The sequence below is a fragment of the Medicago truncatula genome, chromosome 1 (genome assembly GCF_003473485.1).
Source record: "Medicago truncatula cultivar Jemalong A17 chromosome 1, MtrunA17r5.0-ANR, whole genome shotgun sequence".
NCBI lineage: Eukaryota > Viridiplantae > Streptophyta > Magnoliopsida > Fabales > Fabaceae > Medicago > Medicago truncatula.
Genome location: NC_053042.1, coordinates 13,227,959 through 13,291,622, shown reverse-complemented (window position 1 = coordinate 13,291,622; position 63,664 = coordinate 13,227,959). Strand labels below are relative to the sequence as shown.

The window sequence follows — 63,664 nt, the reverse complement described above, 5'->3', positions numbered from 1 at the left end:
CATTTCCGCTTGATTGGGAGGCTCTTTATCTTCATTAATTGCACTCTAAACCAAGCATGACAAAAGTATGAGAATATCAATGAAGTAGCAAAATTTCATATTCACTTGCAAAAAATTAAACAATAATACCATTCTTTCTCTTATAATAGCAAAGGCTTTATTGCCCGTTAGATGTCTCCATTTCAATTGTGCATGAATATTCTTACATAAAGTCTTTCCTTGTTTTCCTATTAATCATGGGCATAAAGAACATAATAGTAATTAAAAAATTAAACAACTACGCAAATAATCATATCCAATTTCTACTTTACACGAGCATATATACCAACAATCAAAACTATCAAGATATTACCTTCAACTTCATTTACATCGGCTCCCTCAATTTCACCACTTTCATAGTTAATATTCTTCTCCATATCATCCTCCCTTTCATTTTTTTCTATATCTTCATCACCTGTTTCCTCTATGCCATAATGTTCCTTCCTCGTTTCAAAATACTCGTCATTTGCTAGAGCGGGACATTTTGGAATATTTTTTTTGTTCTTAAAGGCTTGTCGATCTTCCGTTGATCCTTGAACTAGATTTCCCATGGTTGATTTTCCTTGCCTCTTAAGAGTATTCTCATGCCTTAACTCTTTGGTTTGTTCATCAATTTTCTTTGAGGCATATGATTCAGTTGAACCTTGAACTTGATTTCCAAAGGTTGATTTTCCTTTCCTTTTAAGAGTATTGTCCTACCTTACCTCTTTGTTTTGCTCATCAAATTTCTTTGAGGAATGTCATTTAGTTGGACCTTCAACTTGATGATGCACAATAGGCTTCAATTTCTTAAGATTATCGTTCTCACAAAACCCTTTCCTTGGGTCAACAATTTTCTTTGATTCTTCAACTTCCAATTGCATCTTAATACCTCTGTTATGAACAAACCCTTGGGCTTTGTTGGGGAGTTTGGAGGAGAAGGGAGGGGAGGGCTTTGGGGGTTGGAAATATATAGAAAAATGGACAAAAAATTTACATTTTTTGAAAGAACAATTTTTTAGAGAATGATAAACTAATACTTATGATTAATATACTTTTGATTTTAAGAATATTATAACAACATAGATTGAATTTGAAAAATTCATATAAACCCTCTATAACCCCCAAAAACCCTCTCCCACTACAATTTTTGAGTTCCCCCAAATGAGGGGGATTTTTTATTATGAGTAAAAAATTAACCTCCAAAGCCCTCTCCTCCCAATGTCTTCTATTTCTTCCACTTGCTCCTTCCTTTTTTCCAAAACCCTCCACTGCCTTAGCTTTGTTTGACTCAATAGGTTTTATTTGTTGGGATGAAACTATATTATTTAATGTCCACTTCAGTTGGTCTTGCTTTTTGATCTGTGTTTGAATCACATTTCCAATTGCATATGGCTGCTTCTGATAGCTTACCTTTTGAATGTTGTTTCCACCAATAATTTTTACACGACTACTTTCTTTTGAAGATTTTGCAATTTCAACTTTGACTTGGTGCACCTTCCGCAATAATTCATTGCTGGACTTGGCTTGTATATCAAACAGAAAGCCATTACTTGTCTTCATTTTCCTGCAATTACCAATTACTCCCTCCGTTCTTTTTAAAGTGTCTTTTTAGGGTAAATTTTTCGTTCATATTAGCTGTTTTTTTATTGGTATTTTAAGGGTACGATTTGTCAATTATACCTTTTATCAATTACTCTTATCTTTTTCAATAAAACTAATTAATGCTATCTATTTGGAGAACTAAAGTTTATTATTTTTAAACAAAATTTGTTTCTTATTATCTTCAAATTTAAATAAAATTTTGTTACAAACAATGGTTTCAAGAAGAGTTAAAATTTTTATAAAAAAGATGAGTAGCAATTGTTAAAAATTTAAAGTGCAAAGTAAAAGAACATATTTGAGACATGAAAAATAAAAGAGTCCATGAATGTCCAAAAGGAAGAAAAAGTAGAAGACTCGTTGGAATTGCTGATGAGAGGTGAAGAGTGAGCAATAGTTGAAGACTCATTTGACAAGATACAAGAACAAGAACAAGATGACAATGAAGAAGAAGAAGTTTCATCAATATAATTTTTATATTGACTTAAAATAATTAAAAAGATGCGCATAATATTTAAAAAATTGACAATTGTTTGTTATGAGAGAGAGAGCGCGCAAAAAAAAAAAAAGGAATTTTTTGGAGAAAAAGATAAAAACTGACAATTGTTTGTTACGAGAGAAAAATAACATATTAAATTTATTGGAAAGATATAGTGTGTGAAAAAAAATAGGAATTTATTGATGGATTAAAATGAGAGCATAATATGAAGAAAATGTGCAAAAATACACATCGCTATTTTGATGTTAATTTTCTAAAAAAACGCTTAAAAAGGAACGGATGGAGTAATACATAAGGAAAGGATGTCACATAATTGCATCATAAAAACTTTTTCTTTACATTGTATATTAAATACTAGTATCTAGGATGTATCAGAATCATCTTTATGAAACAGATAATAAAGTTTTATTTATATGTTGGCTCCATTTATAATGTACTGATTGAAATATAAAACTAAATCACAATATTTACATATAGAAACTGAACCATATAACAAATACATATTAAAACTTGTCTACATTAATACAAGAAACTTGTCATACATTACTCTAAAAAAAACAAAAAAAAAACAACATATCATGCATTAGAGTCATTATCAGATTCTATTTGATTTGACACGGGTGGAGATTTTTCGGTAACTGTTGGAGGTAGGGTTGGGAATAGGTCAGGTCGGCCTACAGGGGTCTATGGCCTGACCTGTTTAAGCCTGGCCTGGCCTGGCCTGTTTATTAAAAAGGCTAGGTTTAGGCTTTTTAAAAAGCCTATTTAAGTAAATAGGTCAGGCTTAGGCTATCAAAAAAGCCTATGAAGCCTAATAGGCCGGCCTGTTTATGCATGTTAGGCTTCATAGTGGACTTTTTAAATAGGCTTTAAAGCTTTATAGTGAAATAGGCTTTTAAGGCCTTATAGTAGTGATAGACAAGTCTTACACTGACATAGGCTTTGAGGCCTATTAAGCCTATTTAAAAGTAGATAAAATGGAATGTTTAGTGACTTTAATAGTAAGTAGGCCTGTAAATAGGCTTTCAGGTCATGTCAGACTTTTAAATAGGCCAGGCCAGGCCAAAAAAAAGGCCTATGAAAGGCCATAGGTCAGGCTCAGGCCTGCAAATTTTTTCGTAGGCCAGGCTCAGGCCTATCAAAGCCTGGCCTATTCCCAACCCTAGTTGGAGGAATGTCATTCCTAACCAATTCAACTTCACAAGTGTCAGTGCTTGAGATAATGTTTATTTGCATTAGACGGATCTTTAACGTAGAAACATTGGTGGACTTGAGAAGCAAATACAAAAGGATCGTCCATGTAACATCTCTTGTTGAAATAAACACAAGTCAACCCATATTTTTCCTCTTCAACTTCAAACCAATCACATTTAAATAGCACAAACTTCAACTTACCATAATAGTCTACCTCAACTATTTCTGTAATTAGTCCATAATAAGTTACTAACTGTGTTATTGGATTTTTATCGTTAGTACTTGCAAAACTTTCAGTTATTTCCGCTAATGTCACACCACTATTTTGTGTTTTAAGTCTAACATCATGTTGTTTCGTAGGGAACCTATATCTGTTAATTACGTAGTCAGAAAAGCATCGTGCAATTTTATTTGGTCCTCTTGATAGCTTCCTAAGGATGTCAGATACATCGTTTAACAAAGCACGCTTCTTAAACCATTCAACAAAATCCAAACCTTGACTCTTTGATTTGTTCCACCCCTTTCTTTTATTGGGTTTTGCATTTTCATGCTCACTACAAATAAAATTACACTGTTAAAGTAATTGTAAAACAATTCTTTTATGCAACCAAAACCTACAAGTATGTTCACTTACCTTATAAATTTTTGGACATCGTCATGATTGAATAAGATGTAACGATGAGCTTGATTCCTTGACTTGCAATCCAAAGAAATTTCTTCTCCTGTTTTCTTTCCTCCCATATGATGACCAATAATAGAAAAAGAAATTGGACTTCCAAGTTCATCAGGATGAAACTTATCGATATTCCTTGGCATTCTATTAAACCTTGTTTCAACACCACTATGTAAATATCGCGAGCAAAATGTCAAGCATTCATTAACCAAATAACCCTTAGCAATAGAACCCTTGGGACAACTTTTATTATGAACATAACTCTTTAATTTTCCTAGATATCTTTCAGTATAGTACATCCACCGAAATTGAACAGGTCCTCCCATTCGTACCTCATTCACTAGATGTATCGGAAAATGAACCATACTAACAAAGAAACCCCGGGGGAAAATTGTTTCTAACTGGAAAAGTGTTTCTGCAATATCAGATTGCAAGATATCCAAATTTTCAACCTCAATCACCTTTTAACATAAACAAAGAAAAAACGAACAAAGACAAATTAATAGGTGTGCAACATGGTTCGGCGTTGTACATCTCACAGCTACTTGAAGTAAGTAATGCATCATGAAATGTGCATCATGAGTCTTATATCCGCTAAGTCTTCTTTCAGCAAGGAGAACACATTTAAAATGTTTGAAGCACACCCATCTGGTATTTTTGCATTTTTCAATACAGAACAAAAAGTAGTTTTCTCGTACCAATCACTTGTAAGTCTAAACGTGCTTTTGCATGATATTTTGTCTTTCCCGGAATATCCAATAAAGTCCCAATTATACTATCAAATCTGTTTTTCTCTATGTGCATCACATCAAGATTATGGCGTAAAGCATTGTGCTTCCAATATGGTAACTCAAAAAATATTGATTTTTTCTTCCATGGACTATCACTGCAATTATTTTGTAGCTTACCAAAAGCATTGTTGATGTTCTTTAACTTATTGAAGATTTGTTCCCCGTTTAACAATTCTGGTGGTGGCCTATGTTCTTTTTTTCCATTGAAACTTCTAGCATTTGATCTATATTTATGACTATTCTTCAAATATATGTCTATTTGATGAGATAAAACCGCAAGTGCACGGTCTTACCGAAGTAGTAAAATAAGAGTATCGTTCCGACAGGGAGTTATGAATTCAATTAACTTTTAATGATGATTAGATGAAAGTTCCAAAGGTTAAAGTTTGGATTTTTAATTACAAGAAAATAAAAGAAAAGATAAAAGCCTTGGGATTATTGGTTCATCTAATTGACAAGTTTTTTACAAACCAAACTATTAAACTTATAACTTTATGTTAGACCTAACTTCTAAAGACAATTTCTCTTTTGTTCCTCTAGCAACCAAGCCTATTTCGCTGACTTGATTACTATTAGATTTTGGTCCTAAGTTGCAACCAAGCCTATTTCGCTGACTTGATCACAATTTAGAATCCTTGAAGTTCGAAACTATATGTCTCAAAGATTGTAAAGACTATTTCGCTGCCTTTACAATCTTTGTCTAAATTCACTTGTTCGAATATCAAAACTCCACTTTCGTTTTATGAATTGATATTTGAGATGATGGACGAACAATTATCAAACCCTCCACTTTCGTTTCCACAGTTTGATAATGGTTAATCCATGTTAAAGCGGTGAATTTAGATTAGAGATTACGGTTACATAAGATTAAGGTTTAAAGCTTGGTTTGATTAGGATTATGTCATTAGACTTATCCAACAATCCCAAGACAAGAGAAGTCTACTCACTAATGTTCATCGTAGACATGGAGAAGAAGAGAGAAAGCATAAAAGTAAATGACAATAAAGTAAATGAACTTTTATTAGAAAGACAATTGTCACATATTGTATTCCAAGAAAAGATGAATATTTGTGATGGATGGCTACTCTATTTATAGCATACATTTGACTTAAAATCTAAGCAATTACATTCGGGCTAAAAATAGAGTAGCTTAAAATCTAAGCAAAAGCAGCAAAAGACAGTCTGGAGGGTGGCACGGCCGTGCCAATGCTAGCACGGGCCGTGCCAAGCTTCTGACTTTAGGGGAGACATATTTTGTCTTCCAATCTTTGTATTTTCGTACCGAATCAGCTCCAAGTCCCTTTCTTTTGCTCCAAGACTCAATCCATCCAATATTTATTCCTGAAATATAATAAAATGCAATTTGTAGTAAACTATCTTAAAAAGGAAATAATATTAATATAAAATAAACTAAAATCTAATTAAAACTAAACTAAATAATATCTAGAAATAGGTAATAAATGACTCATCATATTCTTCAAATATATGGCTATTTATTTTTCCCATTGAAACTCCTACCACACGATGATCCATATAACATGTTTTATGGGTATTCTTCAAATATATTGATTTAGTTTTGTAATTACAGCAAGGACATGCTAGGCTCCGTTTTGTACTCCACCCACTCATCATAGAAAGCTGCCCTCATTTGCAATGTTTTATTTATTGAAGCATCATATGTTTCTACTCCCAAATCCCATAACACTTTCAACTCTTCAATCAATGGTTGGAGGTACACATCAATGGCATTACCTGGTGACTTTCGTCCAGGATTTAATAAAGACGACATAAAATACAGCCTTCTGATAAGTGTTAGAAAGTGAGATACTGAGTTATTTCATATCATGTTTTAGGCACTTTAGTTACTTGTTTTACAAGTTATTTAAGGAAAAGCTACAATTTGATGAATAAATGCCCTTTATGCTTTGTGTGCCTTACTTTACCCTATTTTGTAGGAAATTGCAAGCCAGGACTTGAAATTAGCAAAGAAAACATCAAAGTGCAAAAGTTCACTCGCCACAACGACCAAAAGCGAGCCAGCAGCGATAAAAATCGATAGAGACCCCATTTTTGGATGCCAATAGCACACCACAGTGAGCTAACTCGCCATGGTGAGCTTGAAGCGAGTACAGAGCGAGAAAAGTCCAGAGAGGCCTGATTTTTTTAGAGACAGGAGCTCGACACAGAGAGCAACATCCTCGCCCCAACGAGCTAAGGCGGCTCAGGACTATTAATGACTTGGCAGAAACCCACTGGAAATGGAAGCTCAGCTCGCCACAGCGAGCTGCAACTCTCTAAGCGAGCTGTTAGTTTTAACATAAGTATAAAAGCCTTTCTCTTTCATTATTTCATTATCATGTTAGAATTTTAGAGAGAGATAAGGCGAAAGAAAGAGATAAACACAGAGTGAGAGTGATAGGAAGTGGATTCTTCAATATTTGTTGAGAAATCACAAGTTTGTAATGAATTCTCATCTTTTCCTTCAATCTTGCAAGGTTATCATGATAATGAGTAACTAAATCTCCTTTGTTAGATTAGAGGTACTTGATCAAGCCTAGTATGTAATCTTTTGTTCTTTTAATATATGATTCTAGCTCTTTATTTGATATTGAGATTATTCTTGTAATTCATGTTTATATTTGATTTAAAATGTTATTGAAAAATACTTTTGAATCTAGGGTTAGAATAATCATCTATCAAAACAAGAATTCTAGACAGGATTAATGTTTTGATAATCACCTTAAGTATCGAAGCTTAATGCTATTAGATCGTTTAATAGATTGAGAAATCGTCGATTAAACGATACGATTGAAATCACATTATCATTTAGACATGAATGATGTTGTCGGGTGATACATGATAATATTGATTAAATGCTAAAATCCGTATATGTGGTCATTAGAATATATGCGAAGCTTGGTCGACGAACTCCAATCCTAGTAGTTTTACGCCTTATCAAATCTCCGTTTTTATTACCGCATTTTAGTTCAAATAGTTTTAATCAACAAACAATCAACCAAACCCTAACTTAAGATGATAATCAATGTTGAACGATTTATAATATTGCACTAGTCCTTGTGGAAACGATACAAAAATACTTACTTTTGATACATAGCAAATTACTACATCACCTTCATGCACATCCAAGGTGGAAATTTATATCGCATTCACACTCATGGTTCTAAAGGGATTAACATTCATGGTTCTAAAGTGATTAAATCTGTCGCTGGCCAATCCAAGTCTTATATTACGCACCTCAACAACAAATTCAGGATGACATTTATCAAATTCTTTCCATGCCTCTCCATCTACAGGATTCTTCAACTTCCCATCATTCAATCGATCTTTGTCATGCCAACTTAATGAGCTAGCTGTCGTTGAACACATGAACAACCGTTGAAGATTTCACCGAAACTTTGAGATTTATGATTTTTTTCAATTTCATGATTATCTTCTTCATTTTCAATCCACCATGGAGCACCACAAACATAGCAAGAAGTATCATTCTCATGATCTTTCCAATAGATCATGCAATCTTTAGGGCAAGCATCAATCTTTTTTATAATCCAGCCCCAAGTCCTTTATCATGCTTTTAGTTTTATTGAACGTATCAGGGATGATCAAAAAATGCATAGCTTCTCTCAACAATTTTAAGATTGCATTGAATGATGTATTGCTCCAACCATAAAGACACTTCAATAAATATAGCCGAATGATGAACGAAAATTTAGAGAATTTTTTGCAACCCGGATAAAACTCTTGTTTGGATTCTTGACTATATTATGGAACTTTTTTGCATCTTCGTTGGGGCCTTCATTAACTTTGTATTCTTCTTGTGCGACACCTCTGAATCTTTCATAGAACAATCCATCAATATCGTCAACTTGATCATTTTCATCATTCATATGATTATCATTAATATCATTGAGTTTCTGTATCTTCACACCATGACGAACCCAAACATTATATCCTTTTTGAAATCCAAATGCTATTAAATGATTTCGTACTACATTCCTTGTAAATCATTTGTTGTTGTAACATGTAGCACAAGGCCAAAAAATCTCTTTTCCATGAGGTTTTCCTTTGGTGTATGCGTGGTCTAGAAAATAATTAGGACCATTTTCATACTCTTCACTCTCTCTAGCTGATTTTGTCCATTCTTTGTCCATCGGATTTTGAACAAACTACCGTATATGGAAACTAATTTCAGAGGGTTGTTAGTACATGTTTCAATATGTGAACCGACATAGGATTCCTAATATTACAATCGGTTTTGGTTTCAGATTGGTGGTTTTGTAAATAAGTTCAGATTTTATTCGGCTTTATTACTAAACTTCATATCTAAAATCATATAAAACCATTCGAGACGACTAAGTTCTTATGTAGTCTAACAATTATACAAAGAAAAGAATGAATAAAAAAGAACTCAATGACTTCAGAACCAAAAGACTCAGATTAAAAGGGATTGGATCATGACATTATATGCTTATACAACCATAGCAAAAACAAGATTACAATCATGGTTGGAAATGATATCATATTTCTATGAAAATAATATATGTTTCAGCTTCAAACATTCAAAAAAAAAATCAAATAAAGATAGTATAACGGGCATTTCATATACTTTTTCACTCCTCTATCCACATTATTCATTTGACCTTTTTTCCATCTTATAGTTGAAAGGTCGAAAATTTCAAATTGGTAAAAAGGAATATTTAAATTGACAGGGATTGGACAAGTTTTTCATCTTTGACCACTTCAAATTGAAGAAATAAAAAACACTATGGGAAGATCATGGATTGACAAAAAGTTGACGATCAAATACATAATCCTAATAGCTCAGCACTAACAAACCAAATTGAATTGAGAGATTACAATTATGGATTGAGAGTAAAGAAGACTTACAGTTGTGAGATTGGGAAGAAAACGTAAGCACGAGATTTTCGAATGGGTTCAACGTGGTTGAAGCTTTTTAGATTTTTTAATGGCTTCTTAGGTTCGAATGGGTTGAGGGTTTGAGAATGTTGAGGTTCAAATGGCTTCTGAGGTTCAAATAGCTTATGCCTTTATGCTTTTGCTTTGGATATTGGTTTTTCTAATTTCTTTTTATTCTTGTTATTAGTTTTTAGAGGGACTAAAACAAAAAGTTACATATTTATAAAGAACAAAAACATATTTAACCCTTGTTTTTTAGAATAGTATTTCTTTTATATATTAAGATTTTTTATTTTTTTTAGAGAAAACAAACATATAACATTTCATTAATCAAAGTATTTCAATACAATCTGGTATTTCAAATAGAACCTGGAGACTAACATTTCATTAAGATTTTTTTGATACAGTTTTTAGGAACGGTATTTAACAAAGTTATTACTCGTACTTTTATTATAAATAATTAAAAATTATACCAGAACAGTTAATACATGCTGACAAAAATAACAAATAAAAATTCATTTATGTTTCTTAAACTACAATGCTTTTGAGTTGTTACAAATAAATTGAAAAAATATCATACCTTACTACAGCAGAATCAGAAAATCGTTGTCCATGGAACTCTACCAGGACAATTTTTTTACCTTCCAGCAAATTGTTTGCTTTTTTTTTCCAAATGGCTTTTGTGTTTTTGACAATTTTTTTTTGGCTTTTATGTGTTTAGTCCTTGCAAATATGAATCATTTAAAAAATGGTCCATGTATTCCTTAATCCTAGCATTTTTCCCTACCAAAATTTAATGACATAAAAATTGGTCCCTCAACCGAGTTAATTATTGTCATGTCACTGTAATTACAAATGTAAAATTACAAAAATACCCCTGTAATTAGTGACGTGACAGTGATTAAGTGGGGAGAGGGACAAAATTTTAAGTGATTAAATTTTGGCAGGGTAAAATGCCAGGATTAAGGAATACAAGGACCAATTTTTAAATGAATCCTATTTGCAGGGACTAAATACATAAAAGCCTTTTTTTTTCCCTTGTCCTCCTAAAATTGAAGAGGTTAATCACACGATGATCTCTCATTTCATCTTCTCTTCCGATGTTGTGTCCCCGGTAGCTTTGTTCCAACTAAATCTGACTAATGGAATTTGAATACTGCAAAGTTCCTTAATCTTTTTGTCAACCATATGCTGAACTAGAAGTATTTTAAACTTGAAGTTTTCTTTTAAATTAACTGTTTCTTGCTCAATGATGTGCGTAGCTAAGGATGATACTTTCTCAATTAGAAAAAGTTAGAGCAATACATCATGCAATTTAGAAAAATTTTATGGTAGTCCTAATCCACGAACAATCTGTATAGGACCAATGAACCCGGCCCTCGTAATGTTCTTGCAGTATTGGAGGAAACCACCAAAAAAATTCTGAATGTCATTTATCCGGTGTGTCCTTGATCCTTAGAAGGCCGCCAAAATTCCTTCCTTTTCGACGGCTTTTTGGCCTTACCAGCGGCTTATGACAGCCAGAAATACAGTTATTTCTTGTAGTGATGGTCACCCTGTGTCACTAAAGTTTTATTTTGCGCAAGAGTTTCATAGCTTATAGTATTAACGAGTTAGAAAATAGTTTTATTATATGCCAGTGTATTTTTTTTTACTTGGACAGACCAATGTTAGTTGTTAGTAGACAAGTTAGTTTTCGAAATTTAAACTTTTCCCTGGTTAAAACTTTGGTGTCACGTAAGTGAAAAAATAGTTTAAACATGAAACAAAGGCGTAACAACTAATTAAATATATCACGTAACAAATACACAATTCCAAACATTGAGGATTTTATTCGTTTGTTGTAACACACAGAGCAACACAAATAGTATAATTTGACAAATGACAATAACATTATTTTACTAGGACAGACACAGCAACAAAAAGGTTAACAACACAGACACAACATGCATCACACTTACAACTTTGTTATATCAAATGCATCTTTTACTGACTTCGACCTTTAAGCCGTGTTTCATGCGAACGACAATAGAAGTTCTCAGCGTTACAGGGTGACCTTCCACCACCTGTATGCGAAACTTCCATAACAAAGAAGCTGCAACCATTTTCATTTGAACGAAGCTAAGATCTTTCCCAATACAACTTCTAGGACCTGCATTGAAAGCTATGAACTTGTAAGACGGTACATTTATAATCCCTCCTCTAGCTGATATCCATCTTTCAGGCTTAAATTCCAAGCAATCATCTCCCCATATTTGTTGCATCCTTCCCATTGCATACAAAGAATATATCAACTTTGTATTTGGACCAACATGTTCTCCACTAGGTAGTATATCAGATTTGATAGCGCACTTGTGCTGAAATGCCAGAGGAGGATATAGCCTCAAGGTTTCACATATGGCTCCATGAAGGTAAACAAGCTTATCAATCTTTTCCACGTTTAAATTATTGATTAAATTCTCCTCTTGTGTTAGACAATTATCTTTGATCTCTTGAATAATTTTCGCTTCCCCAATAGGATGAGTTGAAACAAGCCAAAAGAACCAACTTAGACCTGAACTAATTGTTCCATTTCCTGCACCGAAGAGATTTACCGCAGTGTCTCTGATATACTTCTCATCGATCATTTCCCCCTTTCCCAATCTTTCCTTCATTAGTTCTTTTAGCAGGCAATAACGAGATTCATCTACATCTTCATTTCCTTTGTAATCAGTTATACATTTCTCCAAGAATTGGTGAAGATTTTCTCTAGCTGCCTTGCCCTTCTTCTCTAGACCAATTTGTAGCCACTTTTGTAGCTTCCAAATACATTTCGGAATATAGTGTCTACGCAATACCATATCCTCAAGTACACTAAAAGCTTTTTCATAAGCAATATCTGATAACTCATTGCACTTGTAAGGAAGGCAATTAGGATCGAATCCAAAAAAAAAAGTGCAAGAAATATCAAAGGTAAACCTCTCAAGAACATCTTGTAAATCAAGTACTTTTACTTCTTTGGATGCATGATCAAGAAATGGTAATAGGCAATTCTCTAGTTTCTTTTGAATGTTTTGTTGATAGAATATCTCAAAGTTTTTGGTTTTGAGCAATGAATGAAGTAGTGCCCTTTCTTGTTCCCATTCCTTGGAATCCAAATTGAAAATACCAACACCGAGAATTTCAAAAATCTCAAGGAAATCAGATCCTTTCCCATAGTTACTGAATTTTTTGCTGAGGATGTGGTTCACATTCATGGGATCACTAGTGATGATAAATGTGGCAATATTTGTGAACCAAGGTCCTTTAAACTGAAAAGTACCTCTATGATGTTTCAAAGCTAAGGTTACAAAATCATGAATTTTGGATTGGTTATGCAAAACAGATGGTACCATGCCAATGATTGGCCAGTTTGGTATAATTTTATTTTTGTTGTGTCTCCATATATTGTAAAATATGATGAAGAGAATTGCTAAAAAAAATGTAGTATACTCAAACATGGTAGTTGTACTTAGACAAAGGTGCTTCCTCCGTCCCCTTTAATATAGGATTTTTTTACAAAAATTATGGATATTAAGAAAACTGTTAGGAGTAATAAATCCAAACCAAAACCGCAAATCAAACCAATCCAAACCAAAACCGCAAAAAATCGCATTTGGTTCGGATGAATTCAGACGACTTTTGCACTGAATCGAGCGATTTTGTTTAAATTATATAGATCGATGTTTAAATATTGATCTCAACAACATTTGGTGGCTAGTGTGCCGGAATTTCAACATTTAAAAATTTATAGATAACCTTATAAATGAGTAAATAGTCAATTTCCCCCCTGAAATTGTAAGTTTCATCAATTACCCTCCTGAAATTAACAAAACTTCAATTACTCCCCCTGAAATTTCACAACGTTAGTCAATTTACCCCCTCCGTCAAATTTTTCTGTTAGTGAACATAACGTTTTGCAAATACCCCCCTGAAGTTTTGTACTTATGTGCAAAATGCCCCCCAAACTTAAAAATTTATATTATTTTTTTCTTAAAAAAAAACAATTAATAGTTAAATATTAAAACTAACTATTAATTTTGGAATTTGGGAAAACTACATGCATATATACATCAAAATAGGCTCCAAAATGGGGAAAAATGTGTATTTTTTAAAGTGACAATAATGGGATGATTTGTGGATTAATATTGGGGGTTGTGTAGTTTAAATGGTTTGAGCAAATTGTTCAAGGAGTTAAAAGACTAAGATGGTGAAGGAGAAAATATAAATTTAAATTTGATTATTAATTTGTTTATAAACCTCTAAAAATAATAATTTGTCTATTAGAAATAACCATTATTGTCACTTTAAAAATACACATTTTTCCCTATTTTGATGTGTGTGTGTGTGTATATATATATATATATATATGTATGTAGTTTTTCCAAACTCCAAAATTAATAGTTAGCTTTAATATTTAACTATTAATTGTTTGTTTTTAAGAAAAAAATAATATAAATTTTTAAGTTTGGGGGGCATTTTGCACATAAGTGCAAAACTTCAGGGGGGTATTTGCAAAACGTCATGTTCACTAACAGAAAAATTTGACGGAGGGGGTAAATTGACTAACGTTATGAAATTTCAGGGGGGTAATTGAAGTTTTGTTAATTTCAGGAGGGTAATTGATGAAACTTACAATTTCAGGGGGGAAATTGACTATTTACTCCCTTATAAATTCTTGTAAAAAAAAAAAGAAAGATAACCTTTTTTTATTTTAGGGAAGAAAGATAACCTTATAAATTCAAATTTTTACTCTTTGAATGATATCATGAAGAAGAGGATGGATATATAATTCTCTACAATTCAAATATTTGTGATCCATTATAAAAATTCAAATACAGGGGTGGATCCAGACATTTAGTATACGTGGGACTAAAATTTTGAAAAAATAATAATGTAAATTATATTAAAAATAAGAAGAGTTTTTTTCTATCATGTGAAAATTTGCACATGTTAAGAAATTTAAAATGGTAAGTTTGTCGTGTAACTTGTGTATTTCATATTAAATATATAATTTTTTAATAAATAATTTGTGTTTTTCAACGAAAAGTACTTCCTTTGCGCATACAATGCATTCATATCAAGCACATCAATATCATGCTTATTGCAAAACTTTAAATATAAGTCCTTCTCATTCATCATTCCTCATTTCTTATAATTATTTTTTGATATCATTAATAAGTGATAAAGCATTCAAAAGATCTTATTTTTAACATGTGTTTTATTTATTATTAAAAAAAAAAGGAAATTTCATGTGGAGCTTTAGCCCCACATAGTCCTCGAATGCATCCGCCCCTGGCTATATATATATATATATATAGAATAAGGGATTTTTGAAAGATTTTGTATTGGCTTTTTTGTTATTCTAATTATACCTTTAAATAAAGTTTAATTTTTCCTATAATAATGTTAAGTTGTTGATATTATTAAAAAAATAAGAATTTTTATATATTTGTTATATTATTGTCGCCATTGAAAAAGATTAATATGGTTTATTAGGTTTGTTACATTTGAAAGTCACAATTATTAATACTTATAATTTTAATCTATAAAAATAGTTATATAAAATATTGTTTGTAATTTACACTCAAAATTTCTACAAAATATTGTTGATAATCTACACGCATTAGTTCAATAAAAAGAGCAGAAAGATGGACACATGGGTAAATAAATATATGCCCTTGCATTAATAACTTTTTTGGCTAGGACCACAATATTTTAATTTTTCGTCCATATGCGTGGCCTTTAAATATATCATTGCATTAGAAGCTTAGTGACTGGCCTCAATTTTTTAACGAGCTCCTCCAAAGAATGAATGAATAGAGAATTGAAGTTTGATTTTTCAGTGACATAATTTTTTATCATATTTTATTTATACTGTAATCGAACTCTAGATATTAGAGGAATTAGAGTTTCTTTATTTTGCAATAAAACTCTAGATTATTTATCATATTTTATTTATTTCGCAATCAAACTTTAGATTATTAGAGAATCAAAAGTTTATTTATTTTGCAATCAAAATCTGAATTATTAGAGTGATCTTCCCCTAAGAACTGCACACAAAAAACATGTTAAGTGCAACTGGAATTTAAATACTTCATATTTAATGTATCATGTTTTATGATTATATTTGTATTTATGGGTAAGAATGAACCACGACAACTTTGATCTAATATCTACCCTTTAATAGATACATACAAGAACAGCTTCAAGATTCAATTGAAAAGGACAATCCAACGGTGACAATTTATATAACTAAATTTTTCATTTTTATTTGTCGGCAAGTATATCTAAATTTTTTGGCTCTATCTATTTCACCACTAAAGCAGCATTGGCATGCATTAACGGTGTATTTAGTTTGCAGTTGCACCATCATGTAGATTGGTCCAACTTGGACCACTAAATGACCCAGTAAAGCACGTTTCTTTCCCAGTAAAAAGGTTCAATACATTAGAGGCCGTAAACAATAACATTGTAGTAAATTCATTATTCATCAAGTTTAATAAAATAATTCTAAAACAGCCTGTTTTGTTGTAATTAACGTCATTATTTTTAGAGTTTTTCTACTTGCACCCTAGTTAATCATGGTTGCACCCCAAAATGACAAGATTACCCTTTCATAAAATTTGATTTTCAAAGAGTCTATTCCTTCATGATTTCAAAGAAAATTCGAAGCAAATCAGGTTAGCAAGTATTATGGGTTATGGGTTCTCAGTTCTGCGATTTTGTGTTTTCCTTATTCTGCGATTTTCTGTTCAATTTGCGTTTTTCTTGTTATGGGTTAGCAAGTTTTGTAAAATTATTTCTCCCAATTTATTGTTGCGATTCTGTGTTTTTCTTTTTCTTAGTTCTGCGATTATTATCCTAGTTATTTCGAATTCAATTTTGTTTTGATCAGGCCAATTAGATTTCTAGGTTTTTTGTATGTTCTTCTCCATATGATGATTATCAATTTTAGATTTTTTTACTGCTTCATATTTTCTGTTGCACGATACCTGTTCTTTTTTGTTTTAAGGGATGCTGGTTCACCATATTTTAGCAAAATAGAAGACTTATTTTAAGGTTCCTAGGTTCTCATGGCATTAGACATATTTTAACAAAATCATATATTTGTAAATCGCCTTAAAAATCATATTTTAGACAAAAGTAGTAACATAAAGTATTAACTATTTGTAAATCACCTTAAAAATGAAAAAGAGGCTAGTTTTAGTATATGTAGTAGTGACTAGCTTTGGAAATGTTATCGTTGAAACCAAAAACATGAAAATACAGGGAAATCTCAAAAGAATGTCTTCTATCCAAAAGCACAAACATTAGTGTTGGCTATCTTGTATTGTAGCAAATAGAAGATATCTATAGTTAAATCAAATAACCATGGTACTATTATTATGATTCAAGAGAGTTTTAAACATGGCAGAAAAAATTACAAAAGAATGTTCAGAAGCTGGTCATTTTTAGCACAATATTAATAGAACCAAATGCTATCTTTGACAAGTATAGATTCACCCCATTGGTGGAGTTGCTTTGTTTACTCAATGGACTACTCTTCTAAAAGCTTTATGAAAGTGGTAATAACAAGATGCTTTGAAAGTAACTTTTCGACTATGAATTGAGTAGGCATGGTGCGGACATTTACTATAATAGAAAAAGATCATGCCAATATCTTACTTGAACTTGTACTTAATGTTTAGGCATGGTGCGGACATTTACTACTGATGGAGAAGGGCGTGTTAGGCCGACTGCGTCAGCACGTCGACGTGGCCGCACAAAAGTTACTTCTTCGAATCCGGTGGCTGAAGAGGAGCCACATCAGGAAGTAGAGGAGGCCCAGTTGGATGATGTTCATAACATAGAAGTTGATGATTCTGGTGTAGATGGATATCCTGGTGGTCCTATTGACACTTCTGTTCTTAAGACATACGGAGACCACGTGGCTGGTCGACTTTGGAATGGAGAGGTAATCTACTGTAAAACTTTCTCGTTATGTTTGTTTTCAAATTAACTTTTTTCATATACATTTTCCATATATTTCAGGATCGAGGGGAGCTGAGGATATTCAACAACGGAAAAAAGATGAAGCGTGTTATCATTGATCATGCCGAGGTACAACGCTTAGTAGAGGGATCGGGACTCCTACCTTTGTTGAAATGCAGCTATGAAATGATAGACAAGGGACTCATTTCTGCTTTCGTAGAGAGGTGGCATCGGGACACCAACAGTTTCCATCTTCCGATTGGAGAGATGACCATTACCATGGATGATGTGTGGTCTTTGTTACATATACCTATCACTGGGGCATTCTTCACTTTCACTGTGTTTGACAGGGACCAAGCTGCAATTGTATTATCTGAACTATTAGGAGTTTCCATATCATTTGCTTGGACTGAGTTTCGTGTCACTAATGCGTCACATGTTCGATTCTCTTGGTTGTTAGATCTGTATAATCAACGTTGTGGTGAGAAACGTTGGGTTGAGGCTGCAAGGGCATTTTTATTTTGTCTGGTTGGGTGCACACTCTTCACTGACAAGAGTGCAAACGGAGTAGATGTTGCATACTTAGAGTGTTTTCGTGACCTCGATAGTTGTGGAGGATATGCATGGGGTACTGCTGCCCTTGCCTATTTGTATGACAATCTATGCCATGCAAGCCTTCATCACATCAAAACTATTTCGAGTTACCTAACACTGATGCAGGTATCAATATTGTTACACTTATACTTTTTGTTCTTTCATCTAGATAAGTCATCTAATTAATTATTAACCCACAAGTGTTTTTATTACATCTACAGGCATGGGTTTACGAACACTTCCCTTCTTTAAGAACTAATTCTTGTAAGTTGAAATCAAAGTATAAAGAAGAATTACCCCGATCCATTAAATGGAAGCCGAAGAGGGATAAAGGTCAGGTGATTCCTTTTAGACAAACTCTTGATATTATGACTGTTGATCAGGTTTGTTGGAATCCTTACGTTAAACACAGATATGTCTGGCCATTTCAAGATGCATCACTTTATAGGGGTTGGATCAGGTGGGGTCTTAAGATGTATGCACATCTTCCTGATAGAGTTTTGCGACAATATGGACATGTACAAAGTATTCCTTCGTTACCTTGTGAAATCATAGGTCATTCAACCACTCCAAATGATATGGATGTTATGTTCACGCAGTATGCCATTCATTTGGTCGATCCTGGTCCACGTGTAAATGACCCGTCAGACTGTGTTGACGGGTATATGGAGTGGTTTCATGCGATCTCTCATCCTTACATCATACGACAAAATCCAGACACATCTAGAGATACAACATCATTGGTAATTGTTTAATTTTTATTTGTTAATAATATTTTTCTTGAATTGTTATTTAACTTTTCATGTATCACTTTTAATATTTGCATAATTGCAGCCTAGGGTCATGCAAATTCTCAATACGCTTCTCAACAAGCAATATATTACACCTGAAGGAATCCCACTTGTGAATGAGTTAATGAATTTGTTAATTGTGGAGAATGGTGTTAGTAGAGACTGGTCAAACGTAGAGACATACAAGCGGAAGAGGAATGGAGGACTTAGACAGACTCAATAACTTTATGCATTTAACTAGAAGTGCAACTTTATGCATTTAATTAGAAGTGAAACTTTATGCATTTTTTAAAACAAGTGCAACTTTATGTACTTGACTAGAAATTCAACTTTGTGTATTTTGAGTACAATTTTGATTTATGTATTTTGATCACAAATGCAACTTTATATATGTTGATCTATAATTGTTAACCTTACTTCAATTTGATGTCATTAGTCGTAACAAAAGGTAATTACAAATGTTATGTACACCTCTTAAAAAATAAAAAGGTAATTACAAATGTTATTGTAACACAAGTGTACATACTTAAATTAAGTTTAAGTAGGTTCATGTGAATTGAGTTTAGGTGTCCATGTAAAAGTTAAACCTTGTTCAATAAGTATACGTAATCTTAACTTAGTTTATCTAGGTCATGTAAACTCAGTTTAAGTAAGTTTATGTAAACTAAGTTTACATAAACTTACTTAAACTGAATTTAAGTTAACCTCAACATGTAAATTGAAACAACAGTGCAGTAGAATAAGAAGAAAAATATTGAAACCAAAATCAAGGGTAAAAACCAAATAAGCATAAAAGTTTATTACATTAAAGCACCAAAATCAGGGTAAACCAAAATGTATTGTGATGATAATTGGGTTACATATAAGATCATTAACAGGGATCACCAAGGTTTATAACAGGTTCAAAAGTTTTTGGAAATATCGTCAACCAGGCCTGTACACGTGTATGATATGCAGTTTCCCACGTTTGAGCTTCTTCTTTGCAGTACTTTCTCCACAAATTGGTTGCTGGTGGTATTGGAGAATCAGGCTTCAGATAAACCTGTTGAAACAACAAACTTAAATTTTTAAACTTATTCGTATAGGTAATTTTAATGAAAACATTAAAAAGATATAATCATATACATGTACAAAGTGACAATAATTAACGTAAGTAATTACAATGAGACCAGATGATGGTGAAAATGGACTTCTAAGAGGAAAAAAAGTCATTGGCATGTCCACCGACAATGATACTAGTGTGATATTATATTTCGAAGCAATGACATGTCCCATTGCTGGAAGTGTCATCCACTTATCCCTCGTTGCATATCCGTCAACATATAAACTTTGGATCAAATTTTGAACATAATCTTCCCCACCAAACATCCTTGTGTAATCTTCCCTCCACTCTTGAAGCTCTTCCAAACATTCATGGCGGATTAGAGGCCATGAATCTTCACCTCTTCCAAGCAAAGCGCCAACTGCACGATACCCACAATTACCATCTGGACCGACATCCAGAACATCATCTATGAAATGATGGATCTCCTTATGTAACCATTCCATAAAGGGTAACACTCTAGATTTATCAACCTTATTGACCGAAGGTTGAGGTGTAAGCTTATGGACCGATGGTCGTGTTGTAAACTTCTGAACCGATGGTTTCGGTGTACATTTCGAGACTGAAGCTTGAGATTCAATAGATGCATCTACGTGTTCCCACCATGATGGATCACGCTTTGTTGATTTTTCTCTATTAGACATTTTTCTCTTCCCTCTCTTTGGTGCACCCTTTGTGTTTGCTTTGTTGGAGGGTGGGCACATTGAGGTAGTTGTTGGGAAAGCAAGTTCATATACCTTACCCTTAAGTGCAATTTTTCCAGACATATCAAGCTCATCAAATCTTCTCACTAATGCATCAATCTCAGGTTTCAAAGATAATTCAGATGATTTGTTGAATCCGTCATCAAAAAAATTTAACCTCCTCCAAACAATATGAACAACATTCAATGGAATAGCACTAGGAATCATACTATATCTGGCTAGTTCACATGCACAAGGTAGGCCATGAGTCATTCTAATAGTGCAACGACAACTACACTTATCAATACCAACATATTTCACACGGTCAAACTCATTAGCAATGTGCGACAATGCATACCTCGAAACATGACCACATAAATGAGCATACAATCTGTTATTGTATCGATGTTCTTTTTGAAATATGCTAGTTTCAAATGATGATTTTATCTCATTGTGTTGTAGTGTGATCATGCTAGAGACAGCTTCCCAAACACTACATATGTCCCCCATGCTATCTTGCAATATCCTCTTCAAACTCCAATGTGCAGACTTAGCCCTATTTGTTGTTGTGTTCCCTAAGTGCATAACTTTGTTTGTCCATGCCTTAACAAATCTTTCCTTGTGAGGAATCAACCATTGTTCATGTACATAATCATGAAAATTGATGCATTCAATACAACTTTCTTTAAACACTTCCAACTTTTGTTGATACTCAGATTCGATAGAAGAATACACTACACTTTTCCATGCCTCCATGACCATTTTCCGCTTCTCCTTTGGAAACACGGTAAGATTGCATTTGGCTTTCACATTCTTGCATACATGAAATAGACATAATAAATTTACTGCATCTGGAAAAACAAGTTCCACTGCATTCATCAAGGCAAGATCTCTATCAGTAAGAATGACACCAACATCACCACATGTAATTTGTTCTTTCAACTTTTTTAGTGCCCATGTAAAGTTATCCTTACACTCAGAATGTAAATAAGCAAACGCAACCGAAAATGTTGTTCCAGTCGAAGTAACTCCGACAATCTCAAGCAATGGCAATTGATACTTGCAAGTCTTATATGTGCTATCCATAACCAAAACTAGATGGAACTTATTCAAAAGTGTGATGGAATCTGGATGTGCCCATAATATGTCCCTCAACTCATCAGAATCATCCTTCTTTCTATACTAATAGACGTACTTATCATGCTCCAACAACGACATCAGATGTTGCATTTCAGTCTTGTTTCCCCTAATGGATGACCGATATGTTTGGCGTGCATTATAAACCTGGTTGATTGTTGTTAAACTCTCTGCATTATGATCCCTAAATGTCATCAATATATTTCTCGGTTTAATCCTACTCTTTGTCATGTCACCGAGTAAAAAAATTTCTTCATGAGATAATCGACCAAGAAAAGAATGACCAGTCAATAGGTTTGATAAATCATGGTTGTGCATACCATGTTCCACAACAAGAGTCCATCCTTCACCATCTCTTGAAGGTATTCCTCTCAATCTAAAGGGACACTCACACTTTTTGGTGCACGTACCCCTCAAAGGTTTAGGATTCTTCCAAGGCCTATACTTTCCGCTTCTTTCACAACCAAGAATTAGCTTTGTTCTTGTTCCTGGTTTTGCTGTGGCTACTTCAGACCTATAGATCACAACAACAACACCATTTTCCTTTCCAGCTTTTTTAGTCCATTTCAATAAATCAGCACGTGTAGCAAACACTTCATTGGTGGTAAATACACTTGTAGAATCTACTAATTGTACGTCAGTATTCTCTTCTCTGATGTCCATTTACTGAAAAAATTAAAAAAATTGAAATTGAGTTAAACGATGGAGAAGACTTAATTCTACTCTAATTAAAATTGAGTGAAACGAAGCATAGAAGGAAAAAAAACTTGCTTTAACAATGTAGAAGACTTGATTCTATTGTAATTTAATCTAAAACTTAGTTGAAGTAGGTCATATAAACTGAGTTTAAGTGTATATACTTAAACTCGGTTTAAGTAGGTTCATGTAAACTAAGTTTAAGTAGGTCATGTAAATTTAGTTTAAGTAGATCATGCAAAAAGTTCAATCTTATTCAATGATTATACGTACGTCATCTCAGTTTAAGTATGCACATGTAAACTTAATTTAAGTAGGTTCATGTAAACTCAGTTTATGTAAGTTAGGTCATGTAAACTCAATTTAAGTATGTTCATGTAAACTCAGTTTAAGTATGTTCATGTAAACTCAGTTTAAGTAAGTTCATGTTAACTCAGTTTAAGTAGGTTCATGTAAACTCAGTTTACGTAAGTTAGGTCATGTACACTCAATTTAAATTTAAGTAGGTCATGTAAACTCAATTTAAGTATGTTCATGTAAACTCAGTTTAAGTATGTTCATGTAAACTCAGTTTAAGTAGGTTCATGTAAACTCAGTTTAAGTAGGTTCATGTAAACTCAGTTTAAGTAGGTTCATGTAAATTAAGTTTACATGAACCTACTTAAACTGAATTTAAGTTAACCTTGACAATGTAAATTAAAACCATAATCGTACAGTGCATCAGTGCAGTTGAAGGAAAAAAATTGAAACTAGCAAATAGAAGAAGAAATTCACTTACTTAGATCCAATTGAGTAGGGATGAAAAATATTTTGATTCACTCTTTAATTTCCATGGAGATTGATATTGAACATCAAATTTGATCGATGGCTTTGTGGGGGTGAAAGAGAGGGTGAAACTCACTGACAATGAATAAAATTAGGGTTTTAAGAAAATTTATATAAAAGGGCAATTTTGGTATTATAAAAAACTTTTAAGAAAATTTGGGTGTAACCAGAAAAACATGGGGTGTAAATAGAAAAACTCTTATTTTTATCTATTAAAACCTTGAAGTTTTTGCCCAAAAATTAAAAGCTGGGTTCTTACTTTTGTAGAAGTTTGTAATTTTCTCACAGAAGATAAAACTACAGTAGAACCTAGAAAGGCTTGTTGCATCTAAGTAAGGTTTTATTTTTTTGTTTTTTGAGGAAGCATCTAAGTAAGTTGTTAACTAAATGATGAAGCCAATCTACACAAGCTGATTTGTTAAATCTAATTAAGTTCTTAGCACATATCTAAATATTGATTTTCGATTTCATGGAGAGATAAATCATGCTTGCTTTAAATATTTGGAAATAATGATCATAATAATCATTTTCTATATATAAATAATTTCATCAATAGTTAAATCTAGAGACGATAGCGTAAAGTGAAGAACAAGTTCAATAGAAGCGAAATGGTCAAAGGGTCTTTGGTTTTTTTTTTTTTTGTGGTGGTCGGGGTTTGATTCTCAGACCTTGCATATATTATGCGTTGTTCCTACCAACTGAGCTAAGCTCATAAGACAGGGGTCTTTGGTTTATTTTCAACGAAAATGGTCACTTACTGTTTATCATTTTTCCATAAAAAATGCCAATAATCAAGATCAATCTTACGTAGGCTTTGTTAACAAGGAATCTTGAACAACCGGTATCTAATATCTAGTCCGTTTGAGTTGATTTCACATCTTTCCTCACTCTTTTTTCTTTCCCGGGAACACTTCCAAAATTTATACTGGCTATTCAGTTCCCTCAAAGGAAATAACACCAACATTTCTCTTTCACCATCGAAGAATCACACAACACACAATACTTGTATCTTTGATTCAACTTTTTTGTTCTCTATAGCTGTATTTTTTCTTTATTGTGTTATTGGGATAAAAAAAATGGGGTGATGTTCATAATTGGTTCAGTCAAAACGAAAACCAAATAAACGGGACGGTAATGATTTTTTATGCAACTTGTTCACATGACATGGAAATAAGATTCTGCAGGTTCCTTGCTGAGTTTTTCATCAATTGAAAACAGTTTCAACAATAGATTTGAGGTACGAGAAAACAAGTAAGAATTGGAAAGCTTGCAATAATGGCAGAAATACTCAATCGTTTGGTAGAGAAAGATTGCCATGATCAACAAGACAATACTTTTTAATTTCTAACAGAGTACTAACAGTGTTTGTATCATATTTTCCAAAACATTATTACCATTCATGCTATTATTTTTTTTATAAACCAAGAGAAAGGTTAAGCATCGGGTAGAATCTGAAACATTCAAACTAGGTTGGCACTCAACAGAAACTCTATTCCTCTACTGCCTTCCCAATACGTATTATTAAAAAAAAGGAGAAAAAGTATGTACAAGAGGGGGGACTAGGCCAATACCCTCGTAATGAACAAAAAGGAAACAACAAAAAAGGACATGAAAATGCTAAGAAAATCTGAAATTAGGTAAGCCATTCCTGTCCCTAGAAAAATCCATAAACAATGGAGAAGGCAAGGTGGTAAACCAAGTAGTGTTAGGAAGTGTATGTCCCATTGCCGCTACCTTATCAGCACAACAATTTCCTTCACGAACATAACGCGACTCTGGAATCATAAATATCGATCCTCCGAATATTTCAAAAAATAATATTCATTTAGAAAACGATGGAGGACCCTAGGATCGAATTTGATAAGAACTCTTGTTGTTTTCTTCTTCTAGGATTTTGATAGATACGGCGCAAAATGAACTTTTACCGCATCAGCCCCTGCTAACCAAGTCATCATAAAATCAATTTCTTTTTGTAGCGTAGGATCCAAGTGTTTTAGAATTATGCATAGGTGATTTGCGATCCGTTTTCCCTATGGAAAACTATTATTTATACATAATAAAATAACTGAAAGAGCCTAACTCCACGATCAACACTTATTCCATGTAAGCAACCGCCTACTCCCACGTTCTCCATTGAGAAAACCGCTTCTCTTAGAAATTCGAATCTTCCCCCTTCAACAAAAGTTGCTTGACTTCGACAGTGTTGCATCCCTGAATCGTTTCTTGTCGAACCTTAAGGCTTTTAGACCCTCTCGCGCCATGTCCAACATTTTGTCGAAACTCCTAAAGTTGAAGAAAAAGACTTTGATTCTTGCTAAGATAAAAGTCAACTAATGTTGACCACATTAAATAAGGTTGGTCAAATTACCACCTAACAGTTGTGCATCAGTCTGCTGGACCATTTCGGCAGCTATTGTGTTGTTATTGTTGTCAATTCCTCAGTAGCTGTTTGAATATGTTGAGTATGATGTTTGACCTGAGCATCAGGAGTAGGGGCAATTGGCGATTCATTATGTGCATTCGTTGTTGCATTTATCAGAACAATAAATTGTGGGGTTACCTTTGGTGGTGCTTCAAACGCTATAGAAGAGCCAATACCGGATGGGTTACTTTTATTAGGTACCCAATCAAGCTTAGTAATTGTAACTTGCTTTTTTTCCTTTGACAGTTAGTATCGTTAGCTTCTTTCTTATCCTTCCGGGGATATAGCCAACGACACAATGTAACCTCATGCCTAAGATTTTGACAATGTGAACAAAAATATGGGAGCCATTCTTAGACCACCTCCACACCGAAAGAAAATCCGCGTCCACACCTCCACATCTCTCTCTACCAAAATTTCATGAAAGAGCTTTTGAGAAAAATCCTTGTCATATAATATTCGTGCATTGTGGCTGAAAATGTGTTTGAATGTCGCATTATCAATGAGCAGCTGTGTGCCAACCACACTTGTAATTTCACAAAGAAGCATTATGTGATTCAGATAAAGCCTGTGCGAAAGATATTGGCCCTGGTGCAATCGTAGGTGAGGGATGGGGCTGCACTCGCACGTCTGTTGAGAGAACAACTTTGGAGGAAATTTCTGCTTTCCAATCATGCAGCATGGCAGCACTTGATCAATTCTCAGAAGGTGAGATTGAGAGGGAAATCACGATTCAGGGAAGAAGAAACCCTAGCAGAGCCTAACGACCCCGTCAATCAAAAAAGAGATCTCGTCCTTGATACAACCTTGAATTGGTTGGTAGATCATTCATGTTATTAATTTAGTCCTTGTTGTTAAGTCAATTTGTATCTTTAAATTATGTTTGAACTAAAATGTCTAGTATGTAAATAACAAATGACCAAAACACCAAAGTGGCAGATTTTCAAAGGTGTGCTTAATATGCACCTGTACCGTTTTTGATAAATAAAAATCTTATAATAATAAAAAATAGATAACAAAAATAATGTTTTATTAAACAAATAAGTTTTATAATATCCGTTTGTGTAAGAAAAGGTGCGAGAAAATGTGTGAAAAAGTGACATACTTGGGACGTGTCCAGAAGCCACTCTTTTAGCATACCTAACCTTGTGAAATCTGCAAATGGATACAAGATCTCGTAGGAGAGAGATATATCCAAAATTCGGGAGCTGGCTAGGTGGAATTCGTGTCTGGTGAGGTGCACAAGTTACCTCATGTATGCCCCCATGTTGAGGTGAGTTAGGTTAGCGGGCCTCAGGTATTGGGCCATTTTATGGTCATTCCATAATAGTCCTTACTTTCTTTATGATGTGAAGAACATGTTTAAGGAGGAACTCTCATGGTCAGCCTTTGATTGTGCCTCCATGTTGCTCATGATGATTTTTCTGTACGGCAACAGGGACAGAGGGGTGTTGAGTGGATGCTGGTGAAGCATTTAATGTACTTGGAGTTGAAAAGATGAATTTTTCTTCGTGGATTTCTTACGCGCATATTATGCTCATGTAGGGTCACTACAAGAAACATTGAAGTTAGCTAGGAATTATACCGATGAATTAAGTTTCCTAACTAGCGACATTGCATTCCGAGGAAAATTTCCTAGGTAAGCTTCTTTGACCGTTTGACCACTTTAAAGCTGTCAGCATGTGTGTTAGCGAGGAAATAGAGGTGTTACCGAGGAAATATTTCCTAGGTCAACACATGGTACAAAATGCAACAGCTTTTTACAGGTAAAGGTAACATGGCAGCTGTATTTTCACGTTGGAGAGTGAAAAAGTCTGGCAGATGCAATTGATATTAGCATGTGAACGTTGAAATGCACTCTTGGGTTATTTAATTGGCTTCATGTGAATATATATGTCTTTTGGCACGCTTAGGTGTACTCAGTGAAGTTACAATTTTCAGGTACGTTTGGAAGCTGCAAATTTCCCTTTTTGTATTTCGATAACGCGTAGCTGTTTAATCGTGTTTTTCTACAAGGTTATATAAAGAGGGAGTTTGTGAGTTTAGAAACCTTCCGAAATCATTTTAATCGTACTCCCATTTCTATGGAAATTCTCCATACTTCATTTTTATTCGGTTTTTTTTTTCTTTTGCAATATTCTGCATGATTTACGGCTCCTCCTCCTTCGATCCACTACGTGTTGTTTGCCTTATGAGACTCAACCAACCATACTCCCGTTTGAAAGGTACCTTCTTTTATTATGTTGTTATATTATTTTGGGTAAATACCTCTTTTCGTCTCTGAAATATTAGCGAATTTCGGTTTTAGTCTCTTGTAAAAAAAAAAAATTAGATTTTGCCTCTTTAATTTCATCTTCTTCCACTTTTGGTCCCTCATTCCACCACGTAAGCAGAATCTGCATACATGACACGCAAAATGAGGGACCAAAAGTGGAGGAATCTGAAATTACAGGACCAAAAGTGAGAGGAATCTGAAATTACAGGGACGTAATTTATGCAGATTATGTTGACTTGATGAAAGGAGTGATCAAAAGTGGAAGAATATGAAATTACAAGCACAAAATCTTTTTTTTTTTTTTTTTTACAGAGACCAAAACCGAAATTCGCTAATATTATATGGACCAAAAAAGTATTTACTCTATTATTTTTTGTCGATTAGTAACTAATTTGGGTCACCTTTACAGCGTAGCTAACCCATACCATTTAGGAAACTCAATTTTTCCTTTTATCCTAACTTGCCTTGGTTCATGACAAAAAGTTATGGATTTTATTCAAGTTAAGAATGGTGATTGGGGTTATATGATTGGCCGCTGCAACTCACATTCTATCATAAAAATAAAGTTTCCCCCATCCCAAAACAACTTACTCAAAACCGCTCATAATCATTTATTTTCAAAAACACTTAAAACCATTTTTCACACAAAATCCAAGTTTTCTCCCAAACAACTTCATACTCAAAATTTATGATTCAAAACAGAAAATCTATTCATGTCAACTCACCCTAACAACATCATCAATTCACCTTAATTAATTAAGGCTTAAATATGCAAAAGGTCCCTGTAAGTTAGCGCGTTTTTTGGTTTTAATCCCTGTATCTTTTTTTGTTGCAAAACAACCATTGCATTTTCTTAACTTTTTGAAATTGGTCCTCGCCGTCAGTATCCGTAAAAAAAAAAAAACATTGCTAGCTAACAGTCGCATATGTGGCACTTGATGAGATGACAACTGCTCTTAGTAGAGGGACTAAAACGAAAAACACATTTTTACATAGGGACTAAAATTAAAAAAACGTAATCATCAATTTTTTGAAATTTTAAACCCAATCTTTCCACCTTCCCCTATTTGTTTTTTTCTCTCTTCTTCATTTCTTCCATGCCCAGCCTCCCATAGCTTGCGCCCTAACAGCAAAAGCTCATTTTCTTATACCAAATGGCATCTCATTCAATTTGTCAGGGTGTTGTTTGCTTGAGTAGCAGCTTGAACTTGAGTATCATGAACTTGGGATGCCTCAGGGTTGGGTAACTATTTTTGAGCAAAATATTCATCTTCATCATCGCCATCATCATCGTATCTATGTATTGCTTTAAATATACTAGCCCAAACGAAAGCACAAGTTACGACAAATTTAGATAGAAATTGTGGCGCGTTGATTTCCTTATCGTTGCCATTTTTCTTCCATTGATTCAGTACATATTTTTTCATCCCCTCAATTTCTTCTTTTCTAAAAACAATAATTGTCTTAACAAAATCTTCATGTTCTTTGGTGATTTGAGTTTCAGCAATGAGTCTAGGCTTCCATGATTTTCTTATTGCAAAATAGTCACTGAAGAAAACATTCTCAAGTTCTTTTGGTCCCTCAAAACTTCTCTGTCAAAACAAGGTAGTGACTTCAATTCAACTACATTTCCTCCTTTATGGATAAAAGACCAAGATTTCATGAAATGATTGCAACTATTATCATCCATCACGTGGCAATATGTGATGCCAATGCAAATACCATGGTCAAGAAAAACTGTGACTTGCAAAGCTAACAATGGAAGGATGATTGTGTCATTTTCAATGTTATCATTGTAACGCCCTAGTCGTTATTTATTTATTTATGATTTATTTATAGTCTTTTATATGATTTTAAATAATATTTGTTGATTATGTGGTGTGTTATATTTTATTATAAGGTTTATTTTAATATTAATTAGAATAATGTGAGAATTATAATTAATTGGAGTCTTGAGGGTTTTATTTTAATTAATAGAAATTAAGTGGGAGTTAAATGAATTAAAGGGAGTTAAGTTTTGGGAGTTAAGAATAAGGGAGAGTCAGAGAAAACTGTTTCACGTACAATCAGTTTTGGGAGAAAACCAAGAGAAAGCTAGGAGAAGAGCCAAGTGAGGAGAATCAGATTTTCTGTAGAGTTTTGTTCTTCAATCAAAGGTAAGGGTGAGACTAACTCTCAATAATTATAGATTATATAACTTCTGATTTTGATTTAACATAAGGGTGTTGATTAAATTGGGATTTCGGGTTTAGGTTTTGATTATAGATTGTTAATTTGAAAGTATAGAAACCATGAAAATGATGAGAGATTGCGTACAGATCAATAGTATAATCATATAGCAATGCTGTAATCAGTTTTGGGGATTGAATTGGGGAAAATTGGGACTTTTGGTGAAAAACTGCAGAATTCACGTAGTCTGGTCTGTCGTGATTCGCCATGGCGGAGAGATATTTCGCTTGGCGGATATTTTTGCCATTTCCTCGCCATTAGTTCGCCTGGAGAAACATCACAGTAGCTACTCGCCTTGAGCTCGCCATTAGTTCGCCTGGCGAAATGTTCAGTGGCAGACTACCCTGTTTTACGTTCTTGCGTCTTTTTCACACGTTTCTGATTTGAATTGGCCTTTGGTGTAAACATGAAAGTTTTAGATAATTTTGTTAGCTTTCCAATGACTTTGGTTTTACTTGAAAATGATTTTTAGCTTTTGAGATATGATGGAAATACTCCAAGTAGGTCTTAGTGAATTTTTATGAATTTCAGCACAACTTTGTCCGAATTTGAAATGAAAACTGGTATTGATTGGTACAGAATTGGTCTTAGGTGTAAACACGAAAGTTTTATGTATGGATGTTAGCTTTCTAGTGCCGTTGGTTTGACTTCAAAAGGATTTATAGAACTTGAGTTATGGTCAAATTACTACACGTAGGTCACAGTGAATAATTGAATATGATTGATGAATTAGTATGATGTTGTTTATGACTAATTGTGTATTTTTTGGAATCGTTGGATTAATTAGTATGAATTATTGTTGACTGTGATGTATATTTATATTTAAATAAATTATACATGTTGCTGAATTCTTTTCAAAGGTTGAAGTATTATTAATTGGATTGTCGAGGTGAAGTCATATTTACATATATGCATTGATGAGTAGTGGTTGTCGTTGATGCTGTTGAGTTGTATGTAGATATACACAAGTGGAGTCAGTTGCATAAGCATAGATGCGGGAGGGCTTCGGCCCTGGAACGCCTTGTCGTTCAAAGCGGTGGAACACTAGATGTTCAAAGCAGTGTTTAGCGGTGAGGACTCATGTCCTGAAAAGAATGCTTTAACCATTCGATAGCGGTGAGGGCTCCGGCCCTGAATATGGTACCACATGCATGCGCATTGTTGAGGAGTCTTAGTGGAGTCGTTGAGTAGTTGCATGAGTCGATGTATTTGGTTTTAATTACCATTTGTTGTTGATGTTGTTAATGATGATATACTTATATATTGATGAATTATTATTATGACAGGGTGCTAGATTTAATTGACGAATTAGATATCTGTTATTGATGAAATTAAGATGATTAATGATGTTGTTAATGACGATTGATATTGTTATATCTTGAGATGTCTATGTGCTACCTGTGATGCTGTCAAATCTTAACTAAGATGTAAATGTTGGTCTAAGTTGTAAGTGTTGTTGAGTTGTACGTTGTCGAATAAGTCATAAGTATGTTATGCAAATTGCCGATGTTGTAATCATCGTCCGTGTTGTTGTTGTAGTCGTAGTTGTAGCCGTTGTTGGTGAATGATTATGTCAGGTGTTGTGTAAGAGGTAGTGTACTCTTACTTTGTTGTTGTTTTATAAGAGGTGGTGTACTCTTACTTTGTTGAGTTATGAGAGGTAGTGTACTCCCACGTTGTTTATGTTGTCGATTAAGTTGTTGTCGTTGTTGTAGAATCTTGTTGTTGTCATCGTTGTTGGTTGAATTAGTAAGTGTTAATAAAGTTAAAGAAGTAAGAATATTATTATGATGATTTGTTGCTGTTTACATTATTATAAGATGAGGATTATGTTGTGTCGACTATGTTATTATAACATGATGATTATGTTGTGCTGTCTATATTATTATGAGAAGATGTTTATGATATGATGAATTATGTTGTTATACAATGAGGTTTATGATATGATGAATTATGTTGTTATGATGTTGTTTATGATATTGATTATAATGTTATGATGACTGTTTATGGTGTTGAATATGAGGTTGATATGATGTTACATGATGATGATTATGAATGTTGTGATGATGATTACATGATGTTAAGCTATGAGTTGTTAAATGTACTTGATGATGGTTATGTTAAGTTGATAAGTTGTCTTCTATTCATGAATTGCTAATGAAATGTTTGATGAATAATTATTATTATGAATTAATGATGTTACGTATAGTTGTTAAGTTGTCTTCTATTCATGAGTTGTTAATGAGATGCTTGGTGGAGAATGTTAATACGAATTAATGATGTTGTTATGTTGTATATGATTATGATTAAGATGTTGATTATGATGTTAAATGATGCTGTTATGATGTTGTTTATGATATCGAGTTATGACTGTTGATATGATGAGTACATGATATGGTTTAGGAGTCGTTAAAAGAATTATTATTACTAATTGATGGAGTTTAAGTTGTTAGATGCATTTGAGCAATTATATGCTTATTATTATTGTTTGTGAAATCTCACCCCTTCTGCTTGAAAATGTTGCCCTTCGTATGGGTAACTTGCAGGTATTAAAGATTAGTAGGAGTGGTGGCTCAAGTGTCTTAGGGCTCTGATACGTAACAGGATGGGAAATTGTTGCTAAGTTTATCATCCTTTATGTATCAATTTTGGAACATGTTGTTGAAGCTTTTATTGTCGTTGAATTAATTCCGCTGCAAAGTTTTAATTATTACGTTGTTGAAATTTGAAGGATAATTATTTAATTATTCCATTTGTGATTTTTAAGAAAAGAGGTGTAACATTCCGTTTAAGGTGTTTTACCCTGATTAATTTATGAAATTTTTATGTTGGGAAAACGGGGTGTTACAATCATCAAACTTGTTTTTGTGTGTTAATTTTGGAACAAGGTGATTAGTTTATTTGAGATTTTTTTAGTGTTGTTTGGTGTAGAGAATAAACGGTTTTTGTCAGGGTGATAGAGAAATGAGATTTCCGGCAAGAGGGAAGAAATGTTGAAGAGTAAGAGAAAGAGATTTTTTTGAGAGATGGAAGTGTTGTTTTGCAAAAATGATTGGTTGAATAAGCAAAAGGGTCGAAGAATATGCATTTAACGTAGACTGTGTTGGAACAAAATGTGTTTCACAATGAACCTTATTAAGTTTTGATGATAACAAGGTATTAAAAATTGTCAATTGGTTATTACTAATAATTGTTCAAGTGTACAGGACCAAAGGCTACTCAAGTTATTTCAATAGGTCTTGGAAGAACAATGGAAAGAAAAAGAAATTCTGAGCATCTGAAGAAAACTGCTCCTGAAGCTAAACTGCTCCTGAAGAGATGACGTCATCAGAAGCAGAAAGCTGCTCCTGAAGCTAAACTGCTCCTGAAGAGATGACGTCATCAGAAGCAGAAAGTCATCAGAAGCAAAAGTTTTCATCAGAAGCAATATCTTCACCAGAAGCTACTTTTGATCCTTTAATCAAACTGAAGATTCAAAGTTGCTGATTCTCAATTCAGTCTTATCAAAGAAGAACAAAGAATTGAAAGGGAGGTATCAACGGATATATGGATAGCACTGAGCTCTTGTCTCTCGTTAATAGAGTTGACAAAGTACAAGTGTACAACCACTACCTCCACTACTCTGTTTTCTGTCTACGCTACAAGACAAAACAACAGCCATGCCTGCAGAATTTGTACAACTCAAGATGGGAATGAATTTGAAGTTTATCCTTCAAAGGACTACACCCAAATCAGGCAAAAGATCACTGGTGGATAATCAAAGGATTTCAAACGACTCTTTAGACGTGCTGATTATCTCAACGTCTCTTTCACGCCTCTATATAAAGGAGTGAAGACTTGAAGATTTTAGATAGAGATACATAAGTTCAAAAGCGCCAAAACTCTGTCAATTTGATTCTACAAAGCACACTGAATTTCTGCACTGATTTGATACATCTTAGAAATTCAAAGTCTAGAGTCTTTTCTGTATTGTATTGTGAACACCACTGATTGTATATCAAGTGTTCAATTCAAACTCAATTCTCTGTATTTTTGTTTGATTAGAAGTCTCTTGCCTGCGTGCTTGAGCATTAGAAGTCTCTTGCTTTGTGCTTGAGCATTGGAAGACTCTTGCGTGTGTGCTTGAGCATAGTTTTGTGAAGTCTCATACTTTGAAAGTATTGAGCAGTTGTAATCTTGTGATTATAGTGAAATCTCCTTGGAAGTGCAAGGGGGACTGGACTACTTCCGTGTTGTGGAAGGAACCAGGATAACTGCCTGTGTCTTTGTCTTTCTTTTCTCTGCTCTGTTCTTTCCGCTGCATATCTGATTCTGATCATTTCATCAGAAGCACTCTCAGTCTGCTTCTGAAGATTTATCAGAAGAAGAATTTTTTAGACAGAAAAAGAAAACACAATTCAACCCCCCCTTCTTGTGTTTTTCTCACCTTCAGACTGGACCAGCAAAATGCAAGTAAAAAAATTTGAGAGGAAGATAAGTTGTTGTTGTTTGTGTTGTTGCTCGAAAAACAAGAGTTTGCTCAATAAGGAAATGGGTTTTTGATGAGCTTTGAGAGGGTGGACATGGAAGGAATGAAGAAGAGAGATAGAATTGAGCAAGGAAGAAGTGGAAAGAATGAATTTTAAATTCCAAAATTTGATGATTATGTTTTTTTAATTTCGTCCCTATGTAAAAATGCGTTTTTGGTTTTAGTCCCTCTACTAACACTAGTTGCCAACTCATCATATGCCACGTATGCGTCTGTTAGCCAACAATGCGTTTTTTTTTTTTACGGAAATAGACGGCAGGGACCAATTTCAAAAGGTTAAATAAATACAAGGGTTGTTTCGCAACAAAAAAGATACACGGACTAAAACCAAAAACGTGCTAACTTACAGGGACCTTTTACTTATTTAAGCCATTAATTAAAATCAATCAAGAAAACACCAACAACTTAATCACAACAACACATATAGCAATACCCATAGCATGAATCATCATCAATAACATAACACAATAGCATTCAAAGCATAATTTCATGAGTTCATCAACAATAAACAATAACAACTTCATTTTCACCATTTTAAACCAAAACTTCAAACAATTCATTTTAACATATAACAATCATGAAGTTCAAGCACAAACAATAAGCTTATAATCAATTTCAAATACCCGAATTTACCACATAAACTTGAGCACAAAAATTGACATTTAAAATCAATAAAATCATAATTCATACAAAATTGATTATGACCCAAAAGTGAAAAATGAGAATTCTAGTTTAATTGATGGAAAAGATCTATCCCCAGTAGCTCAAGCTCTTTCCACTTCTTTTCTCTTATCTCCAAGTTGTTATCTACTTTCTCTCTCTCTACCTCTCAAGTTTTTGAAATGAAAAATGAATTGGAAAACCTAGTTTTCTCTTAAGAGTTACGTTTACATACCACTCTCCAATCGGATTAGGTTTCTAATTATCATAGTTGACTTAACATTTTTACCGACTAATTCTACTACTCACTTAAACCGTTAAAATACCGAATAATTATCATCTCAAAATAATTACCCAAACTTACTAGTAACTTAGTAAAAATAATTATTCCCACTAAAACACCAAAAATAACTTTCTTAATAAAATTACTAATTTACACTTACTCGCCAAATGACCAAAACACCCCTGAGTCTAAAAATGACTAAAATACCCTTCTAGACCAAAAATCTACTAACCCCAAATCAACTATGCACAAAGACAATTAATCACACATAAATATATATAACGAATAATTAAAAATAATTCTAGCGAAAAACAGGTTGTTACATGTTTTATATATGATATACTCTATCAATTTGAATAAATGAATATCCTTTAGTTTTTGTAAAAAAAATAAAAGAAAACAAAAGTTAAAGAAATACTCTAAATAAAAGAAAATTGAACTACTAGATGCTAATAATAGATAACAAGTAAAGCAAGTTAAATCGTTGAAGATATCGACAATCTTTGACAATGGCTCCAAAAAGTAAGTCAGAATGTCTCCAGAGAGATTGTCGTTTCAACTCGACAACTAATATAACTTATTAAAACAGAAAATAAAAACAATTAAATAATTAAAAGTAGTAAATTTGGAGAGAGTTTGCAAGTTTTATTTGATTGCACAAAGCATTAGTGTGTTTGTAGTATGGTTTGATTGAAGAATTTTAGCGGCTATAATTATTCTTCGATTCTTTTCTATTTCCTTGTTGGATTTAAGGCACATCAACATTCAGTTAGAAAAGAGTTCTATTTATATGATGAGTTCGTGGGACAATATGTCCCTCGAGTTGTCAAGTTTCACTTGTTGATCACTCAAAGGGTCGTCAATTTTATAGGGTCAAGTAGGCAAACATATGAATTATTAATGGAGTCTTACTCTCTCAAAGGAAATTGAAACACAAAGAATTTGGATTCCTAAATTGTCATCTAAAGTCTCCAACTTCGTCTATGAATCATATAAGTTTATCACATACTCTCTCGTCTACCTTACTAAGGCAAAAATAATAAGATTCAATATGTAAAGTTTGAAAAAGAGTGTTTGCCATATTTCTAAGTTCAGGCACCAGCCCTATGTATGTCATGCACCCTAGGTCCAATGATAACTTTAAGACGCTTGCATAAGATATTAATTAGAAATTATACTATAACCGAATAAATGACTTGAACTAAAAAGATCCAACAAAGAAACAGAAGTTCATCTTAGAACCCTACCCAATTAGGAATTGGTTACTCAAGGTAACTAAAGACAATTACAAAAGAATAAAACATATCATAGAGATTAAGATTGAGGAGAGGATCCTCCCTTAAAGCTCCTAGTTCTTGCCTGATTCTTGAACTGCTTTGTTGTGAATGAGAGGAGTTTTATTTATAGGTTGATTTTCAAGTGGGTTTGGGTTGAAAAACTAGGTTTTTTCCTCAAACCCTTAGGAGAAAAACAATATAAAGTTGTTATTTCCCGGTGGTGCATGTGCCTCGTGCATAGCATGACGTGCCTCGTTCGTGGGCACAAAGCAATGGTTTTTCAACAATATTGTTTCACAAATTTGGGGCGCACAGTAGCACGGGAAACTTTCTTTGTTGTTTTCTTCTTTTCAGGTTAATTCTTAATTTTAATTTTCCAATTTGGACAGATGATTAGCTACTGCATTCTCCAATCCCTTCATATATCTAATCTATGGGTCAAATTCATGTAACAAAAGAATCCACCTAAGCAGTCGGGCCTTTGAGTCCCCTTTTATTGGCAAATTTTTTTGAGCAGCATGGTTAGTAAAAACAATAACTTTTGATCCTATCACGTAAAAATGAAATTTTTCTAACGCAAATATTACTGCTAGAAACTGCTTTTCAGTTGTGGCATAATTGACTTTACTCTCTTTCAAGAATTTCCTCACATAATATATTGCGTGCAAAAATTGTTTTTACGTGGTCCTAAAACAGCTCCTACCCAATAGTCACTAGCATCACACAATATTTCGAAAGGAAGGTTCCTATTGAGAGATATGATTAATGGTGCCGTGACTAATTTTTCCTTAAGATTATTAAATGCTTGTAGACATTCTTCATCAAATTGAAATTCTTTTTTTTTTTTAATTAACAAATTGCAAGGGGCTTTGAAATTTTTGAGAAATCTTTAATGAATCTCCGATAAAATCTAAAATGTCCTAAAAAAACTCCTAATAATCTTAAAATTGATGGAAGGAGGCAATTTTTCTATTACCGGAAGTTTGGCTTGGTCGACCTCTATTCTATTCCTATAGACGATATTTTATGTCCTAGGACAACTACTTATATGACAATAAAGGGACATTTCTCCCAATTTAATACTAAATTGGTTTTCATGCACCTTTTGAGAACAACATATATAGAGGTTTCCAAAGCATTTGTCAAATGAGATGCCAAAAATAGAAAAATAATACAATAACAATTCTATGGAGTTTTCTATCATATTAGCAAATATAGAAAGTATCCACCGTTGAAGAGTAGCGAGGGCATTGAACAAGCCTAAGGGAATTCGTCTCTAGGCAAACACTCTGAATGGGTAAGTAAAAATTGTGTTTTTTTTTATCTGTCAAATCTACTGCAATTGGACCGTATCACAAGTATCAATCCAAAAAGCAGTAATATGCTTTCCCTGCTAACCTTTCCATCATTTGATCTTAGTGGAAAGCGGTCCTTTCTTGTGGCTAGATTATATGTGTTTTATCATAATTCATCGAAATGGTAAATTCTCGAAGGGGATTAACAATATTCCCTCCATTTAATATAAGCAAATTTTGACTTTTAAATTTATTCAATCAATGATGTATGTGGTCTATATAATATAAACCACATACATCATTGATTGAATGAACTTAAAAGTTAAAATTTGCTTATATTAAAAAACAGAGGGAGTACTTCTATAGCTATAATTCCAAGCTTGAAAGTCCACAACGCCTAGATGATTTTCGACTTATGGTTGGGCGTTTGTATAAGGTGTCAGTGAATGTTCTAGCAAACAAACTAAAAAGTGTTATTGGAAGTGTAATATGGATTCCTAGTCAGCTTTCATTTAAGGGAGACATATTCTTGATGGAATTTCAATAGCTAATGAGATGGTGGATGATGCTCGAATGTTTAAAGTTTATTTTGACAAAATGAATTTTAGAATGTGTAACTACGGCTACAACATCAGATGATGTTCCAGAAGAGTATAAATTTAAAAGTAATATTCGTCAAGGAGATCCTCTTTCTCCGCTCCTATTTTTAACGTCGATTGAAGGTCTCAATATCTTTATGAATGCCACATTTATGACATGTCTTTTTACAAGTTATAAGTACAAATAAAGTGGTGATCTCTAATTTAATTTGCATATGACACTTTTCTAGTTGGTGTCAAAAGTTGGGCTAATGTAAGATCCTTGAAAACAGTCCTTATTCTTTTGGAGGCAATTTCAGGTTTAAAGGTAAATTTTAATAAAAGCCTACTAGTTGGAGTAAATGTTAACGACTCTTGGTTGACTGATAACTGCTCAAAACTAACATATTTCATGTGTTAATCTAGGTAATTTAGTGACTTGTTTTGAAAGTTATCTAAGGAAAAGCTACCATTTGAGTGTATTTATACCATTTATGCTTTACATGCCTGATTCTACCCAATTTATGCAGGAAATGATAAGCAAGAACCAAAAGAAGGAAGCTCCTGAACCAAGGTCAGTTCGCTTAAGCGAACCCTTGTTCTCTTAAGCGAACAAGTTCCAGAGAGCACCAGAATGGTTCACTTACTAGCACGCTTCTAGTTCGCTCATGAAGAAAGGCCAGTTCGCTTAAGCGACCTCATGTTCGCTTAAGCGAACAAGTTCCAGAGAGCTTCAGGAAAGTTCGCTCACAAGTTCGCTTACAGTTCGCTTGAGCGAAGTTCATCAATCTTTAGAAGATAAGGACCATGTGGCAGCTCCTCAATGGCCAATGGAAGATCCTTTGGATGTTCGCTTATGCGAACGGTGCTTTGCTTAAGCGAACAAGCAAGTTTTCAGCCCATATAAATAGTTTTCTCTTCTTATTCCATTATTGTCTTTTACATTTTTCTGGTTTTTGGAGAGAGACTAGGCCTTTTTTAGAGAGAGAAACACAAAGCAAGGTGGTTAGGAGTAGATTCAAGCCAAGATTTGTTGAGACATCATGGAACTTGTCATGGAATCTTCATCTTTTCTTCATCCTTTGCAAAGCTATCATAGACATATGTAGCTACATCTACTCTTGTGGTTTTGAGGCATTCAAACAAGATATTATGTAATCTTTTGATAATTTAATATACGGTTCTAGCTATTTATTCAATATTGTTGTTATTGCCTTTAATGTTTTATTAAGATTCAAAATGATATGGACACATACTTTTGAATCTAGAAATAGAATAACAATTTATCTTAAGTTATCACTCTAGACATGAATGTTAATATTTGATAATCACTTTTAATCTAGGACTTAATACTTTTGGATAATTTAATTAGCTGGGAAATCGTCGATTAAACTATCCAATCGACTTTTGGGATCGTTTAAATGTTTGGAAAATCGATGTTTAAACGATCCCTTAGAAATAACGATATCATTTGGACACGATTGATATTGTCGAGTGATTGTGATAATATCATTTAAAAAGCTAAAATCCGTTAATCGATCGAGAGATTGCAGCTGTTACGTTTGGTTGAGCTCTGTGACCGCAAGCGAAATGGCCCTATCTCTTTTCGTTTTACATTTATGTCGAATAGGAAAATAGTTTTACACAAACATACAATTTATACCCAAACACTTAATGTGACAAATATTGTGAAAATGCTTATGAAATACGCAACTCCCTGCGGAAACGATCCTATTATACTCACGTGTAAATAATTTTATGACATGTAAAAATCTTACATCATTGACAGAGACCATTGTGGTTCTCAATTGTAAAATAGGGAACGTGCCTTTCCTTTATTTAGGGCTTGCTATTTGGTGAGATTCCCGTAAAATGAGTTTTTAGGTATTCATTACTTCAACGTATAAATCAAGATTGTCAAGTTGTAAGAGTTAAAACCTATCTTTGGATAGTCGTTTGGTTCCTCAAAGATCCTATATATGTAGTAATTTCTCTGTTGAATCTATTTTTAATTGTTTTTTATTTCCGGCTATTACTAGCATTTCCTCTATTTAAAGGCTAAGCTCAATAGCCTTTTTGCTTTACACTACAAGAAAATATTTTTTTGCTTAATAGCTAAAAATAATTTGGTGGCAGTGGCAAATATGAATGTTTTTTAGTTGCGGTGAGGGGGCAGAAACGTGGAAGTGGAGTAGGAGGTTATTAGCTTGGGAGGAAGAACATATGACATAGTATTCTTTCTTGTTAAATTGTATTGTCTTGCACACTAACATGGAAGATAAATGGATTTGATATTTACATATCTAAAAAACATAATGTTAGTAATTCTTATTCCTACTTGCTCTAGGCATGTCATACTAATATGGCAAAGTCTACCATGTTGTATATTTGACGGTTTTAAAACCATTTCTTTGGAAAATGATCTCTACCGTTAATCTGGCTCTCAACTGATATGGTTATATGGAAAGAATTTTCAAGCATAAAGAGGAAAAATCGTAACATTGACTCGACAAAATTAAGTTACAACCTTTTTGATGGTTAAAAGTGAAATATGTTAGCTACCTTTGCTTTTGACCATCATTTCTGGTGGCTTGATCCTCTAATGTGTTTGGCTTTTGTTTAGTGGCCATGTTGTAATTTCATGCTTTTTTTCGGTTTGTGTTTTCTTTTTGTTCAGGATATATGTAATGGTAAATTCTATGGTACACCTAACATTTTGAGTGTACCGGTACACCAAACATTAAAATAATAATTAAATTGATTGTTTCTTGAAGGAAAAATAATTATTTTCTATCATTGACAATTATAATAATTAAATCTTATTTACCAAAAGCGTCGATGAAATAAAATTTACTTTTTTTGAATTTTTATTGCTCAAGATGAAGAATATTGATTATTTTTTATGAGAAAATGTTAAAAATTGAATATAATTCATATAAACAATGAAATGATGTTTTTTTTTTTCTCATGAGATGGTGTTTTCTAAAATATAAATAATGATAAATAACAACTTATTTCATAAAATGATCATTAATTTAAAATTTTATAAAGCAGAGTATCGGTACACCTCAATTTAAGAGATATACCGTAGAAGCTCCCAATTATTATTAGTGTTCTATTGTCTTTTAGCCGTGCTTGTGCTAGATAGGCCTTGGTGGTTTGTGATAATATATTCCATTTAGCTTCTTAAAAAAAACAATATTAAACCTTCTAATAATCTTAAGCTATTTTTTTTTTTTTTTTTTTCGTATTTCAAATCAAAAATTTCCTTAAAAAAGAAACATTTTGTATATTGTATGAACAATCCGAAAAACTCATATAGCCATCACATGATCAGGTTTGGACGTCCAAATTTAAGCCAAAGTCCTTTAATAATTTTTCAAACCAGGATATTCAACCAACCAATTATCTTCACTACGGTTCAATAGTCTCTGATTTTCAATCCAGAAAATTCAGAGCCATTTACAGGAGGCATGGCACATTTTATCTTCATTGCTGTTCCATAGTCTTTTGCATTGGATTTTTCAACCAACCACTTATATTAATGCCATGCATCTAACAATGTCAAGTGATTACGTTTCTCCACGCAGTTAATGCTATATAAGTGCAAAGCATGTACACATTTTATAAGCATGCATGAAAGACACATGTAATTTATAAACATACACTTTAGTGTTGTGAATTCGTTGAGAAAACACACCAATAATAAACTTGATGTGTGGAGCAAGGGATAGTCAAACAACCAAAACAAAGTGTATGGAACAATTATAAACACAAGCCAAAAGTAGAAAACAGCGAGAGAGAAAGGAAGAGAGAACAAAAGAATTTGTTGACGCAGTTCGGTCCAAATTGACCTAGTCTGGGGGAGAGAGCAGCCCTCCGTTCCACTATAATGATGAGTAAATTTACAAAAGAGAAAAATATCAATGGGTTACAAGAATAAGTCTCCCGCCTAATTCTACCCAAAGTCCCAATCTCTTCCCGTAACCAAGAGACTCAATCATAATAGTGTTTCCCAAGGTGAATCAACCCTCAAACCCTAGTGTTTGTTCCAAAGAGACAAACTCTATACAAACCCTAGTTTTGTTGTTGCCTTTCTAAACCCTTGTTTCAGCCCCCTCTATCTCAAAATTTACTCTGATACAAGGTCTATATTTATAGTAAAAGTATCGCTTAAAATTTGGAACAAATCTGCACCCAAAAATACGTTTTTGTTATTTGCTGCCAACACACCATCGTGCCACGTTGCAATCCCATCATGCCACGAAAAATCCAGTGACTTGCCTCAAAACTGAAACCTCCAATCGTGCCACGTTGCCCAACCATCGTGCCACGATTTTTGCATAACCTGATTTTAACTCTCGCATTTAGTAATCTACAATGTCAATAATTCAGTGTATTGGAGGATTTCTAGCAATCCTAATCTTGCTATACATCCACTATTGGAGATGCAATAGAGATGAAATTGTACCAATCAATTGGCCAATAATTGGTATGCTACCGACGATTTTGCGTCCCCTGTCCAATTTCCATGATTATACAACCTTAGTTTTGAAACATCATGGAGGAATGTTTCGATTTGAGTGAGCCTGGTTCACAAACACAAGCTTTATCGGTACCAGTGATCCAATGAATGTTAATCACATTGCGAGCAAGAATTTTGGCAATTACGGAAGGGGCCCCAACTTCCAAGATATTTTTTATTTTTTTGGAGGTAGTATTTTAAATTCTAATTCCGACGTATGAAAACAACAGAGGACAATGTTTAATTCATTTCTCAAAAGAAAAATCTTCATGACAGTTTCTTGTATGAAAGTATTACATTTTCGAAGCAAGAGCAAAGCAAGTGCAGCAGCAGTGAAGAGATGGATGACTTCGTAAAAGCACTAATGAAGGAAGGATTTGGAAAGGGGGAAATGGATGAGAAGTATCTTAGAGACAATGCGATCACTCTCTTTTTAGCAGGAAATGGCCCAGTTCGTTCAGGTCTCATTTGGTTTTTCTGGCTTGTTTCAACTCATCTTATTGTGGAAGCTAAAATTATTCAAGAAATAAAAGATTACTTGCCCACAGAAGAGGAGAATCAGAAGAGGTTAAGGTTACACTAAGGTTATTAGACTAAGGTTACACGCAACTAAGGTTCCCTCCAACCATCAAATTTCATTTGCTGATCACACTAAGGTTACACGCAACACTAAAAGGTTAAGGGTCGGTATTCCTAATGGGTCCAATAGGCCAACGTACAAAATATTAGAGTGAGGCCTTACTCTCTTAGAGGTTATTAAAACATAAAAGAATTGGGATTCCTAAATTGTAATTTAAAGGTTCCAACTTCTCTATGAATCTAAGAAGTTCGTCGCATACTCTATAACACCCCGTTTTCCCAACTTAAAAATTTCATAATAAATATCAGAGTATTCAACACATAACGGAATGCTACACTTCTTAAAAATAATAAATGAGATAATTAACTAATTATCTTTCCAAAAATCATCAACATATTAATTCAAACTTTGCAGCGGATTAAATTCATTAGCATAAATAAGTCTTTGGCACGTAAGCCTTATTAAAAACATAAACAATACATAAAGGAATAGAAAATAGCCACAAAAGATCCCATCCCGTTACGTATCAGAGCATCCTAAGACTCAGTGAGGAATAAGTCACTCACGACAGCAACACCAGCAACCTACTAACGATCACCTGCAAGTTACTCATACGAAGAGCAACATTTCCAAGCAGAAGGGGTGAGATTTCGACAAAACAATAATATTAAGCATATAATTCAACAATTATATTTAACAACATGAAAACATCATAATATTCATCATAGATAATAATATATCATATATCACATCATTAATAGTTCATATAAAGAATCACAGCTTAAACAACTTGACAACTTAACATCTTTGACTCGACAAATGCGACTCCAACTCGACTATGCAACTTAGACCTCTTATATGCATGTGGTACCAATACAGAGCATCAAGCCCCCATCGCTATTTGAGTATTATTATACTTCCAGAGCATCAAGCCCCAATCGCTATTTGAGTATTATTATACTTCCGGAGCATCAAGCCCCAATCGCTGAATGCTAATGCATGGACTCGACCTCTTAAACATCTTAATTCAACGACCTCTTAAATAGTCCAATAATTTGGAACATCATCATCTTAATCAACTTAGACCGACTCATGCAGCTTAGTTAAATAACAACAGCGACGCAACAGTATACAAAAACAACATGACATAATAATATCAAATGCAAGTCAATCAACGTCTCAATTATTCACAAATAATTCAATTAATGCATATACAATTATATCACAATATAACAACATCAAATCATCATAAATCAACTTCACAGATCATCGTTAAAATGACTCGACAATTACACATCACCCATTAACACATAATTATTTAAGCCAATTAAAATAGCTAAGTAAACTAGTCATCCTCAGTCAATTAAATTAAGATGTGTGGCCTTACAAACATGTTTCAAAGAGAATAACTTATTACATGATTATTTTGGATCTTCAAAAGTAGCACATATCTATAATCTATTTAGAAAAATATCACGTTCCCTATTCCTCTTTTCTATTTCAAAACTAGTGCCTAATATCATGCTTCAAGAATCTTTAATTGACGTTAATAAATCAAGCAACAGAAAGTACTCCTAATATTAGCGCATGAGTGACGGTTGTCATGATACACAGCTACGGCTGAAAAAGCTAAATTCATTAATCAATAATTGACGGATTCCTAAACGAAATTGAAATCAAACAAAATTCGATGCATACTCTTTGAAATATTCCAGGTAACTAACCATGTAAATAATCATGACATATACTCTTAATTAAAAACTTGATTTTTAACAACTACAAAGTTTAAACCTTTTTTCAAATTCTATTCTCTAAAACCAATCCTACACTTGTTAAATAAAATCATCAGAATTATATAGATTAATAGAATTGAATGCTAGTCTCACCCTTACCTTATAGAATGAAATCACAGCTCTCTAGGTGTTTCTCCCTTCCCTTGGCTTTTCTCCCTTTTCTCCAAAATTGGTAGGTTCTGTTTTTCTAAACTAGGTCTTTCCTACTTATAACTCCACCATCTATCTTATCTTATTTCTCTTTCTCCCCCCAAACTTTCTAAAATCTCATAACAACCCCTAAACTCAATATTATTTTATTTTCAAATCTTATTCTATTAAATAATATAATAAGTCACTTAATAAATCATATAACTATATAAATATATTTTAAACTCTTCTTAATAAATTTTAGACTCAATTAAATAATTAAATAAATCAAATAATTCAAAAAGGGCGTTACATACTCTCTCTTACCTTGGTATTTCTACAAACGGGCAACCTTGTCTCATCTACCTTACCAAGGGGACAAAAATAAAATTGAATATGCGACGTTTGAAAAATAATATTTGCTTTAGTTATACGATCAGGCATTAGCCCTAGGAATGTCACTCCCAAGGTCCAACGAGAGCATTAAGATTTCTGCATAAGAAAATTAAATAGAAATCATAACATAACTTAATAAAAGACTTGAATTAAAAAAAATCCAACAGAACAATATAGGATTATCTTAGAACCCTATCCAATTTGGGCTTACTTACTCATAGTAACTAAAGATAAAATTATAAATGAATAAGACATACACTAGAGACTAAGGTAGAGGAGAGAGTCCTCCCTTGAAGCTCCTAGTTCTTACCTTCCTTTTGAACCGCTTCGTTCTAAGTAAATAATTATGAATGAAATGAGTTGTTTTTATCGGTTGATTTTCCAATGGGTTTGGGCTGAAAATCTAGTCTTTTTCCTCAACCTCGCATGAAAAAACAACAAAATGTTGTTATTTCTCGGAGACCATGGGCCTTGCGCGTGGCCTCGCACTTCTCGTGCGTGGGCAAAAAAATAATGCTTTTTAAATGCTGTTTTGCACACCTGAAGCATGAAGTAGCATGTCAGAGGGGTGTTGTGTTTTGCCTAATTGTGTTTAGGTTTAAATATGTAAATCTTCCCTGTAAGTTTGTGTGTTTTTGGTTTTCGTCCCTGTATCTCTTTTTGTTCTAAAACAGACCCTGTAAGTTATAAATGTTTTGCTTTTATTCCCTGCCGTCATCATCCGTTACAAAAACGCTTATGTGTCTAACGGCAGCTGATGTGGCGATGTGTGATATGGCAAGTGAGGCTTATGTATCGTTCCAGATAATGTTATAGGGACCAAAACCAAAAACGAAAATTTACAGAGGGACAAAATTCAGAAACATACTTTACAAAATTTTAAATTAAAAACTTTCTTTTTCTTTCTTCATCTTCTTCCTTACTTTCTTCATCATCTTCAACCTCATCTTTATCAACATTCATCAATCTTTATCAAACCTAGAAAACATAAATTAGGCATTCAAACTCTTTAATTAAAATCTCATTTTCTATTTCCTCTTATTAAACTCTTCTTTTAAACTCTTCTTATTTAAACATATTATTTCTTAATTCTCAATTCTACCCCCTTTTTTCAATTGCATATCCAAGGATACAACATAATAAAACAAAGGGAGTGAAAACAAAACTTCAATGAAGAAAAATATGATGAATGTTGAGAAGAACCCCAAAACCCAAACATTCTTCTTCTAATTTAAATTTAAATTTCGTTAATGTGAACTAGAACACATGCCCATAACAAACAAACCTACGACTATGATAGGGTTTTTTATGGCTGGAAGAACTTTGCAATGTTTCAAACTAGCATCTTTTGGAAAATTGTGCCTCTAAAATTTGCTAGAAAAAATGTGTTGTTCGAATGAATAAAATGCAACTGGTGTGTGGTCTAATGGGATGTTGTTGTTGTTGTGTGGTTCAATGTGCAATTTTGAATGTTTCTGGAGAATTTAATTAAAGTTATGCGTTGTTGTTGTTTGAAAATTTATGGGTAGAATTATTTTTGGGTGATGATGAATTGATGAATTGATAGAAGGAAATAGAAGAAGAACTAACATAAGGATCCATAAAGTGTTCATTATACTATACAATATATGTAAAGAAAAGAGATGCAATTTGGGGGTAGATTAGGAGATTTTAAGGTTTCCGTGTGATTTAGATTTGGAATTGGGAATACATTGAATATGGTGAAGGAGAAGATTTTGATGGAAATAGAATATGAGATTTTGATTAAGAGTTTAAAATGTGTAATGTATGTTTTATGGGTTTGATGAACGTCAATGAAGGTGAAGTTGAAGATAATGAAGAAGAGGAAGGAGAGGAAGGAGAAGATGAAGAAAGGAAAACAAAGTTTTTAATTTAAAATTTTGTTTAGTCGTGTTTTTGAATTTGGTCCCTCTATATATTTTCGGTTTTGGATTTGGTCCCTATAACCTTGCCATTGGACATCTAGAACGACACATAAGCCTCAGTTGCCATGTCACACGTTGCCACGTCAGCTGCCATTAGACACATAAACATTTTTGTAACAGATGGTGACGGCAGGGACCAAAAGCAAAACGTTTATATCTTACAGGGTCTATTTTAGAACAAAAAAAAGATACAAGGACGAAAATAAAAAACACGCGAATTTATAGGGACGATTTACATAATAATGATAATAATAATAAGGGTGGCTTGAAAATACTCAAGGTACCAAGTGTTATAACATGACCAATAGTCTATAAAGAATGCGCGCAAATTCGATCAAAAATGACATTCACATGAAACACTTAATATAGAGAGAGCAGTATAGTAGAAGAGGGGAATATATTTTGGCTAAAAGTCTCACCGATTATGCTATACAAAAAATAGGTGATGATTATGATGAGTATCTTCTCCATCAAACCTCAATGATTATCTTGTTCTTGAACTTTAGGGGTAAGCTAGCCCTATGTTGTAAATGGTCTAAAACAACTTTCTAAAACTAAAACTATTTTAAGCCTGAAAAGGAAAGGTTATATAAATTATGCACAATTTAAATAAAATAATAAGAAGCAGTAGCAACAGTTAAAGAAACTAATTGTTTCTGACATAAAATCTTAAACTTATCGGAAAAGGAAAATTCACAGAAATGTAAACTAATGAGTTGCTTTTCATTCAGTGCATGTTTTATGTCTTGAGCCTGGTTGATATGTCTATATTGTGCCTTTGAAATTCTTCAAACCAAGTTCATATTCTTCTGCTCTTCATCCCCATGTAGTAGTCCTCCACATGCTTCAATTCATATTCAAAGAAATGTAAAATTATCTTTTGCATATTGGTTTACTTTTACTATACGCGTACCACGCCTTATGAGTTAGAGGTTGTGGAAAGAAAACATTTTATGAGTTATAATTTTACGATACTATTTACAACTTCTCAAAATTATAAATATAACACTTTTTTATTGTCACAAGTGATACAAAAAGTTTTACAATAAGATAACATTTGTTACACTTTTTTATTGTTACTGATAGTATTATAAAATATAACTATAAAACACTTTAGTAACACGGGTTTTACCTAACAATGGTTCAAGTGGTACTAAATTTAATTAGTAACATTTTTCTTAATTTAATTACAATTTTCAAAGTATTACTAAATATCATCATTGTAGTAGTGATCAACATGACTCTGTCTCCTCTGTTTCCTCGATTTTTTCTAGTATGAGAGCTTCTACCCGAGGGCGCATCCATGAAGCTAGTACAAATTCTTATGTGAACGCTTTTTAATATTTCTGGTATTTTAGTAATAAATAGGTAGTTAAATGTTAATCTAAATCATAAATCGTATTATCCTAAAATCTACAGAAATGAAAGTTATTATATTTAAGGGAACAAACTTTCCTAGGCTAATTCTTCTCAAACTACACTAGACCTAATTACCTAAAAAAAATCCTAAACTAAAAAGATCTAAACTTACCGAGATGTGCTAATTATAATCCTAAAGTTAAAGTTAATCCCAATCTTAATGTTAATCTTAAATTTATCGGTTGATCCTACCCTCACGCTAATAACAAATATTATTATTAACACAACTCCTAATAAGACTACTAAAATAATAAGAAAAATGCTAACAAGTGTCCTAAGGACATTGTTTAAGCATCTAAAAGTAACAACTTTTGAATTGGAAATTATATGATTATGACTTTAACGTATGTTTGCATTGGAAATTATGGGTTCCTTAAACAATGCCCCTAGGGCACTTGTTAGAAAGTCCATTTAATAAATAAAAGTAGTGAGTTAGTAATCTGGTTTGATTGCAGAATTTTAGTGTCGGCTATGATTCTTCGAATCTCCTCTATTTCCTTGTTGGATTAAAGACACGTCAACATTTAATTATAAGACAAGATTTCTATTTAAGTGATGAGCTTGTAGGACAATTTGTCCCTCCAATTGTCAAGTTTTACTTGCTGATCACTATAAGGGTATACAAAACACTAAAAGGTGCAGAGTCGCAATCATATAAGGTCCAGTAGACCAACATATGGAATATTTAAGTGGGGCCTTACTCTCTCAAAGAAAATTGAAACATAAAGAATTAGGATTTCTAAATTGTCATCTAAATGCTAAATTTTGTAAGTTAATCACATACTTTCTTTTACATTAGTTGTTCTGCAAAAGGGAAGCCTTATTTCATCTACCTTACTAAGGCAAAAATAATAAGGTTCAATATGTGACGTTTGAAAATATGTGGTTGTCATATTGCTAAGTTCAGGTACCAGCCCTATGCATGTCATGCACCCTAGGTCCAATTGGAAATTGTAACATAATTGAATGAATAAGCAGTACTTAGAAGATTCAACCAATAAACGGAGGTTCATTTTAGAACCCTACCTAGGAATTAGTTACTCAAGGTAACTAAAACCAAAAGGACAAAAGAATAAAACATACCATATAGATTAAGGTTGAGGAGAGGATCCTCCCTTAAAGCTCCTATTTCTTGCCTACTTCTTGAACCGCTTTGTTGTGAATGAATAATGAATAATTATAGATGAGAGGAGTTTTATTTACAGGTTGATTTCCAAGTAGGTTTTTTCCTCAAACCCGCACGAGAAAAACATCATAAAGTTGTTGTTTTACGGGGGTGCACGTGCCTCATGCGTGGCATGGCGTGCCTCGCTCGTGGGCACAAATGAAGTTCTTTTTCAATATTGTTTCGCACATCTGAGGCGCATAGCAGCACACCTAGGGTATGCAGTGCTTTTGAAAATGAACTAAGAATTAAGTTAAATATTATTATTTTATAAAATTTCTCAAAAAAAAAACTAAGAATGAAATAAAATAACACTAACTACCTTTTTGGTTGTTCATAAAATCATTTATAACATTTTTTTGAATTTATTGTGCATATATTATGGTTGAATACATAAAAATTATTTATAAATTAAAAACATTGATTAAATTTTTTTATTTAACAACTTAAATCTTATTTAATCAAATAGGAAAGTTTCCCAAGAAAAAAAGTTTTATTTTATGTTTTTTTATTAATTTGAAAAGAAAAGTGAAAAGAAAATTATAAGTGATTTTAAGAGCAACAAAAAGGTAGTTAGTGCTATTTTAATTCATTCTTAGTTGTCATTAAAAAAATGTTTTTATAAAAAAGTGCTTTTAAGCTAAGTGATTTTAAAAAAAATTCTCAAAAATGAAGGATTTAAATTGGTTTCTTTTTCAACGCCATCATAGAATCTTCCTACTAATATTCCAGAGACCAATAATATTATCTGGCATAAATCGGTATAATTCCTACAACAAACAATTTGGTAAGGTGACATCTCAACAGTTAATTTGGCTCTCAACCGTTATGAAAAGAAAGAAATTCAAGAATTTTCAAACAAGAAACATTGCAACATTTACTTAACAAAATTAAGTTACAACCTTTTTAATTTTTTTTTTTTGCTCAAAAAAAAAAAAAAACCTTTTTAGTTTTTAAAAGTGAAATATGCTATATTTACTTTTGACTATCATTTTTTATGGCTTGATCATCTAATAAAAACCTTATAATATTCTTAAGCTATTAATTTTTTTTTTGGTACTTTAAATCAATTTTTTGTCCTTAAAAAATAAACATATTTTCTGTAGTATTTAAGATATTCAACCAAACCACTTATCTTCACTGCTGTTCCATAGTATTTAAGAAAATTTCGAGCCATTAACAGGAGGCATGGCACATCTTATCTTCACAATGTTCAATAGTCTCTAATCTTTTAATTTCTCTTTCGCTATTTATCTTATCTTGATATAACTTTGCATTGGATTTTTCAACTAACAACTTATATTAATGCTATGCGCCTAAGAATGTCAAGTGGTTACTTTTCTTCACGCACTAAAGGCTATATAAGTGTAAAGCATGTACACATTTTATAAGCATGCATGAAAAACACATGCAATTTGAAAACACACTTTAGTAAATCTACAATGTCAATAATTCAGTGTATTGGAGGATTACTAGCCATTCTAATCTTCCTATACATCTACTACTGGAGACGCAATAGATATGGAAGTTTACCAATTAATTTGCCAATAATTGGTATGCTACCGTCGCTTTTGCGTCACTTATTCAAATTCCATGATTATCTAACCTTAATTTTGAAACGTAATGGAGGAACATTTCGATTTGAAGGAGCCTGGTTCACAAACACAAGCTTTATCGTTACAAGTGATCCATTGAATGTTGACCACATTGCAGGCAAGAATTTTGGCAACTACGGAAGGGGGTCCAACTTCAAAGAAATTTTTGATTTTTTTGGAGATGGTATTTTAAATTCTAATTCCAACGTATGGAAACAACAGAGGACAATGTTTCATTCATTTCTCAAAAGGAAAACCTTCAAGAACTTCTTCCAACAAACTATGAAGAAAAAGCTGGAGAACTACCTACTACCATTTCTTGATGATGTATCTGAAATAGGTGCTCAGCTGGACCTGGAGGATGCCTTGAGTAGGTTCACTTTTGATAGCATCTGCACTATTGCATTTGGATTTGATCCTAATTGCCTTCCAAACAAGTTTAATGAGCTAACAGAAATTGCTTATCAAAAAGCTCTTACAGTGATAGATGAGGTGATAATGTACCGGCACTTCATTCCAAGTTTTCTATGGAAGCTACAAAAATGGCTCCATGTTGGTCAAGAAAAGAAGTTAAGGGAAGCCGAAGAAAATCTTGACCGATTCTTATATGAAAGTATAACATTTTCCAAACAAGAGCAAAGGAAGTACAACGGTAGTGAAGAAATGGACGAATGTTATTTTGTCCGGGAAAAAGCTCGGACGAAGGAAGGATATGGAAAGGAAGAAATGAGTGGGAAGTTTCTTAGAGACGATACACTCTCTCTCTTCTTAGCAGGAAGTGGTCCAGCTAGTTCAGGTCTAAGTTGGTTTTTTTGGCTTGTTTCCACTCATCCTATTGTGGAAGCCAAAATAATTCAAGAAATCAAAGATAACTGTCCTACACAAGAGGAGAATCAGATTCCTTCGAGAGATGAGTATCTTGATAAGCTAGTGTACCTTCATGGAGCTATATGTGAAGCCTTGAGACTTTATCCTCCTGTACCTTTTGAGCATATATGTGCAATCAAATCCGATATACTACCTAGTGGAGAGCGTGTTAGTCCAAATACAAGGTTATTGTACTCTTTGTACGCTATGGGAAGGATGGAACAAATATGGGGAGAAGACTGCATGGAATTTAAGCCTGAGAGATGGGTATCAGAGACAGGACACATTATACATGTACCATCTTACAAGTTCATAGCTTTCAATACAGGTCCTAGAAGTTGTTTGGGTAAAGATCTTAGTTTCATTCAAATGAAGATGGTCGCAGCTGCTTTGTTACAGAATTTTCACATAAAGATAGTGGAAGGTCACCCTGTAACCCCAAAGATTTCTTTTGTTCTTCACATGAAATATGGTTTAAAGGTTAAAGTCACTAAAAGATGCATTTGAATGAACTCTCTTCTAGCGATCGGTGATGGATGTTGTCTCCTATTCCCATTTGTTATTGTTTCTTTGTGTCTTTGTCATTGTTATGGTCTGGTTATGTTTTTCTCTATTTTAAAAACTATGTGTCAATGTAATAAATTACTTTTATCAAATTGGTGTTATATTTTGAAGTTATGTGAGATGACCTCTCCAAGCAATAATAATACATCATATCATATATTTTAAAAACTTGTTTTGTGCAATTGATTAGTGTAATCAATTATTATCATAATTAAAATCAAGTTCTTCTATATAAAAAATGCGGGGTTCATTTGAACACAAAATTCAACAATTTATGTATGATCTGAATTCGGGGTGGACCCACTGTATGACTGAGTGTGGTTATCGCCACACCAGATTATTATCCAATTTTTTATCTTTCATATACTAGAATTAAATAATGCATTATGTATAATAAATTTTGGATGACATTCATGTTTGGTTACTTGGCCTAGCGGTAAACGCTACATTTACATCTGGCATTTCTTGGGTTCAGCACTCGTTGCTCTCGTTTTCAACATTTATTGTGGTTATTCTGTCACTAATTCTCTTTCTTAATATATAAATTTTCTTCGAAATTTTAGCCACACCAATATCGAAAGTTTGGGTCTGTCCCTGTCTAGGTGGACCAAGTCAATGAGTAATCGACAAAGTTTTCATGCGATGTAGTTTCTGATGCGTTGAAAGTAGAAATCTGATGAGGTGGAGGTAGTTCTCCAGTGAGGGGTAAGGCAATGAAAACACGTTAGAACTTTGACACTATAGTAAGTGTGAGAAATGGGGAAGGAATGTGTGTGATGGGGATGGAATGTGTGTGATTGGTGTCTCCGTGAATACACCACGTATTTTAAGGTGGTTTGACTAAGTGCATGTATACATTGTCCAAGTAATAGTATAAAAATATCAAGGCAAATTCTACAGTACACCCACTGTATTTGAGTGTACCGGTACACTTACTCTTTAAATTCATAGTTAAATGAGTTGTTTTTTTGAAAAAAAAATATTATTTTTTATCATTTATAATTATAATAACTAAATCTTATTCATCAAAAGTGTCAACGAAATAATTATTTATTTTTTAAAATTTTGATCACTTATAATTGAGAACATTCATAAAAAAATTAGTATGATTCTTATAAACAATTAAATGATGTTTTTTCTTATGAAATGTTGTTCTATAAAATATAAATATTGACAAATAACTATTTACTACATAAAAAATGATCGTTCATTTATAAAATTAAGAAACAGGAGTACCGGTACACCTCATTTTCTGAGTGTACAGTAGAAGTTCCCAAATATCAATCCCACATGGGGAGCTATAGCTAATAGAAAATTTCGCCAAGTGTATCAAATGATTCACAAGTAATAAATAAGATCATCTTCACATGGATTGTCGTTGCAACTCAGCAACTAGTGTTTCTTATTAGAACAGAAAATAAAAACAACTAAAATAAATAAATGTAGTAAATTTGGGGGGAGTTTTCAAGTTTTATTTGATTGCGTAAAACATAAGTAAATTAGTAATCTGGTTTGATTGTAGAATTTTAGCAGCTACTAGAATTCTTCGAATCCCCTATATTTTTATGTTGGATTAAAGACACATCAACATTCACTTATAAGACAAGGGTACTATTTAAGTGATAAGTTCGTGGGGGAGTATGTTTCTCTAGGTGTCAAGTTTCACCTGCCGCTCACATTAAAGTTACACGTAACACTAAAAGTCCAATGGCCAACATATGAAATATTATAGTGGGGCCTTACCCTCTCAGAGGTTATTGAAACATAAAAGAATTGAGATTCCTATGAATCTTAGAAGTTCATCACATACTCTCTCTTACCTTAATAGTTCTACAAGCAGGCAGCTGTTTACCGTCATCAAATTCATAGGTTGCATTATGAACAAAACGAGACCATATGACATCTTTTGATAGAAAAAGGTTTAAAAAAAAAAAAAAAAAAACTCAGTAAATGCAATATAAAAGACTAAAAGTTAAAAGTGCAGAAACTTAAATTAAAGAAAAGAAAAATTGCTATGTATTAAAAATAAAGGTGGTTCGACAAATCCTTTACATACATTATGTATAACTATTTTCTCTCGCGCCGGTATTTCGAGTGTTGTAGAATTTCTATAAGTGATTTGCGACATGTTTTTCCTATGAAAAACTACTATTTATACATAGCAAAATAACTGGAAAAAGCCTAACTCCACGATCAGCACTTCTTCCATTTAGACAACCGCTTGTCTCCCACGTTTCTATTGAGAAAACCGCCTCTCTTTAAAATTCAAAATCTTCCCGCCATGAAGATTAGCAACAATTAAAGCAAGTAATTATTTCTAACAGAAAATCTTAAACTTATTGAAAAAGGAAATTGCAAAGAAAAGTAACCTAATGAGTTTTCTTCCATTTAGTAGATTTTTACGTCTCAATCCTGACTGATATGTCTATGTTTTTCCTTTGAACCACTTCAAAGCAAGTTCACATCCTCCTTCAACTCTCATCTCCATGTAGTAGTCCTCCACAGACTTCAATTTATGTTGGTTCACTTTTGCATACCATCTGCTCTGTTCCGAATTGTTTACAAGACTACTCTTGCAGACATGTGTTACTAATCAAACACTTAATATAGTGTTTAATTATCATCATCTGTGTTTTCAATCATAACTATAAATAAACAAAACATAACTATGATTAAACAATAACTAATGCAACAACATCAATTTCATAATTAATGAAAACTAAAAAAAACCCAAAAAGATAGACAGTAGCTGCGTTATTTTAACTATTCAGTAGTTAAATACTGAAATCCCATCAGCAGTTAACTACTGATGAGCCCATACATCGGCAGCAAAGTGTCGATACATGCATGTTGGCATTACCTTTTTCACGTCAAAAGTGTGTTGAAACCTTCTAGGATTGTTGTTTCAATGATTTTGGACAAAGATTGTGGAAAAAAATTGATTTGGGGGTTTAGATTGAAGAGGAAAAAAAAGGTTATGATAAAGTAGTGAGTAGAAATAGGTTGTTCTAATCAACAATATCAATACGTATTGACAGTTAACTACCGAGAATTTAAAACCGACAACAATTAACTGCTGATTAATCTATGCAGCGGCAGTTAACTGTGGATGTCGTTAAATGTGTAATTTTCATGTGTTTCTTAACATATAATGAAGTGTGAACATTAATTTTCATCTTTTCCATTAGTGTTTTGGACCACGAGCTTCACAAGGGCTATCTATAGCTGCATCTAGACCGAAACGTGTCCCAAATCTAAGGAGATTTTACTAAATATTAATTAATTAAACAATAATTTCTCTTTGATCGAAATATAAGAAAAAAAAATAGAGTATGAGAAAAGTTTGATGTATTTGATCAACTTTTCACACTTGAGTAATTACAAGATAATTATTAAGTTTTATTCCCATCTTTAGGTTGATATTTCATTTTCAATCATCTCCTTATGAATAAAATTATGGAAAATGAAAAGTTATTTTATTTCTAAAAATACTTTATATTCAAAACTAATTTCTTAACTTTTTAACAAACACAGGAATTCATTTTTATAGCTTCTATATTTTAAAACTTTTTTAATTTCTTAACTTTTTAACCAACGTAGTAATTCATTTTTATTCCCACCTTTAATTTAATATTTTATTCTCTTCCATTTCCGTATGAATAAAATTATGGAAAATATTTTATTTTATTTCTGAAAATATGTTATATAAAAAAATTAACTTCTGAACTTTTTTAGAAACATAGGAATTCATTTTTATAACTTTTTAACAGATATAGGAAATTCATTTATTAAAATAATACATGGGAAAATAATACTCCCATCTTAAATAAAGCCGCACACACAAAAAAATAAAAATCATTCGTTTGTCATAACCAAGTGAACAAAACAAAATCATGGGAAAAGTGTTACAAAGAAACACTAAATCAAGTAACCGTTTAAAATCTGTTGTAGCATTAGCTTTGTGTTTCGGAGCAATTCATTTCAATATTGCTTTGATACTCTTTGCTCTCTTCTTCCTACCTCTCTCAAAAGCACTTTTGTACGTTTTCTTTCTTCTTTCTTTCTTTCTTTCTTTTTTTATATTTATTTTCTTCTCTTGTCTCAAATATTTTTTTATGGTGAAATTGCAATTTGCATGTCAGAGTTTTTGCTTTGCTCATAGTGTTTATGGTGCTTCCTGCGAATAAGAACAGTTATTTGGGTCGAAAAATATCCAGGTAATTGATTAATTTGTGATTTCTTTCCCTTAGCTTTATGATTTCACTATTTTAATTCAAAATTATCAATAAATAACAATTCACAAGCTTAGCATTTTCCTTTTATCTATATTTCAGATTCATAGGCAAACATGTTCGTAGTTATTTCCCTATCACGCTTCACTTAGACGACGATCCACAAGCTTTCCATCCAAACCAATCTTATGGTTTGTATTAACATAGAAAATAGTTTGTATTTTAGCAAGTTGCACCATTTAATTTGGTTGATAAAACCAATATTTTTCTTTTTAATATAGCTATAGTTTGTATCTTGTTGTTATTAAACCATTGATATAAAAATAACAGCATTTCCTTTATGCAGTTTTTGCCTATGAGCCACATTCAGTTTTTCCATTCGGCATATTTGCACTTCTTGATAACGTAGACTTCCCTATTCCAAATATAAGATTTCTTGTCAGCAGCTCAGTAAGAATTTTGCTTGTGACTTTTTTTTTTTTTTTTTTTTAAATTAATAATAATTAATGAAAGGTGGAAAGGATTATAAATTTATAATTTAATTGTTCTCATCTTGTTTTATGGATTAATAGGTTTTCTACATACCATTTTTGAGACAAGTATGGATATGGTTGGGTTTTACATCAGTGGATAAGAAGAATTTAATTTCCTTGTTGGAAGCTGGCAATAGTTGCATGTTAGTACCTGGTGGAAACCGTGAAACCCTTTTTATGGAGCATGGGTTCGAGGTACATGACAATATGACATTAATGGTGAAGTTTATCTTGCACAAGTGCTTGATTTTGTGGAGACCTGTGGTCCACAAAAAATATAAATATTCTTGCTACATGTATAAAGTTATTTTAACTATCGGTTCAATAAATTTTATTATTAAATTAAATTAAATATGATGATATTTATTGTACCAATGGCAGAAAATAGGCTTATCCATGATACAAGAGTAAATTATTTGTGCATGTTAGATAAATCTACTTGTTAATATTTCCCTTATTTAAATGTATTGTTAACAAATGTCTTTGGGATACTATTTAAAGATTTTTAATTAAAAAATTATTTTTTAAAAAAGAAAAAATACTTCAATTTTCAATTCGTTAAACCACATTTTCATAAAATATTACCAGTTTGTGAGAATGTGAGATATTATACGTTTCTAAAAAAATTGTGAGACATTGTATATGTTTATCTCTAATTATTTTTTATTTTTTATATAGTATGTTGAATATGGTCTTAATATTTCAGAGAGCAAAGTATGTATGTCCTCGTTCTTTATTCATTTGAAAAACGTATAAAAACAATTTAAAATTGAACACGTAAATCATACATGTTCAAAAGCAATAACACCATTGATTTTCTCCTAATAAGAAGTTGATATAATGTATATAGAATGTATTTCTCAAAGAAAGAAGAGGATTTGTTCGAATAGCAATGGAGATGGGTCACCCCCTTGTTCCAGTTTTCTGCTTTGGTCAGGTATATATTTTACATTCTTATACTAATCTCTTTATTTTTGTCATATCTAATTATTTTGTTATTATTATACATGCGTCTAATATATATTAAATCTAAAGATGAACCTGGCTATTTTAATATAATTTTTATAAAATATTACATTTAGTTTCAATTTTTTATTATTATAAAATTCATTTTTTTAACATTAAGAATCTCCCATATATATATTAAATCTAAAGATGGACCTGCCTCTTCGTTATGTAAATGATACTTTGTTCCTTGGCGAAACAACCATTAAGAATCTCTGAACTCTTAAGGCCATCCTTTGGTGTTTCGATCCTTTTCAGGATTACGTACATATGTTGTAAAGAGAGATCTCCAATTCACTATCAAAGAGTTGTTTACAAAAAGAAACCAAAACTTTATAAGAAATTAGCTTTGAACCATAATTCCTAACTTTTATCCTTTGTTGGGATTTCTTTACATGGCAAAGAGATTAAATGATTTTACAACCAATGGTGTTTGAATGGTGTTTCCAAATCCTATAATCTCTCCCAAAATCCTCAATCTTTAGTTTATTTATTCCTTAAAAGGTTCCCTCTTTTGGTCTCTATAGGTTTGCCTTTTTTGTCTCATAAACTGAAACCCCAAACCTGTGCTTTCTACTTATAGAACTATTTTAGCCCTTATACATAGCAAATAGGAAATATGAAGAAGAAAAAAAAAATACATATGTGTGTATCGCGCAGACCTTTTTTGTGCATCGTTCATGGGAAGGTACTTTGGACATCGTGTAAACTTTCAACAGTTACATGGCGCATAGTAAACAAATGACAACCTATGGGGATTTCAAGGCACAATTCAACAATTCTCCACCATATCGTTAGATCGATGGTGATGTCACTTTAGCAATCAACAACCGTGGAGTCTGACAAGATTTAACCTTTACTTCTTCAACCATGGGATGCCTTATGCCCTTTTGAAGGTCCCTCCACCCAATTACATAAGGATTTTGAGGTAGTTTGATAAGTTTTCACCACAACCTCTTAAGCCCCTGGATTATCAATTTCGTCCTTTTGAAAATATCCTTGCTTCCAATTACCCTTGTTCTTTAAGGTATAATTACAAGCTATACCATCTCCTTTTCACCCCCTAGAATTTTCTCTTCGTCCTGTTGCAAGATTTAATTTTCTCGTTACTAGAGCATCACATAAAAGGACTTCATAGTTGTACCATTATAGTGCATCCATTTTTCTTTACCTAGTCTTACTCTTGGAAAAATCCTCATTAAGCTTTGGTTGTATTCACCTTACGTTTTAAATGTGTATATCCACTGTGTCATTCATAAACAGTGTCAATGAACCTTAGTGGTATCTCCTTTGAGTTGCACGATGCCTCACTTAAATCGCCTTCCCATTTGTTCTTTACCCGTGGCGTGGTCCTTCTTGCATGGTATAAAATTGTTAGGTGGTTAGGGTTAGAATATGCGCCTCTGCAAGATTCATCCGATCATTTTAGCTTTTCCAGAGTCTTATGATCGGACGAAAAGCTATGTTAGGTTTGGCTTGAATTTGACACGTTCTTATGTGGGTCCATATGGAATCCCCACAATAATTCAATCTTCTATGGAAGGATAACCATCGGGGAGAATGGTGGACAAAACTAAATTCTCTACTTGAAAGTGGTTTCTTTGTACGAATCTTGGCCATATCCTTTTATTCAGGGGAGGTGGAACTTGTGCTCGATCAGATAAAGTGGTGTGAAAGGGAGTTTGATGTTTAGTCAACTTCGGTTGGATTACTGGAGGCTCTTGATCTCTCTTGTCGATGTTGTACCATTCCTCCTCTCATCTTCTAGGCGGACTAGTAGTATGTAGGGAGCGATGAATATTTGTAGTTGTCTTGGTGATAGGTGGTAGTATCGGTTTTTCTTGTGATTTCCCCCCTTCTTATTTATGGTGGTATGTTTCTGTTTTTGGCTTAATTTCTTTTTATTCTACTCTCGATTTTTCGGTGTTTCTTATACTCCTATATATATAGTAAAAAAAGTTGGTGTTGAATTTTAAGCGACTTTCAAAGACTGATATAGTTGGTCACATTATGCATTTTCTCACCCCTACCAATTGTCTTCTTTAAATAGATGATGTTGATTTGCATTTATTTTCCCTTTTTGGTCACAGACAAAAACTTATAAATGGTGGAAAGTTCCTGGTAAGTTAATTGAGAATATTGCGAGGTCTTTGAAAACGATTCAACTGATATTTTGGGGAGTACTCGGGTATGTCTTTCTTTTCTAAGTCAAATTGCTTCATTCTCATTTTTCTATATCATTACTTTTGTTTTCACATACTAACTGTAATGTAAATAATTTAAATAGATTCCTTTTCAAAGAAAATGATAGCATTGTCCCACGAATCAAGCGCCAATCTGAACAAAGAAATATATCAAGAGATAAAATAAATAGGTTTTCATAATTCATAGAAATTGACGAAAAGAGCGTTTTATATATATCGCGACAACAATTTCTCGAATGTAATACGAAAACTCTGTCACCGTTAGATTTCATGAATGGCTCCAAAAGAGAGTAACAATTGTTAGGTATCATAAACAGTAAATGTCAAGCCCTAACATTCGTCCGGTAAATGTTAGCTTCAAATTTCTCACCACATGAACAAATCTAAGAGAGTAACAATTGTATTTACAGGTCTTTGTTTCGAACAGAACTCAATATCATGTAACATGGAACCTTAATTTTCACAATTGGAATTCACTGAAAAATTGATGAGATAGTTAATGGATTGAGAGGGACACTACTAGAAAATGCAAAATTAGGGAGGGAGATTAGTGATGGAAAAGTTAAAATTCCTCACGAATTCCTGGGACGCAAAATTTAGTGACAGAATTAGAGAGGGATTTTGCATTTTCCCTCTCTAAATTTCCCTCACAAATTTTTGCTTTTTTAGTAGTGGGAGTTGAAAATGAACCAAGTTACCAATCAGTTTTTCCTAAGAAATAAGAAACAAGCTCACTTCTATCAAAATGCAAAAGGGACTCAGAGTGGTAAAGAAAAATCTCGAATTTAGTACTAAATTTGGAGGTGTTCCCTCTATTTATTTATTTTATGAATGTAAAATGTTAGTACGTTAATTGTTAAGGGTTAGTAGACCCTGAAATAAAGTGAGTTATCCATCCCAAGATATGTCCTCAAATAAAGAGTAGTATCTTTTGTGTATTACATTATATCAAGTCTCTCAAGGGAGTTATCCATTCCCAATATATGTCCTGTAAATAATTGAGCACAAAATATGTGAGAAAAATCAAATTGAATAAGAGTTTCATCATATACCTTAAGAAAATGTGTAGCAAAATTTATGCAGAGAGAAATCAATTGAGGACCATGAAATAGGTTACATTAAATAAATTTTTACTAGGGACTGAGGCATAGGAAACTTCAAAAATGGAAGCAAAACAAACTATATGTTTTCTATACCTTAGGAACATAGTCTTTGCAGCAAACTCCAAAATGAACAATTTCACATGACGAGAAATTTTCAGTTTCCATATACTAAAACGAAGTTTGATGGATGATTAAAAATTTCAAATATATGTTTATTTGATATATTTTAGAGACCTGTCATTTTTTATTTGACATATCAGCAGCCTCTCGAATTTTTTTTGTATCATATGTATATTTGATGGTAATGCACCCTATATCTGTTCTCCTCTTATAGATCTCCTATACCATTCAAGAATCCATTGTATGTCGCGGTGGGTAGACCAATTCAGGTTGAGAAAATTTTGGAACCAACAAGAGAGCAGGTATATATTTACATAATGCTCAGGTATATATATACATAAGCTTGCTAACTTGCATCTTAGTGTTCCCAGGCGCCAGCCTCCATATTAATATTCACAAAGATTATTAT

The 63,664-nt window shown here is 33.0% G+C and overlaps 4 protein-coding genes and 1 pseudogene across 4 annotated transcripts in view; 3 read left to right on the top strand and 2 right to left on the bottom strand.

The window, feature by feature from the left end:
• Positions 1 to 11,523: 11,523 nt before the first annotated feature.
• LOC25482751 (alkane hydroxylase MAH1) lies at positions 11,524 to 13,191 on the bottom strand. Its single transcript, XM_013611344.3, has one exon. It carries the CDS (start codon positions 13,189 to 13,191, stop codon positions 11,686 to 11,688), a length of 1,506 nt encoding a protein of 501 aa, XP_013466798.3. The 3' UTR covers positions 11,524 to 11,685.
• Positions 13,192 to 16,963: 3,772 nt separating this feature from the next.
• On the top strand, positions 16,964 to 19,464 carry LOC112417877 (protein MAIN-LIKE 1-like). The gene is made up of 4 exons (XM_024774050.2): positions 16,964 to 17,687; positions 17,765 to 18,424; positions 18,520 to 19,041; positions 19,133 to 19,464. The coding sequence occupies exons 1-4, from the start codon at positions 17,424 to 17,426 to the stop codon at positions 19,310 to 19,312; spliced, it is 1,626 nt and encodes a 541-aa protein (XP_024629818.2). The 5' UTR covers positions 16,964 to 17,423; the 3' UTR covers positions 19,313 to 19,464.
• Positions 19,465 to 29,442: 9,978 nt separating this feature from the next.
• On the bottom strand, positions 29,443 to 30,667 carry LOC120578028 (malonyl-coenzyme A:anthocyanin 3-O-glucoside-6''-O-malonyltransferase-like; annotated as a pseudogene).
• A 21,807-nt stretch (positions 30,668 to 52,474) lies between these two features.
• LOC25482747 (alkane hydroxylase MAH1) lies at positions 52,475 to 54,016 on the top strand. Its single transcript, XM_013611340.2, has one exon. The coding sequence runs from the start codon at positions 52,475 to 52,477 to the stop codon at positions 53,999 to 54,001; it is 1,527 nt and encodes a 508-aa protein (XP_013466794.1). The 3' UTR covers positions 54,002 to 54,016.
• A 3,922-nt stretch (positions 54,017 to 57,938) lies between these two features.
• Positions 57,939 to 63,664, top strand: part of LOC25482745 (diacylglycerol O-acyltransferase 2D) — a 6,060-nt gene continuing 334 nt past the window's right edge. The window contains exons 1-8 of the mRNA XM_013611338.3: positions 57,939 to 58,097; positions 58,201 to 58,275; positions 58,393 to 58,481; positions 58,637 to 58,740; positions 58,863 to 59,018; positions 59,674 to 59,760; positions 61,919 to 62,016; positions 63,470 to 63,557. Of these exons, the coding sequence (XP_013466792.1) occupies positions 57,952 to 58,097; positions 58,201 to 58,275; positions 58,393 to 58,481; positions 58,637 to 58,740; positions 58,863 to 59,018; positions 59,674 to 59,760; positions 61,919 to 62,016; positions 63,470 to 63,557 (843 nt within the window). The 5' untranslated portion in view covers positions 57,939 to 57,951. The remainder of the gene's footprint in view (positions 58,098 to 58,200; positions 58,276 to 58,392; positions 58,482 to 58,636; positions 58,741 to 58,862; positions 59,019 to 59,673; positions 59,761 to 61,918; positions 62,017 to 63,469; positions 63,558 to 63,664) is intronic.

Excerpts from the sequence above, each read along its gene's own strand:
- LOC25482751 (XM_013611344.3), bottom strand. The coding sequence starts at position 13,191 with ATGTTTGAGTATACTACATTTTTTTTAGCAATTCTCTTCATCATATTT.
- LOC112417877 (XM_024774050.2), top strand. The coding sequence starts at position 17,424 with ATGGTGCGGACATTTACTACTGATGGAGAAGGGCGTGTTAGGCCGACT. Across the intron at positions 17,688-17,764 it reads GTCGACTTTGGAATGGAGAG|GATCGAGGGGAGCTGAGGAT; the intron begins GTAATCTACTGT and ends CATATATTTCAG. Across the intron at positions 18,425-18,519 it reads GTTACCTAACACTGATGCAG|GCATGGGTTTACGAACACTT; the intron begins GTATCAATATTG and ends TTACATCTACAG.
- LOC25482747 (XM_013611340.2), top strand. The coding sequence starts at position 52,475 with ATGTCAATAATTCAGTGTATTGGAGGATTACTAGCCATTCTAATCTTC.